The sequence below is a fragment of the Microcaecilia unicolor genome, chromosome 1 (genome assembly GCF_901765095.1).
Source record: "Microcaecilia unicolor chromosome 1, aMicUni1.1, whole genome shotgun sequence".
Taxonomy (NCBI): domain Eukaryota; kingdom Metazoa; phylum Chordata; class Amphibia; order Gymnophiona; family Siphonopidae; genus Microcaecilia; species Microcaecilia unicolor.
This window is the reverse complement of record NC_044031.1, coordinates 477,355,584-477,427,672: the sequence shown is the minus strand read 5'-3', so window position 1 is coordinate 477,427,672 and position 72,089 is coordinate 477,355,584.

Genomic DNA, 72,089 nt, shown 5'->3' with positions numbered 1-72,089 from the left:
CGTGAGCCCCCAAAGCATTCAGCGCATTCTGATTGCTATGCAGGTGTCCCACAACCACAGGTTCAACCCCTGATTCCAGAAACTCCACTGTACACACCTCCACCTACTGTACACACCTCCACTAACTGCACCTCATGAGAACCAGCACAAGCACCTGCACTAATGAACAGTTGTGTGACACACCCCAGCTGACCAAAATATCACTCTCCTTCCACAAACAAACAATCCAGACACACACAGCTGCAATACAAAGCAATCTTTCATCACCAGCAAACAGTCATCATACAAACACAGCTGCAGCACAGAGCACAGAGACAAACTGAGAGTAGACAAAAATAGGAATAATGACAGACACTGGACAAATAAGTAGGGAGGTATAATGGAAGGTGTGGGGGATTTGGAACAGTGAGGGTTTGGCGAGGGAAGAGGGTGAAATACAGAATGGATAGGTGTGGCTGGGGGGCTAGCAGGTGTGGGCAAGGAGTTGAGTTGGTTCAGACACAGAGGAGGAAAGACAGGTGAGGGTCAAAAGTTTAAACCGGGCAAACACACAAAGGTTACAAAGCACTCAGCAACTCTCCACTATTTCTCACGACCACTTTCACCTCTCCACTCTCCAACTCAACAAAATAACAAATGGATCTAAAGACAGGTTTAGCCTTTCCCTAGACGCTTTTAAAACAGGTCTAATTCCAGGCGTTTTTCTTTCTACCACCAGGAATTTGTTTCTTTTTGTTATCAGCAATACATGTTCATCATGTAACACCGCCCCATGTCACACCCATGAAAGCCCCCTCTGGGAACAGTTTCTTTTCAGTGTCTAGCAGACTTGGGCATGTTTTTTTGTTTTGTTTTGGCTTGATTATATGCCTTAGGTGTTTTTCTGTGAGAAATACCTGTATCTGCCTTTAACGCCATGTTTTGGATATTTTTCTTTTTCAAAAATGTGTCCATAATGACTATGATTTCCCTAGATGTATTTCACACTCTTAACACATCCTCTAGAGATTTTCAGATGCTAGAAAGCATGATGACAAGGTGGTAAAGAAGACAGAGCAGAGAGGAAGTAAAGGACTCATGAAGGAAAAATAATGAAAAATATAGCAATCCTCGTATTTTCTATATGAAAACCAGAAATGCCCATTTGTCCTTTGAATTGTTCAGAATCACTGTTTAACAGAAACTGTATCACCAGACCTAGTGAAAGCTGGTCCATGGTGATAACTGCTGGTGAGGGCAATGAATTACAGGTACTGCAGACAACGCTTTCTTCCTTGACAAGACAGCAGCTACATATACCATTTGTAGCTTGTTAAGAAAAAGTTAAAACCGAAGGGAAATCTTGAACTTCCCCTCAGCTGCAATGCGCCCTATCCAGACCCCACATAGTATAATGTGAATGATGATACTATCAGACAAGGTGGTTCTTTTCTGCAAATAAAAACAATCAATGGTGCAATATTCTAATCAACAGATGTGCATCTTTCCCAGGCTCGGCAAGGTTCCATAATTAATGAATTATTTCAGTCCTTGTGGCAGAGGAGGTCAGCATGTTTTACAAGCCAACAGAGCCCAATTAAAGCACACAGTACCCATTAGAAGTCGAGCGAAAGGGATGAAAGGCACAATTGAGAGTACATCCAGTTATTATGTGTGCACGGTAGCACACATTAATGTCTCGACCTACACTTTCATTATAAACCCTCATTTTCAGATGCTGCTCATAATTTCTGACTCACATATCAAAACAAGTTGTAAGTAGGCACCATTGGTGAGGGTTTGAATCTGAACCTTTGAGTTACATTTGGATGGCATGCTTTTGGTAGTTTTTTTGTTTTTCTTTAGTAATAAAATTTAAAAAAAACCCACACAAACACACTTTTTCTTCCAATAATTGGCATGTGTCTATCGTACAACCACAGTGGTATGCCAGCAGCTAGACCCTCAGCTCCAATTAGCCACACAGTGAGGACAGGTAATGCCAGTGCACCTGAAGTTTACCACAGTGCTTGTCACTTTCACCCTGGCACCTTACAGTCCACTCTAATGTCTAGCATTGGCCAATCAGCGATCTGACTTTATATCTATCAAGTTTGTAAGGGTGCTTCTGCAACATAGCGTTAATCATATTCCTCAGAATGTGCTGCAGAAACTGTAAAATTATGAGCCAGTCCTATGAAATGGCATTTCTCACCAATTCTGGAGACAATTGACCATACACTTATACCAATCAAACTACCTCAACAGAGTGAAGCTAGCTATCACCGCAGCAAGCAGGTGGCTACCAACGCCAAAGGGCCCATCACCAATGTCTTAGTGAACAACCCAGCTGCCTGTTATAGTGCTTAAATTTTACCTGAATCAAGAGCATATAACAAATTTGAAAGTGGCCAAATTACAACTTCAAAGCTGGCATTATTTTTCACGCCTAGGAGCATCAGGCTAATAACACATTGCTTGATTCTCCTAAGCACCATCTTAAAGAGGCCAGTTTTGTACAAAAAGACACACTGTCTAGGGATCCCTCCTTCCTTCCAGCAAAGTCCTCTCCCCCTATGAAGATACTCCCCAACCCCCCATCAAGTATAGAATAAATAACCATAAATTAAATATAGAAATATGTACACAAAAATTAAATTGAACCCTCAAGAAGCCAGACTCTGCAAACAGCACAACAAAAAACAGAAGTAATGTGTGAAATTCTTGGGTGTGTGCTGATCTATCTTATCAGACTATAGTGTTCTTTTCTTAACTATTCTTAATTTATTGTATCCCACCTTGATTTGCGCTAGTGAAAAAGGTGGATTTAGTAAACTTTAATAAATGATATTATGGATGATTTTAACAACAGGTTACAGGTCACTAACAGCAGATTAGCATTTTCATGTTTGCATTCTTTCAGTACTCTAGGGTGCATGCCATCTAGTCCAGTTGATTTACTACTCTTGTAAATTTGGCTCAGGGCATCTTCCAGGATCACCAAGATTTCTTTCAATTCCTCTGCATCATCACCCTTAAAATCCATTTCTGGTACAAGTAGATCTCTTATATTTTCTTCCATAAAGATTGAAGCAAAAAAATAATTCAGTCTCTCTGCTATAATCCTGTCATTCCTGAGTGCCCCTTTTGCTTCTTTATGATCGAACAGACCCACAGATTCCTTAGGTTGGGTCAAAAATGCTTTCATTATAACAAAAGGTATCACAATAATATTTTCTATTTTTTTTTTTTACTTTATTTTTGTTTATAGACTATCATGGCCACCACATTATTTCATCATAAATTAAAAATAAAATTATTTTTTCTACCTTTGATTTCATTTATTTTTTCTAATCATATAGGTCCATTTGTAATTTTCTCTCCTCCTGTCTTCTTCACCTCCCCCACTACATCCATTTTTGACGTATATCTTTTAATTTCAGCTTTCTTCTTTTTTTCTGCCTCCGTCCATTCAGATTTCATTCATTCTTGCTATCCAGTCTTCAATTTGTTTTTGATTTTTTACTACATATATTTACAGTTTTCCATCTCTTTCCTTTATTTAGGCCCTTCCATTCCCCTTCCTTTTGTTCCCACATCTTTCATTACCTCTTCCCTCTCTAACCCTCCACCCACCATCCAGCATTTTCCCCTCTTTCCTTTGCCATGTAGCATCTCCTTCCAATTTCTCTGTCTCTCTCTGTCCATTGTCATCTCTCTCTCTCCTGTCATCAGCATGTACTTTTTCTTTCTTTCTCCTACCATGAATCATCTCTTCCCTCTCTTTTTCTCTTTTTTACTCTACTTTGCCATGCAGTGTGACCCCATCCTTTCTTTTCCCTCTCTGTGTCTTCTACCCCCCACATGCAGCATGATCCCCTCTTTTTTATGTTTTTACCCCATCCAGCATTATCCCTTCCTCTTCTCTTTTACTCCCTATACTGAGCATCACCCCATCTCTCTTCCTCCCAATCCAGCATGGCCCTCTCTCTTTCTTTCTCTGTCTCTTTCCTTCTCCAGCATCACCCTGTTTCTCTCTTTCCATCTAGCATTGCCCCATTTTTCTCTCCCCCTATCTAGCATTACCATGGCTTTCTTTCCCCCCATCTAGCATTGCCCCAGTTCTCTCTCTCTCATTCCATGTAAATTGACCCATCTTTCTCTTCTCACATCCAGCATTGCCCCATCTTTTTTCCCATCCCATTCATCATTGTCTCTCCCCCATCCAGTATTGCCCCATCATTCCCCATCCAGCATTTCCCCTCCTGCTTACTTTCTTGCTGCCTTCCCAGGTTGGTGATAGCAGTGGTAAAATCAACAGAAAGGTACTCAAGACAATTTCCCTATGTGCACAGCTAGTTTGGCCAACCACAACCCAGGAAGGCAGCAGCCCAGTAGAATTGTAAGCTCCTTTGGGCAGGGACTGTCCTTCTATGTTAAATTGTACAGCGCTGCGTAACCCTAGTAGCGCTTTAGAAATGTCAAGTAGTAGTAGTAGTAAGTAGCAGCAAGAGGGTGATCAGGAAAGAGGGTAAGACTGAGGAGACATGGATGAGTATGGTTGCATGGGCTGCATGAGTATGTTCTGTGCACAAGTGTGAGTATAAAGATAAGTGCTGCTTTTGTGATACTTTGAGTGAACTGTGAACTGTGTTGGCATGTTAGTACTGTGGACCTTGCTATGAACTGGGACTTTAAGGACCCTTTTACAGAGCGGCAGTATGCCCAATGCAGGCTTATCACTCACTCTTTCGGGACTGCCGCCAGCTCAACAAGGCTGCTGGCAGTAGTCCCGCCCCGAACGTGCGCCATTTCTGGGGTAAAAAGAAAACCCGGACAGTGGGAAAAGAAAAACTTCCTTCAGCCCCACCTGTGGAGGGTCCGGACTATTCAGATTTGTATCATGAGGTCCGTACTCTCCTGCAGAGAATGACACTTCCATCTACTACTACTCTGCCCCCATCTAAAGCAGAAACCAATCCGTTTAGAGAGGATTGACTAGTACGGGGATGCAATGTAAAAATTGATCTGCGTCCCTATATTGATGTTGTAATACAATGGAGTCCGGGAAATTTTCAACAAGTACGAGCTTTGATAGATACCGGAGCAGAAGCAACGATTATAGCTGGTAACCCTTCTAAGTTTAAAGGACCAAAGTGTAATATTGTAGGATTCGGGGGGAAGAGTACTCCTGCAGTGGAAACACAATTGGCTATGCAAATTGGGGATTTACAGCTCCAAAAGTATGCTGTGATGATTACGCCAGTGCCAGAATATATAATTGGTATGGATATTCTGAGAGGTTTAAAACTTACTATTGAAGGGGGAAGTTGGCAATTTGGAACGTCTCCCGCAGTTTCCCGGCGTTTGAAGTATATTTCCACTTATGTTTCAATGATTTTTATTGACAGCAAATCAAATACAGTTACATCCATCTGGAAATTTACATGTTAGTTCTTTGCTATCTAACTTTATATAACTATTAACTCCCTCCCTTCTTTCCCAACCCCCCCCCCATCCCCACCCCTTCCCCTCCTTCCCTTATTATCTTCTAAATATAACAGTAAGGAAGAGCATTGGGAGTTAGGTGGCAAGTAAATGTCTCTTTGCTGATGGTTGTAGCGTATTCCAGAATTTGCCCCAGGTCTGTTGCAGTCGCCTTCCATCTTCTGAGTTTAGGTCTCGGACTGCGCATCGTTCCAATTTGGATAGATCTATCATCAGTATTCTCCATTGAGTAATGTTCGGTCCCTTCCGGTCCATCCAACCATTTAAGATCACTTTCTTTCCTATCAATATCGCGCGTTGTAGAAATCCGCGATATCCCGGCAATGCCGGCTTGGCATATCTGTATACTTCAAATAGGATCAATGGCTGTAACACTGTCTTTCTATGCCAACATATCCATACTGCTTCGAGCACTTGCTTCCAGAATCGTTGCACTCTCGAACAGGCCCAGAACATATGTCCAAAAGTAGCCATTGGGGCTATGCATTTTGGACAATTTCCCGTTGCTCCATATCCTGCTCTCCGGGCTCTGCGTGGTGATACATATAAACGGAGTACAAATTTATATTGCAGTTCCCAATATCGTGCGAATGGCGAGGTGCAGAGTGCGGACATCAAAAAGTTTTGTATCACACTGTCCGTCACCTCCGCTGCCAGGTCTGCAGACCAGTCCTGTGCCTTCTTCTTATAATCTATGTCCTCTGTGGTATCTAACAAATGTTTATGATGGTACTTTAGCGGGACTTCATTTTGAGATCCCAATGTCAGGGCTGTGCTCAGTGTGTCTTGAACATCTTCACATAGGTTGATCCAGCCCACTGATGTGGCATAGTGTTTCACTTGCAAATAAGCAAACACATCTGAAGCTGGCAGTGCGTATTCTCTTTGTAAATCTTTAAAAGGTTGCATTTGTCCTTCTTCGTTAATTATTTGATACAAGAATTGAATACCTTTCTGCCGCCAACGAGCAAACACTCCTGAAGTTGTTCCCACCGGGAAGTCTGGATTATGATATATTGGCAAGAACGGCGTTGAACTCGCTGAAAAGCCATGCCTTCTACATAGCCATCTCCAAGCTGCTCTAGCAGATGTCAAAAACAAATTTGTAGAGATCTTAATGTCTGGGTTTTGCTTACCCGAGTGCAGCAGCCAGCCGAGGTGCACCGTCGGGAAAGCAGATGATTCTATGGAGGTTGCTGAGAATTCCTGGCCCCCCACCAGCCAATCTCTTATGTGCCTCATGGAGCTAGCTATCGTGAGGTATCTTATACTTAATAGGCCCATTCCTCCATGCGTTTTAGGCTTGTGTAGAACACTAATTGGGAGCCTCGGTCTCAGGCCTCGCCACAAAAATGTTTGTATCACTCTAGACAGGACCCTTTCTTCTCTCTGTCTTAAGTATAACGGGAGCATTTGAAAGGTGTATAACCAACGAGGGGCCACCATCATATTAAACAAGGCGATCTTAGCAGTCAGGGAAAGCGGAGCCTTCCCCCATTTTTGAAGTGTACGCCTGGTCTCAATGAGTAGCGGTAATACATTTTCATTGTAAAGCCGTAAAGGGTCAATGGGTATCACAACCCCCAGATATTTCAACTATTCAGTCCCCCATTTCAAAGGAAACTGCCCCTGCCACCTTGTTTGAACCTCTTCACTCATCGGCACTGCCAAGGACTTTGTATGATTAAGTCTGAAACCTGATAACTCTCCATATTCCCCTACCACTTTAAGTAAGGCCTCCAGTGACACTTGGGGGTCATCTAAAAGGAGCATAAGGTCATCTGCATATGCCAATAATTTAATCATATGTTCAGGGAGTTGTGCTCCTTTGATTGCTTTTGTGTTTCTAATTATGCATAACAGTGGTTCCAGTGTGAGCACAAATAGTAAAGGGGAGAGCGGGCAACCCTGACGCGTCCCCCGCTCAATCCTAAACTCTCCTGTCCGAATACCATTAACCAAAATGGCAGCTGTTGGCGATGTATAAAGTGCCTGGACTGCCTCAAAGAACCAGCCTTGGACTCCCACCCAACGCAGCGTCTCAAGCATAAACGGCCACTTGACTACATCAAATGCACGTTCCGCATCTAAGCTGACCATTAGCCTGTTTGTATCTGTCTCTTTCGCATGCATCAGTACTGCTAGCAGCTTCCGCACATTAAGTACAGATTTCCGTCCTCTAACGAAACCCACTTGGTCTGTGTGTACAACATGAGGCAGGCTCAAAGCCAGTCTGTCTGCCAGAATTCGGGACAAAATTTTTATATCTACATTAATTAGTGATATTGGCCTGTATGAGCCGGGCTGCAAGGGGTCTCGCCCTGGTTTAGGGATCAAGCTAATCAGGGCTGAGTTTGCATGTCGGGGGAAGGTACCCTGTTGAACCGCTTCGTTATATACATCTATCAATGGTGCCACCACCTGGTTTAGAAGCATCTTATAAAATTCACTGGTATAGCCATCTGGCCCAGGTGCAGTGTGAAGCCGGAGTGTTTTAATGCCCTGCATAATTTCTTTTGCAGTTATTGGAGCATTTAGGGCCTCGATCTCGTTTGTTGAGAATTTAGGCATTCCCGAGGTCTTTAGATAGTCTGATGTTCTGGTCCCTAATGGTTCTTTCTCCCCTACCTCTTTGTAGAGTGTTGCAAAATGTTCTTTAAATAATTCAGCTACCTCATCTATATTAGTGGAAACCCCGCCTTCCCGTGTGCGCAAAGCTGTGATAAAGTGTTGTTTCCTAGTGTTTTTCACTACTTTGGCCAGATATGCACCGGCTTTATCTCCAAATTTCTGGAGCCTAAATTTCCGATATACAAGGGATCGCGTCATTCTCTCATGTAGGAGGCTGTTGAGCGCTGTCCGTGCCACCATAAGAGCATCATAGCATGCTGGAGTGGGGGTTCTAGTGTATGCTCTCTTCATCTCCCTCAGTTTGCGTTCTGAAGCGATAACTTGTTGATTAATACATTGATTACGCTTACATACATAAGCTATTATGTCTCCCCTTAGCACCACTTTTGCCGCTGACCAGAAAAGGCCCAGGTCTTCCAAATGGCACTCGTTATTTCTTTGGTATTCCTCCCATCTCTCACAGATATATTTCTTAAAGTCTGGGGAGGAGTAAAGATATGCGGGGAATCTCCAGCCTGAGGACTTCTGAAAAAAAGACTGTGCCTCTAAGTCTGTCCATATCATTGCGTGATCGGAGATTTCCTCCGGGCCTATTTGGGCATCTAACACTTGAGGGAACAATGTTGGGGACATAAATATATAATCCAGTCTGGATTGCGTTCGATGTACTCTGGATGTATGCGTGTAGTCTCTTTCTTCCTGATGTAATAATCTCCAGGCGTCTATTATCCCTGCTAATGTACAGAAAGATTCTAATATGGTCTCTCCACTTTTACCACCCTGGGTCATCCCACTGGACCTGTCTATCTGTGCATCGTATGCCTGATTCATATCTCCTGCTATTATCAGGGGCAGGTGTGTGTATTGCTGACATCTATGTAGCAGCTGCATGTAGAAACTGTTGGAATAATGTATTGTATTTTACATGCATTGACTGTCACCAATTTTTTCTCTGTGATTACTCTGTGACCTCTGATGTGAATTGTCTAGAGAGGTCACACCCATGCAACTTCCTGTGGGGGTTAGGCACAGCACATGGAGCTCATGGTCTCTCCTAGCTGAGGATCTATGGTGTGAGCATCCATTACCATCTAAGCACATGGAAAGAGCTGATAATCCAAATGTATAGTATTATGTATATATAAGCCTGTCTGAATATAATCTAACTACAAACTGTGAGTAAACAGATGTTTTGTTACTTCAACTTTAAAGTGACTCAGCAGTGAATTATTCTGGGGTGTATGAGAGAGATGAAGAAAAGAAATTAACATTTCTAAAGCTGAAGCTGTGTGTATAAAAATCTGCTAATTATTTACTACAAATAATCCAACAAAAGGGTTATGGGCCCAGCCCGGAAATTGAAAAGGAAGAGAAATATTACCAGGCAGTAAAAAAGACAAATTTTTCTCTTAAGTTTTAAAAGAAAGATTCAGTCTGTCTCTCTCCCCCCCACACACCAAACAGAAGGCTAAGAAAATGGCTGAGGGAGGAAATTCACCATTTTTCCACTCTCTCAAGGTGCCTAAATTAACTGAATTTAATTATCAGCAGTGGGAACTAAGATTCAGATGTCTCCTTCAAGCAAAGAAATTAAGTATATGTTTAGACCAAAACAGAACAGCTGAAAATATGGCTGAATGGGACAATGCAAACTATTATGTGAAGTGCATGTTTTTGGAAGCTCTCTCAGAGAAACAAGCCATATTAGTGGAAGCAAAAGATACAGCAAATGAAATGTTATATAAACTGAGAACTATGTATGCAACTACATATGCAAAACAGCAACCAATTTGGTTAGCAGAGTTGAATGAAACCAAATTAAGGGATAAAAGTAAATGTAATGATCACATTATGCATCTTATGTCTTCATTTCAAAAGTTAGAACTTTCTGGAATTCCCATGTGTGATGTATTGAAAAGAGCATTTCTTTTTACCTCACTATCAAAGAAGTTTGATGTTTTTAGGTCTGTAAATGAAGCCATTGAAGGGCAATCTTTTGAACAGGCAGCATCAAAACTGAGGCAGGAATGCATAATTAATGATTCTGAGGAGATGTGTTCTCAAGGACAGTCAGAGAGAAATGAAACAAATTTCTTGGCAAAGAATAGAGGAAGGCGGAGCTATGGGAAAACTCCACCCAAGGGCAAGCTGATTTGCTATTCATGTGGAAAGGAGGGACATGTATCTAAATGGTGTAAGGAAACACAAAACACCCCCTCTAGCTCACCTAAGCCAATGGAACAAAAGAATTTTCCAAACAATGATAAACATAAGGGCTTTCTAATGGTAGAAAAATCTTTGACTATGGTAAATAATAATTCAAATGAAAGTACTTGGATTTTGGATTCGGGGAGCACATGCCATTTAACCAATTGTAAGGATTTCTTTCAGGAAATGAGTCCAGAAGAAGGTATTCTTCAAACTGCAAACGCAGGGACTACTCAGATCCAAGCAAAAGGCATTGGATTCTTAAAATGCAAAGTGTCTAATGAAGTTAAAGAAATTCCTGTAAGTGATGTCTTGTATATTCCCCAAGCAGTTTGCAATATGCTTAGTGTATCTACATTAGATAAGAAGGGATTTGTGATTCATTTTGAAAACAATAAGTGCACAATCTCTAAAAATGATGAAGTGTATGCTGAAGCTTTTATGCATAATGATGTTTATAAACTGAGCATTTCAGGTGAAGCCTCACATATGGCGCAAGTAAGGAAGAATGATGGTAAATGTAGTCTGGAAATCTGGCACCGCCGCCTGGGACATCGTGATTTTAAGGTGATCCAGGATCTTCACAGTGGGCAACTAGCCACAGGCATTCAGATAAGTGCAGATACTGGTAAAATGGAGAAATGCATAGACTGTGTTACTCAAAAAGGTGTGAGACCCTCATTTCCTGCATACACAGGAAATAGGAGTAATAAAGTACTGGACTTAATACACAGTGACTTATGTGGACCGTTTAATATCACATCATTGGGAAATAACAGATTTGTGCTAATATTCTTGGATGATTTCTCTAGATATTGTGTGGCCTATTTGCTGAAAGAAAAAAGTCAAGTCACAGACATGCTGAAGAAATACGTAGCCATGGTGAGCAATAAATTTGAAAGAAAACCAAAGGTTCTTCAGACCGACAATGGTGGTGAGTTCACTTCACAAAGCATGCGCACATTTCTAGAACAAGAAGGCATTCAGCATATCACAACAGTAGCTTATACACCAGAGCAAAATTCTGTTGCAGAGAGAAAATTTAGGTCACTTGTGGAAATGACCAGATGTATGCTGTCAGATAGCAATCTCCCTAAAAGACTATGGGGGGAAGCCATTCTCACAGCAGTGTACCTACAAAACAGAATGCCAACTAAAGGCGCTGAGCGCACACCACATGAGACATGGCATGGTAGGAAGCCAAACCTGTCACACATAAGAACATTTGGAAGTACAGCATATGCTCATGTACCAAAGCAAAGAAGGCATAAGCTGGATTCCACAACAGAAAGGGGCATTTTAGTTGGCTATGCTCCAGGACACAAAGGATATAGAATTTTGAATCTGAAAACTGGCATTGTTGGCATAAGACATGTTACATATTTTGATGAAAACAAAAGGGTTGATAAAGGCTGGATTATCCCAGATGAGCCTTATCATCCAGAATATGAAACTAGAACCATAATAGACATGCCAGTGTATATAAATGCCATACCAAGGCAGATGTCTGAAAGCAACTCATCTGTATCTAACGAGGAACAGGCAGAGGAAGCAGACACAGAAAGGATCATTGCAGAAGACAGTACAGTTGGAGAAGGGGAATCAATTGGAGAAGGACTCTCAGATTTAGAGGATGCGGAAAGGTCAGACCAACCTGTTGTCAGACGCTCATCCAGGGAAAACAAAGGTGTTCCACCCCCAAGACTGTCTTACCTAACAAAGTCAGCAGAAGCTCAAGAACCCTTAACATGGGATGAGATTGAGAAAATGCCAGCAGAAGAAGCTGCTGAATGGCGTAAAGCTGCACAAGAAGAAATTGATGCATTGCAGAAAAATAAAACTTGGATTCTTACAAAATTACCTCCTGGCAAGAAAGCTATAGGATGCAAATGGGTATTCAAGTTAAAAAGGAATGCACAAGGAAAAGTGGAAAGGTATAAAGCCAGATTAGTCGCAAAGGGATAACTTCAAAAATATGGAGAAGATTTTGATGAAGTGTTTGCACCTGTAGTGAAACACACGACAATTAGAACACTTCTGAGCATTGCAGTCTCAAAAGGCATGCAAGTCAACCACATTGATGTGAAAACAGCATTTCTTCATGGAGATATAACTGAAGACTTGTACATGGAACAGCCAACAGGTTTCATAAATACAAAACAAAGACAGCTAGTGTGTAAATTAAACAAAGGTCTTTATGGATTAAAGCAAAGTGCAAAATGTTGGAATGACAAATTGCATGAAATATTGACAAATTTAGGATTTAAGCAAGGTGAAGCAGATAAATGCTTGTACACTAGGTGCAGAAATGGACAATATGCATACATTTTAGCTTTTGTTGATGATCTGCTCATTGCAAGCGAAAGTGAGCAAGAGTACAAGGACATTGTAAAATATTTAAACCTGAATGTTGAGATAAAAGAACTTGGTAATGTGTCATACTATCTTGGTATAGAAATTGAGAAACAAAATGATGGTTCTTATCTTCTAAGCCAGAAGCAGAAAATAAATGAGCTTATTGAAAGTTTAGGTATGCAAGATGCCCAAGTTGTAAGCACTCCCATGATCACTGATTTTCTGAAGGATGAAACAGTAAGAGAACCTTTACCAGATAACATCCAATATAGATCAGCCATAGGTAAGCTTTTATATCTGACTACCACATACAGTGGTGGAAATAAGTATTTGATCCCTTGCTGATTTTGTAAGTGTGCCCACTGACAAAGACATGAGCAGCCCATAATTGAAGGGTAGGTTATTGGTAACAGTGAGAGATAGCACATCACAAATTAAATCCGGAAAATCACATTGTGGAAAGTATATGAATTTATTTGCATTCTGCAGAGGGAAATAAGTATTTGATCCCCCACCAACCAGTAAGAGATCTGGCCCCTACAGACCAGGTAGATGCTCCAAATCAACTCGTTACCTGCATGACAGACAGCTGTCGGCAATGGTCACCTGTATGAAAGACACCTGTCCACAGACTCAGTGAATCAGTCAGACTCTAACCTCTACAAAATGGCCAAGAGCAAGGAGCTGTCTAAGGATGTCAGGGACAAGATCATACACCTGCACAAGGCTGGAATGGGCTACAAAACCATCAGTAAGACGCTGGGCGAGAAGGAGACAACTGTTGGTGCCATAGTAAGAAAATGGAAGAAGTACAAAATGACTGTCAATCGACAAAGATCTGGGGCTCCACGCAAAATCTCACCTCGTGGGGTATCCTTGATCATGAGGAAGGTTAGAAATCAGCCTACAACTACAAGGGGGGAACTTGTCAATGATCTCAAGGCAGCTGGGACCACTGTCACCACGAAAACCATTGGTAACACATTACGACATAACGGATTGCAATCCTGCAGTGCCCGCAAGGTCCCCCTGCTCCGGAAGGCACATGTGACGGCCCGTCTGAAGTTTGCCAGTGAACACCTGGATGATGCCGAGAGTGATTGGGAGAAGGTGCTGTGGTCAGATGAGACAAAAATTGAGCTCTTTGGCATGAACTCAACTCGCCGTGTTTGGAGGAAGAGAAATGCTGCCTATGACCCAAAGAACACCGTCCCCACTGTCAAGCATGGAGGTGGAAATGTTATGTTTTGGGGGTGTTTCTCTGCTAAGGGCACAGGACTACTTCACCGCATCAATGGGAGAATGGATGGGGCCATGTACCGTACAATTCTGAGTGACAACCTCCTTCCCTCCGCCAGGGCCTTAAAAATGGGTCGTGGCTGGGTCTTCCAGCACGACAATGACCCAAAACATACAGCCAAGGCAACAAAGGAGTGGCTCAGGAAGAAGCACATTAGGGTCATGGAGTGGCCTAGCCAGTCACCAGACCTTAATCCCATTGAAAACTTATGGAGGGAGCTGAAGCTGCGAGTTGCCAAGCGACAGCCCAGAACTCTTAATGATTTAGAGATGATCTGCAAAGAGGAGTGGACCAAAATTCCTCCTGACATGTGTGCAAACCTCATCATCAACTACAGAAGACGTCTGACCGCTGTGCTTGCCAACAAGGGTTTTGCCACCAAGTATTAGGTCTTGTTTGCCAGAGGGATTAAATACTTATTTCCCTCTGCAGAATGCAAATAAATTCATATACTTTCCACAATGTGATTTTCCGGATTTAATTTGTGATGTGCTATCTCTCACTGTTACCAATAACCTACCCTTCAATTATGGGCTGCTCATGTCTTTGTCAGTGGGCACACTTACAAAATCAGCAAGGGATCAAATACTTATTTCCACCACTGCACAGGGCTGATATAGCAAATGCAGTAGGAATTTTGAGCAGAAGGGTCAGCTCACCTACCAAATCAGATTGGGCAGGGGATCATTCTGATTATAAATCCACAAGTGGATATGTGTTTATGTATGGAAATGTACAAATTTCATGGGCCAGTCATAAACAAAGTATTGTGAGTCTGTCTTCTACAGAAGCTGAATATGTGGCCGTATCAGAAGCATGCAGAGAACTGATGTGGATTGAAAAACGTTTGCTGGATTTTGGAATAGCTGAACAGAGACCAATCCAGATAATGGAAGATAATCAGAGCTGCATCAGACTGTCACAGAATGACAAGGTTCAGTCACGCACCAAGCACATCGCAACGAAATACCACAACGTGCGAGAGCTGGCGAAAGAAGGGGTCATCAGTCTAGACTATTGTCACACCAGTGAGATGACAGCTGACATCATGACCAAACCGTTACCCAGAGAACGTTTTGAGAATCTGCGTATAAAGCTTGGACTTTGTGTGAATTAATAATTGCATGACAGTTATGCATGAGAAGGGGTTTGTTGGAATAATGTATTGTATTTTACATGCATTGTCTGTCACCAATTTTTTCTCTGTGATTACTCTGTGACCTCTGATGTGAATTGTCTAGAGAGGTCACACCCATGCAACTTCCTGTGGGGGTTAGGCACAGCACATGGAGCTCATGGTCTCTCCTAGCTGAGGATCTATGGTGTGAGCATCCATTACCATCTAAGCACATGGAAAGAGCTGATAATCCAAATGTATAGTATTATGTATATACTGTATAAGCCTGTCTGAATATAATCTAACTACAAACTGTGAGTAAACAGATGTTTTGTTACTTCAACTTTAAAGTGACTCAGCAGTGAATTATTCTGGGGTGTATGAGAGAGATGAAGAAAAGAAATTAACATTTCTAAAGCTGAAGCTGTGTGTATAAAAATCTGCTAATTATTTACTACAAATAATCCAACAGAAACTTCTGCTTTTCACCAGGGGTGCATAAACTGCTACCAATAGTAACTCCTTTCCTTGCATTTTTATTTGAACCCTTGGTACTTCCCCTCCCCATCTTTGAACCTCAGCTTGGCTGTGCACGCAAGGGATTTATGTATCAAAATTGCAACTCCCCCTTTTCATCCCATTGCTGGGGAACAGAACATCTCTCCTACCCAATGCCTCTTTAATTTTTCGTGTTCCTCTCGTGACAGCCTCGTTTCCTGTAAGCAGGCTATTTGTGCTCCATGATGTTTAAGGGCCGCTAATATTTTTGTGCGTTTTACTGGGGATGTGATACCACACACATTCCATGAAACCAGGCGTACCTTTTTGAGTCCTGATCTAGCCAGGTCCTTTTCCAGAGGTTACATTCAGCGTACTTAGTACACACCACCCCAGGGCGCCCAGCTTCACCCTTAGGGTCCTCTGTTTTGCCTTACTTCTTTTACTTTCTTTAACCTTGCCCCTCTCTACACCCCAATAGTCTAGTCTTCCATATTTCTTCTTCCTGTCTCTTCCTTTCTGTCTACTCACATGTCTCACCCTCCCCCCTCCCTCCCAGAATTCTTCCCCACTACCCACCCCCCCCTTAAACACTTCCCCAACTGTGACATTAGGGGACACTTCTTTGCTCGAGGCCCCCACAACTTGTTTGCTTCAACATAATTCTATATAACCCCCAGCAGTGTATTTTCTACAGTTTTAGCCTGCACACTCAGCCAGTCAAACCTTAATGCAACGGCTTTCAGTCTCCTGATGAGCTGCTCTTTGCTTCTCTTTGGTCCCTTTCAATGCTGCAGACAAACTCCTTTGCTTCATGAATGGACTCGAAACTTTTCCAATTGTTGTCCTGTTTGATCTTTAGTATGGCTGGGTATAGTAGCATAAATTTAACGTTGAGCGCGGCCAGCTGCTTACACACTGGAGTGAATTGCCTCCGTCTGTCTTGTAGCTGGGCAGAATAGTCTTGAAATATACGTATAAGGTGCCCATCAAACTTTACCTCGTCTCGCTTTAACCGATACCCACGTAGGATTTCTGCTTTGTGCAGGTAGTTATGGACTTTTAAGATCACCACGCGAGGTAATTGCCTGCCATCTTTGATTCGTCCCACGCGGTGCGCTCGTTCCAGGCAGAGCGGCCCTGACGAGTCCGACAAGGCAAACTCCGAAGCCAGCCAACGCTCTAGTGTTGTTGCCAGTACGCGATCTCCAATTGACTCTGGCAGTCCCACGATCCGCAAATTCGACCGTCGGGATCTATTCTCTAAATCATCTAGTTTTGCGGACAGGGATTCTACCGTGCCAGTAAGTTTTTTGAGGGCTGCCTGCATCGGGTTGGTCGTGTCTTCTAGATCTGATACCCTCTTTTCTAGTTCTCCGGTCCTCTTCACGGTCTCCGTGAGTCGCGCTTCAAAGGCCTCGTATTGACTGGCCAATTTTTCAAACTTGGGCTCCATCGCTGTTATAATCACCTCCGTCATCTGCGCCAGTTGTTCTGCCGAGAAAGTCGGCCCAGCACAAGATGGTGACTTCTCTGCCCCAACTTCCGATGCTCTCGGCTTTCCTTTCTCTTTTTTAGCCCCTTTATTCGCCATACCTTTAGCTGGCGTTTCTAAATATTTGTCCATATATATTCAACTGGCCTCCGCTGCTCCAGTGATGTTATAATTCCAGCGCTGTAGGGTTATTTTGAGAGTTTAGTGTGTCGGGGCCTCGGAGAGAGCAAAAGCACGTCTCACCCTCTCATCGCACCACGAGATCCCCCTATATTTCCACTTATAACATTCACGCAGTATTAGTGGGAAAAATTGTTGATGAGCCTCTCACCATACCAGCCGCCACTCAATTAGTTGCACAAAAGCAATATCGGATTCCTGGTGGTATTGCAGAAATTACGCGAACAATACAGGAATTACAAGAGGTAGGGGTTATTGTCCCAGTTACTACCAAATGGAATAATCCAGTATGGCCAGTGAAGAAATCTGATGGATCCTGGCGGATGACAGTAGATTAGGTTACACCCCCGTTGCATGCTGCAGTCCCCGACATTGTGACTTTAATTGAGAACATACAAAATAGAAAAGGAAAATGGTATGCAGTGATAGATTTAGCAAATGCCTTCTTTACAATAGCCTTAAAAGAGGAATTTTGGGAGCAATTTGCATTTACGTGGCAGGGAAGGCAGTACACTTTTACACGGTTGCCACAGGGATGGTTGCATAGTCCTACAATTTGTCATAGGGTGGTAGCACAACATCTAGATGCACTATCGTTGCCACCAGGTCTAGAGTTAACCCACTATATTGATGACATACTAATCCAAGGGGATACAGAGGAGTTAGTGGCCTCTGGGCTAGAACAACTAGTACAACACATGAAGAATAAGGGTTGGGAAATTAATCCAGCAAAAATCCAGGGACCCGCCCAGACAGTGAAGTTTCTGGGAATTAATTGGAATAAGGGACACCAGGAAATTACTGAGAAAACACTAAACAAAATAGCAGAATTTCCGGTACCGGTTACCAAACAGCAAACACAGAAATTTATTGGGTTATTTGGATTTTGGCGTAAACATATCCCACACTTGGGGCAGGTGTTACAGCCATTATACAGAGTAACACGAAAGAAATGAGTATGCCAATTGGAGCATGTGGCAGAAACAAGATGGGAAACGTTGTCCGTTAGGATTTTGGACACGTAGATTACCCGATGCAGCTCAACGATATATACCCTTTGAGAAACAATTGTTGGCTTGTTATTGGGCTCTTGTGGAAAGTGAACAACTAACTTTGGGGCATGAAGTAATTTTGAGACCAGAAATTCCAATTTTAACTTGGATTAATAGTGAACCACATACCCATAAAATTGGCCATGCACAGGAGGCATCTATTATAAAGTGGAAGTGGTACATCCAAAATAGGCAGACTAAAAGTGGTCCCAATGGGGTCTTGCAATTACATGAACAAATTGCTCAGATTCCCGTAGGTGAGGGGGAGGAAGTATTAGTGTCTGGGGGTGGTAGTGGTAGTGCCACCCATCGTGTTGCTAAATGGGGAGTATCTTACGACCAATTAACTATTGACCAACGTCAGTATGCCTGGTTTACTGATGGTACAGCCAAGTATACTGATGGTAAGCGGGCATGGAAAAGTGTGGCCTACAATCCTCATACACAACAGATATTGCAGAGCACGGGCCCAGATGGGAGTAGTCAATATGCTGAATTATATGCAGTCTATCTGGTACTTAAACAAAATGCGCCAGAGGCATACATATATACTGATTCATGGGCTGTGGCAAATGGATTAACAACCTGGTTACCTACATGGAAACAGAATGATTGGTATATTCATACTAAACTGGTTTGGGGATCACAGTTATGGCAAGAAATTAGTGAATTTTTGCAATCTACTTCTGCCTATGTCTATCATGTTGATGCACATGTTTCCCCTATAACCTCTGATCATATTTTTAATCAGACAGCAGATTCCTTAGCTACTATTCACACGAATGTCATCTCTGGAACAGATGATTCTACTATTCATCGGGGTGAAGAAGAGACCGGTATTGCAAGCTGGGCACATCAAAAATGTGGACATCTCGGAGAGCAAGCCACCTATCACTGGGCGTGGCAGCGTGGGTTAGCATTGTCTCTTTCTACCATTAAAAATGTTATTGCTCACTGTCCTGTTTGTCAACATTTGACTAAACGCCCTATACCACACCCAGTCAAAGGTACACTTGCTCGAGGTAAGTTCCCTGGCCAAATTTGGCAACTAGATTATATTGGCCCTTTACCAATTTCGCAGGGATGTCAATACGTCTGTGTTGCCGTGGATACTTATTCCGGATTTTTGCTAGTCCACCCTTGTCGTAGAGCTACAGCTCAGCAGACTATTGTTCTTTTGGAATCCATATGTAGACATTATGGCGTTCCACTGCAAATTCAAAGTGATAATGGCTCTCATTTCAAAAATTATCCTGTTACTGCCTTTTGCGCCCAATTTAACATTGAATGGGTTTTCCATATTCCCTATTATCCACAAGCTGCTGGTCTTGTGGAACGTATGAACGGTCTGTTGAAAACACAGATCCGGAAATTAACTCCTACTCACACTCTTGTGCAATGGAGCAAATATTTGTACCCAGCAGTTACTATCCTCAATAATCGTCCAATAGGGGAGAGTGAAACACCATTGATGCGTATGTTGACTCCCCATCTTCAAGTCTTGCCCAGTACATATGTCACCCTGGGAGTTAAGCTCTTACATCCGAAAGCTGTTATACCGCTCCGTCATACGATTGACGCTGCTGGTTTTGATCTTGTAGCCCTCTTTGACACTCTTTGTGCGTCCCGAGTGGTGACAAAATTTCCAGCCGGGTTTGCTTTATCTCTCCCAGCTGGCCATTATGCTCAGATTGTGGCCCGTTCCAGTTGGGCTCTTCGTGGCTTACTTCCTGTGGGAGGTGTCATTGACAGAGATTATCAGGGGGAGGTCATAGTCCTTCTGATGAATCACACTGAGGAGGATGTAATGGTGCAGGCTGGGGATAGGATAGCACAATTGTTGATAATTCCTGTCAATTCCTCCTCTTTTACTCAAATGTCTTATTTTGTGGGAGTCACTGAGCGAGGTACACAGGGGTTTGGGTCTACTGGGAGGGGTGTGGGTGGTCGAGTATGGCATCAGGACCCTGCACACCCAGGTCCTCCTCAACCTGCTGAAATTATAGCCCGAGGGGAGAACAATACTGTTACAGTAGTTCAGCCAGGACAACAGAGTTGGACGAATGTTCCTGCTGATCATTGTTATTTAAGGGAATAGGATTTATATGTGTTTCTCCATTTCTTTTTGTTTCAGGGCATACTGTTTCTCTGTTTGGGTTGGGAACTCGATGCCCGTACTCCTGGCGAGCGGGTGCTGGGAGTGACCTCGCGTGTCCACTATTGGTGGAGCAACAAAAATAACTCGACCTTACAGCAAGATAATTATACATGTCATACTGCATGTCCGGTATTGAACGTGACTGCTTCCCAAGCTGTGTTTCATAAAACTGAACAGCGCTTTGTAGTTGTTTCATCCAGTTTTTTGAATGTGACTATCCATAATGCTACGTCCTGGGTTATGTGCATCCAGCCTATGGGATTCCGGGACCAGATATGGAGACTATGGAATCGGACACGCAAAATGCAGTTCCTCCAAACTTGTAACAGCTCTATAGTAAATATTACTTTGAATCGAACTGCTGAATGGATTTTCACTAATGCTACACCAATTGCAAACCGTTTTACACCCTGGATGGACTTCTTGCATGTGTTGCTTGCTGTTAGTAATATGACTAATCCTGCTCCACTGTCACGCATTCCCACTACATGCAAAAACATGTCTATGCAGTATAGAAAGATTGTATTAACTTACAATGTTACATTTCCACACTTGCCTCGCTGTACTAGGGTACGGCGAGCATGGTATGATACTATTTTGGGGGGTGCGGGAACTGGACTGGGAATTCTGAATACTGTAGATAAAGATACTCTGTTTAGTAAGCTACACTATCTAGGTAAGGACTTGCATACTGAACTGAATATTTTAGCCAATTGGTTACCTGCCATTCCAGGAACAGGACAATTAATGGTGCCTGCGATAGCAGACATTAATCATTTATTAGCCCAAACTTTTAAGTTTGAAAATTATACTGACACTACTTTGACAAAAGCATTAAATTATACTTGGTGTTCATTACAGACGTTGTACGCTTTGCATCAGCGGGACAGAGTCCAGATGGCTCTACAATTGGGGATGCATACCCAGTTGCAGACCCTTTTTGCTGGATATATTCCGGTTGATGAGTGGTTGTTCCCACATTCAGAGAGTACAGTCTGTACTGATCGATTCTGTACAGGGGTTTTATCTTCATATAAGATTTTCCATAAACGACCTACGGTGGTCCATAATAGTATGTATACTTCTGTCTCCTCATAAGCAGAGAATATCAAGGGGTGGAATGTAATACATGGGATTGAAGGTCAGCTGGGGATGGAATGAGTGGAATGTTTTGGCTGTAATTATGTGTTGATATTCTCTGTTATGGGAAACAGGCTAGTTGTTTAAGGGATGCCAGCACCTCTGGGAAAGGCACCTTCAACCTGTGCAGGTCTGGGAGAGTTATTCTCTGTTGGGAAACAGGCTGGTTGTTTAAGGGATGCCAGCTTGTGCAAGTCTGGGAAAGGCACCTTGGTTCACACTATAAAAGAAGGGAGAGCACGGGACTTGCTTTAGAAGCTTGCCTGAACGTAGGGACGCCTTGTTCAGTGATGTCCCTGCAATCTCTGAGGAAGAGCTAGTGCTTCCCTGGTGGTCTTCCCAGATGCTGACTGAATTGCGGGTGCTGTAAGTATCTTGGTGTATGTGTTCACATATGTATCACCAATAAAAGCGATATACCGCATATTGTGTCTGGTGGCTTTTGTGTTGTCATAAGCACAGCGCCCCCTAGTGTTACAGCTTCAAGGCTTCACTTTCTCTGAGTCAGCTTCAGAACGTTGGAGGTGGTTTTTATTATATAGGATGGGGGGGGGCAGAGATGACAGTTACCCAGGAGCGCATGGTTCGGTGTAGAGTATCCTTGAAGGATATTAATGAAACAGGATCTTTAGGGAATCCCAATAGAGAGGTTTCAATAATAGTGAAAGAAAGCCAGAAGTGTTTAATAGGAGTACAGAGTACAAGATGCAAATTATCCCCTTCAGCTTCTAAGCAGCTTGTAGATGCAAGGAAAAAAACACAGTTTGAAGTGTCTATATAATGCTAGAACCCTAAAAAATAAGATGGGACAGTTTTGTTTTGTTTTTTTGTCGGTCAGCATGCGGAGTTGAAGAGATGTGCAGAATTATACAAGAAAACTGCTTTTAATTTTCATAGATCTAGAAGCCTGGTTGCATAGACAATTTTAAGTTGCAGTTATACTGCTCAACAAAATCCCTTTGAGTATTTCGAGCTGAAAAGTGGTACAGAATTTCCCTCAACTGCATATACCTGATCCAAGGATACTTTTGCTTTTTGAATAAAACAGAATTATGAGTAGCTTGACATTCTGATGAGGGGAGGGGAACAAAAGATGGCTTAAGCTTGAAGTAAAGTTGGAAATGTGCCAACAAATAGTGAATTGCCCAAAAGCTGTGTTCAATTGGTTTGCACCGAGCGGTTTATGAAAAGCAGTTTCTGTATTTTCTTTAGTAGAGGAGTGTGGTAGCCGTGTTAGTCCACTCTTAAGGTTATCAATAGAAATCAAACAAAATAAAACATGGAAAAGAAAATAAGATGATGCCTTTTTTATTGGACATAACTTAATACATTTCTTGATTAGCTTTGGAAGGTTGCCCTTCTTCGTCAGATCGGAAATAAGCAAATGTATTTTCTTTGTATTCAAAGAACTATGAACACGTAAAAAGAGTAGACTAGTATTACCGTTAAGACGTTGTAAATAGCTGTTGGAAGTAGCAGTGCTACTCTCCCTTCTGTTCCTAAAGCTTTCCTGTGGGAATGTCCAGTAAAATAATAAACTCCCCCCTCCTTCCTTGACCAAGTTGTACCTTAGCTTTAAGGTTATAGGAAAAATTAGAAGATTGACACACAGGATAGAAAAATTGTCCACATGTACAGATCTCCATTATTCTAAAATGACTCTCTTTACTACTTTGGTGGGCATGGGCCTGTGAAGTTCCAGCTTCGTCCCAGTGGTGCTTTAAAACCATGTCAATTTACGCAGGGCTTTCCTGCAAAAAGAAAGCATTTCTTGTAGAAAAGCTGCTGAATGTAAAGCTATGCAAAGTATATTTTGTTTAAGCAAGCACAAAGATGCTTTAACCTATGCCCTAAATACAGGTGAATAGACATGCTTGGAGCTACTATGGCGCTTATGTTGGACGTCTGAAAATGGATATTTAGAGATCCACATTGCATAAACGGCCAGATAACAACTCTATGAAGCCCGAATGGAAAGAGAGACGGCCTAGGAGTGTTTTGGGCAGGACTAGGGAAGACGGAAAAAAATGGATTTCTATCTGTGATAACAGGAAGGCCTGGTACATCCGGAGAACAAACACATTGCATGGGGTCATCTGTGTTCCTCCACCCCGGTGGTAGATTTCTTACATCTTCTTCCATAAAGACTGAAGCAAAGAATTCATTCAATCTCTGGCCTTGTCCTCCCTGAGCACCCCTTTTGCTTTTTTATGATCTAATGGTCCCACAGATTCCCTTGCAGGCTTTCTGCTTCTGATATACCTGGAAAGGATGTTACTATTAGTTTTTCTCTCTGTGTCATATTCTCTTTTAGCCTTCTTTATCAATGCTTTGGATCTAGCTTGACAGTGCTTATGTTGCTTCTTATTTTCTTCATTCGGATCCTTTTTTCACTCTTTGAAGGATGTTCTTTTGGCTCTAATAGCCTCTTTTACTTGCTGCCTGTCATTTGCTCTTCTTTCCACCTTTGTTAATACATGGAATGCATCTGGTCTAGGCGTCCACGATGGTATTTTTAAACAACGTGCATGCCTACTTTAAAGTCCTAAACTATGCAGATGATACTTTTAGCTTCTTTTTAACCATTTTCCTCATTATGTCGTAGTTATGATCGCTGTTTCCCAGCGGATCCAACACCCTTACCTCTCGTACCATCCCCTGCAATCCACTAAGGACTAGATCTAAAATAACTCCCCCCCCCCCCCCCCCCCCAAGAAGCAGTCATTTGTTACATCTAAAAATGTTATCTCCCTATCACTCCCTGATGGAACATTGAAATCACCCATTATTATATGGTTGCCCAATTTGCCAGCTTTCCTAATTTCTATAAACATTTCTTCATCTGTCTGTTCTGTCATGGTGGACAGTACTAAAGCTCTAACACTATACTCCTTCCCTTCCCACATGGAATTTCTATCCAGAAGGATTTCCTGCTGCTATCAATTCCACGTAGAATGTTTTATTTTGTTTGACTCAATTCCCTCTTTAATGTGTAGTGCCAATTTGATCTACTCTATCATTGTAAAATAATTTACACCCTCATAACAGAGTCCCATTGACTTTCCTCCTTGCACCAGGTCTCTGCGATGTTAGTGCTATACTCAAATTGTCCCATCTTATTTTTAGGGTTCTAGCATTATATAGACACTTCAAACTGTGGTTTTTTTCCTTGCATCTACAAGCTGCTTGGAAGCTGAAGGGGATAATTTACATCTTGTACTCTGTACTCCTATTAAACACTCCTGACTTTCTTTCACTATTATTGAAACCTCTCTATTGGGATTCCCTAAAGATCCTGTTTCATTAATATCCTTCTAGGATACTGTACACCGAACCATGAGCTCCTGGGTAACTGTCATCTCTGCTCCCCCCCCCCCCCCCATCCTATATAATAAAAAGCACCTCCAATGTTCTGAAGCTGACTCTGAGAAAGTGAAGCCTTGAAGAATTCGTGCTCCAGCTGTATCCATCTCCTGAAATGACATCACGCACTTCCGTGTTCGTACACACCAATCACTGGAAGGGAACGCTGCACAGTTGCCATGCAACAGAACCCAAAGTCACATGCATGAGGGTGTCGTCATCCCTCCCTTCCTCCTTCCCACCCTTCTATTTCAAGGTCCCTTACCTCCAAATTTTAAAAGTCAACTTCACTTACGAAGTCGGGATTATGGCGGCCAACAGCAGCAGCGGTAACAGGCGTGCAGGCTCGACCCTTCTCTCTCTCTCTCAGCTCTGGTCCTGCCCTTGAGGGCGTGACCAGAGCTGAGAGAGAGAGAAGGGCCGAGCCTGCACACCTGTTACCGCTGCTGCCGGCCGCCGTACACCCAACTTCGTTAAGTGAAGATGACTTTTAAAATTTGGAGGTAGGGGGCCTGGAACTGGAAGGGAGGGAGCAAGGGAGGGATGACGACACCCTCATATGTGTGACGTCGCGTTCCAAAGGGGGGGGATCCTCAAACTCGGACAGAGGGAGGGGGACCCTGAAGCTTGGACAGAGGGAGGGAGGGGGAACCCTAAAACTCGAAGGGAGGGAACCCTGAAACTCGGAGGGAGGGGGGAACCTGAAACTCGGAGGGAGGGAGGGGACGACCCTGGAACTCGGAGGAAGGGAGGGAGGGGACAACCCTGGAATTCGAAGAGGGAGGGAACGACCCTGGAACTCGAAGGGAGGGGGATGACCCTGGAAATCAGAGGGAGGAGGAAGACCCTGGAACTCGGAGGGATGAAGGGGGGGGAACGACCCAGGAACTCAGAGGGAGGGAGGGGACAGACGACACTGGAACTCAGAGGGAGGGACAGAGGGAGGGGGGACGACCCTGAAACTGGGAGGAAGGGAGGGAGGGGGGCCCATGGCACACACTCTCATTCTCACACACACACTGTCTCTCTCAGAGACACACTCGCACCCAGTCTCACTCTCTCTGTGTCACACACACACACTCTCACATTCACTCTCTCTCTTTCACACAGTCACTCTCACATACACTCTCTCAAACATATACATTCCGAGCATAGGAGCCAATGGAAATAACCTCTCCCTGGACACATACAAGGAAGTTTCTCAATATTGGGGGTGCTCAAGCACCCACAGCACCCACAGAGTCGGCTCCAATGATTCCGAGGAAAACCTTGCTAGTGCCCGTTTCATTTGTGCCAGAAACGGGCCTTTTTAACTAGTCGTTGTATAAAAGTTGCTCTATCTTCTTTTCAATTGTTAGCATCAGCAGCCTGGAGTCCATCCTTTCAGATCAGGCTCCGCTGCCCAGTTCCTAACAAATCCAAATCCCTCAGAGCTTTGCCTGTCTCTTGGATTCTGCGCATGGAACAGGGAGCGTTTCAGAGGATCTGGATTTCACTTTTCTGCCTAAGAACCTAAATTTGTCTTCCAGGACCTCTCTCCCACATTTTTCTATGCCATTGGTACCCATTTGTACCAAGACAGCCGGCTCCTCCCCAGCACTATCTAAAATCCTATCTAGGTGATACATGAGATACGCCAGGTTCGCACCAGGCAGGCAAGTGACCATATGATCCTCATGTCCACCAGCCACTCAGTTATCTTCATGCCTAATGATCGAATCACCAGCTACAACAGCTGTCCTAACCCCTTCCCTCCTGGACAAAGCTCTTCACCAGGATGATGCTCTCCTCAATAGCATACCTAGGTTGGCTGCCACCCAGGGTGGATCACAGCTACACCCCTCCCAACGCATCACCCCTCCTCGTCCCAAAGCACATCACCCACCTGCTCCCCGAAGCGCATCATTCTCACCACCTGGGGGTGCATGGAGCAGTACGCGCTGCTGTCGGCTCCTTCGGTCCTCTGTCCCAGATCAGGAAGTATCATCAGAGAGGGCAGGGAACCGGCAGAGCTGATTGCTGCGTGACTGCTCCATGCACCCCCTTGCTGCCTACACCTGGGGCGGACGACCCCACCATCCAACCCTTGGCACACTATTGGCTCTTCTTTTAGGAGACCTCCATCCAAGGCAGCACAGGAACATCTAGACTAGAGGTAGGACTTCTCTACAATGTCCCTGTAGGGTTCCACTATGTACAATAATGTATCTCTCTGTCTCACTCAGTTAATATGCAAATTAGCCCACCTAATCTGTTATGGCACTGTGGTAGGTCCTGCAGTAGTGGTTAATATGCCCTAATTCTCACTAACTAATTAATGCACATTAGTTAAAAAAGAAACACCTGGGTAGCTGAAATATGTGTTACTACAGGCATTCATGTGGGCACTGAAAAGGAAATATTTTCCAGAATTGATGAGAATGAGATACTAAGGGTAAACTGAGCTGGGTTTTCTGTAGACAATGTAGTTAAGAGACAGGTTCAAAAACTTGTCCATCTTAGTTTAGCAGATTATTGCTGCATTTTACAAGACTGAGAAGCTATTTCTGTCTATTGATGAAAGCTGAGCAAGGTTCAAAACATTCGGTTCTGTTTGCAAGGTTCTGTGAGAGAGATAAACCTACTAACCGCTAACAAGTTCCTACAGAAAGAAGATCCATGTATTTACCTGTTAGAACTTATGATTTTTAGTGTAATGAGAAACTGTTGGAAAGGTTTTTTGACTGCAAGTGATTAGTAGCGTTAGCTCACTTAACAGTGCAGACTTTGAAAATCTAGAGAATCGGTTTCCAGACACATCCCTCTTTGTGAGGTGTTCACAAAAATTCTTGTGCAGAAGAGAAAGTGCATAACGGCCCTCATAATAAACAGAAGTATTTTGGTGCAGTCAGTGCATTTTAGACTAGTGTAGCCAAGTGTGCTTGTGAGAAGCTACCTTGAATTTTATCAATAGGGTCTATTGCACGTTTGGACAGGTTGAGCAATTTCTTACCCAGTATCAGGATATGTTCAGTCTCTCATTTCCGCTGCAAGAAGAGTTTCTTGATTACTACTTGATGAAAAGTTCACATACACCCAGGGGCGTAGCCAGACACCCAATTTTGGGTGGGCAAAAGAACATTGAGCCTGCAAATAGGTGGGAAAACGTGGGATATAAATGTAACAAATAAATAAAAACTCTACCCTGTCCCACAAGCAGTGGCGTAGCAGGGGGGGCTGCCACCCGGGGCGGGGCGGTTCGCCGTTGCACCCCTCCCCCGGGTGCAGCACAATGACACCCCCTCCCCCTGACCAGCTCCCGCACCCTACCTTTAAAAAGAATATCGGGAGGCGAGGCGCCCTGCCCTGTACGTAAAAGAAATGTGGACCGTCGGGCCTTCTCTCACTGTCTGTCCCGCCCTTGCGGAAATAGGAAGTTGCGTCAGCGGAGGGCGGGACAGATAGAGTGAGGAAAGACCCGACGGTCCACATTTCTTTTACGTGCAGGGCAGGGCGCCTCGCCTCCCGATATTCTTTTTAAAGGTAGGGTGCGGGAGCTGGTCGGGGGGGGGGGTGTTGATTCGCCGAGGGGGGGAGCTGGCAGGGAGCACCCCCCCCTGAGCTGACGCCCGGGGCGGACTGCCCCTCCCACCCCCACCCCCCTTGTTACGTCACTGCCCACAAGTGATTTGGTCTCTCCCTCTCTTGCCTGCATGCCATATGGTCTCTCAACCATCCCCCCTCCTCCGCATACCTTTTAAGTAGCAGATTTTCACTGGCAGCGAGCAGCAACTAATACACACTGCTCATGTTGGCCCCACAGCCTTCCCTCTGATGCAACTTCCTATTTCTGCGTAGGCTGGAATACATCAGAGGGAAGGCTGTAGGGCCGGTGCGAACAGTACATATCTGTCGCTGCTTGCTGCAGGCGAAGATCTGCTATTTACAAGGTATTCAAGAGGGACAGTTGTTGTGAGTTCTCAGCTGGTGGGGCTTGGGGATCCCTGCCAGCCACATTCATGCTTGTGCTGCTACTGGGTGGGCCTGAGCCCAAAGTGGGTGGGTCTGGGCCTACCCTTGGCTACGCCACTGCATACACCACAGTATGTATGGGATAAGACAGTCCTACAAACTGACACAGAGAACTACAGTGCAACATAGGTTGAACACCATGGTGGTGATTCTGTAACTGGGCTTGATGTCAACATTCCTTGATAAAATACTAGCATAACATGCCATTGGTGCACCTACAATTTCAATGCACTACAGGGGCGTAATCAGCAGCTCATTTTGGGGAGGGGACCAGGGGTGGACTGTGAATGTTCTCGCCACTCTCCCTACCCCCCATTAAAAATCTTGCCTTTGCTGGCAGGGATACCCCAGCCCTACTAGCTGAAGACATTTGATACCTGAGCCCTCTCTCTCCTTGGTGAAGTGAAGTTGCCTCCAGTTCTGGAGGGGGACTGAGCCCAAAGTGGGGACCAAGGCTCCCCATAGCCACGCCATACCTATTGACCTGGTGGGTTATTGCAGCATCAGTGAGAGTCCGCCGAGATGGAGGAACAGTGAGATCCCATGAGGAAACAGCAGCAAAAACAAAGGAGTGGGAAATAGACCAAGCTAATCAGAGACAAATCAGCAGATTTCAGTCGACTGTAGACAATTTATTGCAGCACACATTGCATGTAACTGGCACCTTGCCCGTGTCTATCTTTTTATTTCAACAAGCATTTTATGGGTTTTTAATTTAATCTTTGTTTTTTGCAGGAAAATGGCTGTATTATTTGTTTAAGTTGCCTAAGTTGCAGTGCAATTGATTTACTAATAGTGATGTAGACTTTTGTACCCCATCCAGAATTTTTAGATACTGAGGGTTTGCACTTTTAAAATAAACAAATATAGACCTTTGGACGGTCAAGATGGCGTCAGGAGCGGAAGTGAGGCACCTTAGCTCCTGAGACTCGTAAACGCTCTGGCGCGAGGATTGATCTTCCCGATTTCATTATGGGAAAGAGAAAGGGGAAAACAACGGTTCCTTCCTCCGCGGTTCCGCCGCCAACCCCCGCCACTCGCCAGATGAATTTGGAGAGCTTTCGAGTGGGGCCTCTTGGAGAACGAATGCCCACTTCGATTGGCTCGGCTTCTCAGGGCATCGAGCACAGCACAGAAGAAGTGATGCTAAGTCCTCCTTCCCTCACTGCACCTCCGCGACCCGGAGGCGATTCTCTGCTCGTGGGGTCACGACAACCTGAGGTTCTGGAGTTACCCAGACCGGTGGTACTCGTAGAGGGAGGACCTATGAGCACTTCAACCCCGGGAAAGGAAACATCATTACAGGATTCAGTGCAGGTCGCTGCTCCTGTTCCTCGGGAGATTGCAACCGCGTCTATCGGAGCTTTAAAGAGACCAGCAGTGGTAACTATGAATACACTTTGGGATGCCATTCAGGCAATGAACATTACTTTACTCTTGATGAATAATTCAGTAAAAAGTGATAAAACGGACCTGAAACAGGTCAATCAAACATTGTTAGCCCAAACTCAGGAGCAGCAAGTTAAAATTACGAAAATAGAAGGAGAGGTTGAAAAACTACAGAATATTACCTCAGTTTTGATTAAAGAAAGAGAAATCCAAGATAGAAAAATGGAATATCTTGATAATAATGGGCGCAGGAACAATTTGCGATTTTTGAACTTTCCGAAATCACCATTGATAAATCCTATAGATATGCTTAAGAAATATTGTACTGAGGTATTGGGGATTCCAGTGGAGGGGTTTCCCCCCATAACGAGAACCCAATACATAACTGGTAGACCTACTCAATTAAACGAACAACCTCAAACAGCTCCTGGCACTACATTAAACTTAACAGAATTCTTGGAGAACTCTCTCGAACTGATATCTGAAAGAACTACATTGTTGGTAACTTTAGCCCTCGAGTTTGACCGAAACAATATTCAGACTTAGCAAGGATTACACAAAAGAGGAGAAAAGAATTTCTTTTGTATAAATCTAGGGTGTTAAAATTAGGAGGCACATTGGTGCTGAGATTTCCTTGTAAATGTTGTATTTCAATTGATCTGGTGAACTATGTTTTCTTTACTCCCAAGAAGCTATTAGAGTTTATTGAATCAAGGGAAAAGGCTGTTCCTACCGTGGAGGTACTCCCTTAGTTTAAATATGCTGAATATCGGCTGTGTACATTCGTTGCTCCCATCCGTTTGTAAATTGTTAATTTACTATAATTTTCCACTTGAACTATTTCTTAGTATCTTGACCAAATAATTGTGGACAAATTATATAACAAATTTGTCCTTATTTTATTTGAATGATATAAAGTATTATGTCATATATTTTATTATATTTCTGATATTTCAATGCATTTATGTTTGTTGATACAAATGTTAAAACTTATAAATAAAGAATAAAAAAAAAACAAATGTAGACCTTTGCAGTTCTACATGACCTTATGGAATCGCAATAACAGTACTTATGCACGGAAGTGGCAGTTATCGCAGCACTTACACACGCAGGGCATGCGTCATTGCAGAAGCCTAATTACAGCATTATTCTGTGCTAGTAAACGGGCCACTCTTGGCATCTCTGCTGCTAATCTTGGATCTACCATCGAGAACTTCTAGTTCTGCTCATCTATCTCATGTATACATCAGGGCAAATAGATGATGTAACTTACATGCATATCCTTCCTTCACTTAATCGCAAACAAGCATCACTGTGTCCTTTTCTCACAGAAAGGCATAATCAGGTGTATGATACTGAAATCTGCACAAGGTTTGGTACCTGGACAGTTCCCAAGATCTCATAGATGAGAGTACAAGGTGAGCTGTCAGCTGAAATCCTGGCCAGAGAGGGAGGGATATTCACACTATATATGTGACTCTGAGTACAGAGTTCTCTACCTACACTCCTTTGTGCATTGTAGCCATGAAGATCGCAGTTGCCTTCCTGGTGGTGGCTCTGAGCTGCTGCTATCATGGTAAGCAACCTTTAAATTATTACAGAAAGCTCCATATTTACTAAACTCTGAACATTCACAGCTCCTTCACTCCTCTGAAGATCAAGTCAGAACCTTCTCAGCTTCACATTTTATTCCGTGTATTAAAGTCAGCACAGAGATAGATAACCTTTCCAAATCTAAATTACATCCACAATTTACCACAACACGTGTAAAAGTGTGTTACACGTTATCAAAGCTGATTCTGGAAGCCTATTATATAAATGGAGGTGTCTATCCAGCTCATTTTTGAAAGTGATCGCCGGCCATCTTCCGACACAAATCGGGAGATGGCCGGCGATCTCCTGAACCCGGCCAAATCGTTATAATGGAAAGCTGATTTTGGCCGGTGCCAACTGCTTTCCGTTGCGGAGCCAGCAAAACATCAAGGGTGCGTGTCGGTAAGGTGGTGAAGACAGGACGGGGGTGGGACGGGGGCGTGCTCACGAGATGGCCGGCTTCGCCCGATATTGGAAAAAAAAGCCAGGCTTGACGAGCATTTCGCCGGCTTTACTTCGTCCCTTTTTTCTCACGACCAAGCTTCAAAAAGGAGCCCCAACTGACCAGATGATCACCAGAGGGAATCGGGGATCACCCCCCCTTACTCCCCCAGTGGTCACCAACCCTCTCCCACCCAAAAAAAAATTAAAACACATTTTTTCCCGGCCTCTATGCCAGCCTCAAATGTCATACCCAGCTCCCTGATAGCAGTATGCAAGTCCCTGGAGCACTTTTTAGTGGGTGCAGTGCACTTCAGACAGGTGGACCCAGGCCCATCCCCCCTCTACCTGTTAGACTTCTGGTAATAAATGGGAGCCCTCCAAAACCCACTGTACCCACATATAGGTGCCCCCCTTCACCCCTTAGGGCTATGGTAATGGTGTACAGTTGTGGGGAGTGGGCTTTGGGGGGGATTTGATCAGCTAAACAATCAAGGGAAGGGAGCTATGCACCTGGGAGCTATTTTTATTTTTAAATTTTTAGAAGTGCCCCCTAGGGTGCCCGGTTGGTGTCCTAGCATGTGAGGAGGGCCAGTGCACTACAAATGCTGGCTCCTCCCATGACCAAATGCCTTGGATTTGGCTGGGTTTGAGATTGCCGGCATTATTTTCCATTATGGCCGAAAACCGATGCCGGCCATCTCAAACTCGGCAATCTCTGTCATTTGGCCGGGCCCAACCGTATTAGTGAAAAAAAAAGATGGCCGACCATCTTTTTTGAAAATACGGTTGGCTCCGCCCACTTACGGCACCGGTCCCGGAGATGGCCAGCGCCGTATGATTATGCCCCTCCACGTTACCTTTACAAAATAGACTTAAAATATGCACCTTTTGGGCTTTTCCCATAGATCCCTGTTACAAGACCAGACCCCAAGAGGGTAACAGTATAACAGGGCACTAGGTGCATCTTTTATATCTGTCTTATAAAGATAACATATATAGCTACATGCATACAAAAAATTACCCTAAAAGAAAGGAGAGACACATTTATACCTGCTCCAAAGAACATGCAACTGGGTGCAGGTATTTGCAAGTAAGAAAATGTACATTTTATCAAACGTAGTGTAAAAAAAAAAAGTAGCGACCATCTAAACACAGAAGTGATCCAAAAACCACTTAAGCCCCTTATAATTAAACACAATATCAACTTTCATCTGCAAACAAAAAATGTTATCATAAACTTTAAATCAAATACACTGAATGTTAAAGGGGTCTTATTTCAGAACTAGAGGACAAATGAAACCTGAATTCTCGTTTTTTACCAAATCCAAACCAGCAGCCAAATTTTCCTGATTGGTTTCGGCTGAAAATGAAAACGGCACCTCCACCACCTGCAGAGACTGGGTCCAAACAGGCTGGCCACCCGCCCCTCCTAGCCCTCCCCCACTGGAAGAAAGCGAGTGCTGCTGAGCCAAACCCTCCCCCACCACTCAAAGGCCCTGACCTGGTGGTCTAGTGGTCTCTTTGGGGCAAGAACTATAACAGTCACTGCTGCCCATGCTGGTTCCTCCATAAAAATGGTGTTGGGATCTGGTCTCTGCAGGGTGGAGTAGGTAGTGGCGGAGGCAACCCACTTGCATTTTCAACCTAAACTCCAGCTTGGATTTCAGGCCGGTTTTGGTGCCAAAAGCAAAACTGAAATTCAGTCAACCTCTATTCAAGACACTTTTGATAACAAAAGTGTCAAAAGTGTTGTTTCATATTTTACCCCCTTAAATCAGTTATTCTTGAAAAAAAATCAACAAAAAGAAAATATAATACAAATAAAGTCTTTCCAATGTAAATCATGCACTTATCTGAGCTCAGTCAGCTGATCCCGATTCTAGCATTTCAGTATAAAAATGCTTTTGTCAAGGGACAAGCCCAGCTTCCCGCAGAATTATTCACTTAACAGCACTGAATAACAGCGCTCCTCAGATAACTCCTGGCTCCATCTCTAACCGGACAGTGCCACGTAGTCTCTGGTAATATTCCAGCAACACTCTCCAGTTCAGTGCCTCTGAACATCAACGCTAGACCCAGTTTGCGTGATTTTACAGGGTTGGAGCCCTCCTCATGCTGAATATCGACCCCTATGTCTTTTGAACTGGCTTTCAGTATATGTTCTGAATATGTTTGGTTTGTGTGTCCAAATCATTTATTTCTTTTCTGTAAGCCACTTGGAAAGTAGACAGGCGGCATACAAATGTTTTTAAAGTATTTAAATATTAATCCATTAATTGACGGTTTATTTTATCTCTTTATCATCTAGTTATCAATGCAGAACCTGTCCATGGAGGGGATGGAGCTGGACCTACTCAAGATTCTCTTTCATTGGATCTAGCTGAAGTACTTGTAAGTGAATAGGGGAGCAGAGGAGGAGTTTAATGGTTGGAGTAGTGGTCTGGGAACCAGAAAGTCCAGGTTCAAATCCCATGGCAGCTCCTAATCCAGACACCTGGGATGTACCCAAGCTGTTCCTAACCTGGGAGGGAGGAAATCAGGGCTGCTCAGGGAATACCTGCCCCAAAGCCAGAGAAGGTGATTCTAAATCCTTCCTTTGGAAATAAGCTTTGCTGAAGTGCAGAAGCTGTAAAAATAGTTTTGCTCCTCCCGATATTCAGCAGCTGAATTAGACCCAGATCTTCAATGTCGGGCTATGTCCACTCACCAAAGAATGTAAGGGCTTTTTCTCCAGCAATACATATATCTTTCATAAACCCAATTATTCTAAACTACTTGTGCATCTTTGGACAATGAATTCCAAAGCTTAGTTGTTTATTAAGTAGAAAATATTCTTAATACATTTAAAAGAATATTTTCTAGTCAATAAACAACTAAGTTTTGGAATTAATTGTCCAAAGATACATATTTAATGACTTCATGTTGTGTTCCTTAGTCTTTGTATTTTTTGAAAAGACTAAACTGAAATTGAATTCTACACATTTCACTCCAGTCATGGATTCATAGATCTCTATTATATCTCCTCTCACCTTTCTTGTAACCAAACTGACCAGCTCTATCCTTTTTAGTCTTTCCTCATATGAGAGTCGTCTCATTCTCTATCATTTTCATCATCCTTCTCTATCCTTTTTCTGAGATGTGACCAGACTTGTACGAAACACTCAATATGGACACACCTTGAAGTGACAGAGGCAATATCCTCCTAATTTTATATATGGTGCTAAAAATTGCATGTGGACATTTGGGTAAACGCAATTTAACTGGTTAACAAGCGAATCAGTGCCAGTAATTGGCGCTAATCGACTGTACTTTGTAATTACATGTGCGATTTGTTATTCACCATTCTATAAAGATGTGCACATAAGTTTCTTAGTGCGGAATTGAAAAGGTGGGCATCGTAATGGGAGGAATATGGGCAGACCACATGGAATTACAGAACAAATGGGTAGAGCATGTAGAACATGGATCATGGGTATCAGGAAATATGACCCCCTAGCAATTATAGCATGAGAATACTGCTAGGGGGTCAAAGCAGGAAAAATACCACCGAGGTGGAGGAACAGAAGAACCACTAGATGCTTCAGAAAGGATAAAGGAGGAGAAGTGGCATTGACAATAAACCTTCCAAACAAATGCAAACAGGTTCACCAGAAGTATTATTGTAAAATTATCACAAAGACTCGTCAAGAAACCGTGTTTCGGTGTTACTGCCTACTTCTGGAGTCTGCAAGGAATTCACACACGTTTACATCACATTTTTACAGTTACATAGAAAAATTCTACATACTATACCTGTAAAAATATATTCATGTAAACGTGTGTGTACTTTTCTTGCAGACTCCTGAGGTAGGCGACAATGCCAAATCACAGTTCCGTGTCAAATCTTAGGGATAATTTTACAATAAATACTTCTAGTGAGCCTCTTTGCAGGAGTTTGGAAGGTTTATTGAGAATGCCACTTCTTCTCCTTTATCCTTACTATCGCTAGGAGTGCCATTTTGAAGGCGGTGCTGGCCGGGCAGCAGCGAATGAGGACCCCTCCTGCCCATGAACCACTAGACCACCAAGTAAAGGCCCTTAGGCCCTGACTAATGGAGGGAGGAGGGCCTTGGGAGGTTGGAGGGGTCTTCATCGGTGGTGGGGTTGCTGGGGGAGGGTCAGAGGGTAATGATGAGGGGGTTATCAGCTTGATAACTCCCTTCCCCCTTTAGTTTGTACTTCAGCTAATGGAGGGTTAAGTGACTTGCCCAAGATCACAAGAAGCATCACTAGGATTTAGATCCTAGATTCCTTGGTTCTCAGTCCACTAATCTGAGCTACCTAATCAAATACAAGTAAATGACACTGATGAAGAAAGAGAAGAGAATTAGGATCAAATAATACACGGGATTTGCCATGAAAATTCTTTCTATATAACAATGGAAGAAGATCTTATCTAACACCAATTTGACTAGAGAGAATGGGTTTGAGTTCTCATGTATTCAGGAGGGTGTGTGATGGACAGATTTTTCTATCATGTGTGGAAGGTTTGTCCATTAATAACAATGCATTAGAAGGAAGTAATATCTGGCTTTCTTTTCCCCTGTGACACAATAATAATTCTTGTCTACTCTTGGATGGTAACTGCTTGCACCCAGGGCAGGCGTTAGAGGGGAGGGGGGAGCAAATAGGGCAGCTGCCCTGGGTCCCACAGCTCCAGGGGGCCCCGTGGTCCAGGCTTCTCTTCCCCTACTCCTCCTCTCTTCCCCTCATCTTCCAGATCTTCTTTAAAAATGTATTTCCCTTCTCAGACGGGCCCAGGCGCAGCATCCATCCTCACAAGCTGCTTCCAGCTACCCTGAAGCTTTCCCTCTCTGCCGCGATCCACCCCTCTCTGATGCAATTTCCTTTGCGGATCGTGGCAGAGAGGAAAAACTTCGGTGCCACTGGAGGCAGCTTGTGAGGATGACTGCTGCACCTGGGACTCCTCTGAGAAGGAAAATAATTTTTTAAGACCGCAAGGTGAGGGAAAGGGACGGAGACGGATTGTGGTGGGAAGGGGGGTAAGAAATGCCCAGACCACATAATAGCAATGCAGGTGGGGAGATTAGGGGAGGGGGGGGGGGGAGAAGGGATCAGGGCCCCCTCCTTAATTTCTGCCTGAACCTCACTATGTCTAAAACTGGCCCTGCTTGCAGCTGCTAGACAAAACAGGACTTAGCACTGTAAATTTCAGGGTAAACCTCATGTTGTGAAATGGCTACAATTATCTGGGGAGGGGGTCTCCATGGATCTTGTTACATTTTGTGTTTAAATTTAAACACCAGGATGTTATGAAGGAGTGGAATCCATTCCCTAAGTATGTGAGGGAGAGATGATCAGGAATTTTGGAACTGGACAATATCTTCTAACATTTGTAAAGAGTGATTGTAATGGGATGATATACTGGAAGAGGTTGAAGGTTTCATTCCTACTTCAGGTGCTGCAAATATAAAAATAAGAATTTGAGGGTTAGTGAGACTTTTTTTTATACATTCTTGGATTTTATGGTGGGAGGGGTTTACTCTTCCTTTTCTGTATTTGTGATATACAAATTAAAAAAAAAAAGAAAAAGAGAGAACATGATCAAAAGAATGAAAGAAAACAGGAAAACGATATGTTCTCAGGCACTCACCCTTGGTTGGCTGCTCAGGTTTTTGGATGCACAGGTTAGGTACTTTCTTCTTCTGCTTTGGTACTCTATTACTGGATCTTTCTCTATCTGGCAAGGGCTCTTATTGGCTCGCTAGAGTCACAGTTTTTTCTCAGTCTCCACCTGCTGGAAGGGTGATGGGGCAGAGATTGATTAGTTTGCTGTCTCCCAATCAAAAAGGTTTTCTGTTGCCCATTAAATTGTCACATTGGTTTGCACTTTGCCACGGGGGTTGCAGGATATTTAATTTTTTCTTTCCTTTATTTTTTTTTTGTTTTATTCAGAAAAACCTTCTTAAATTGATTGAAGCTGAAATGAAGCCTGTTCTGGTAAGACTAATTTAGAAGTTTCATAAAACAAGCATAAGATTAATTTTATATATCTATATATATAAAACTCACCCTCAACGTTCTATTGGCTGCTGACGTCACTGAAGCCAAGGTTCGTATGTTCAAAGCTGTGAAGCCTCAAAAATCACAGTCTCTGGGCTCTGCCCTCGCGTCAAACGTTATGACGTTGAGGGCGGACGTGTAGCAATTCACCCACATCGACGACGGGTGGGGGGGGGGGGCCACAGGAAAGCCTTGCTAGCGCCCATTTCATTGGCTCCAGAAACAGGCCTTTTTTTACTAGTTGTAAATAATAATAATGTTTGTGTATGACATCTTTTAACATTCCACCCTTTGTGGTTACAACACAGCACTTTACAATACTAAAAATAGGCAGTGGCCTAGAGGGAAAAACAAGACAAAAGAAAATGAATGCAGACTAACCCTTGAATCAGCCCCCCCACATGCCACATGTAACTGATCAAGTTAAAATGCCTATGAAAAATATAGGCTTTATGCCCCGAATTGAATCTTGGGTAGGAAATTTCCAAGTGAGGGTATTTCAGAATGGACTTCTAGAGTGAAGGGTTAGAATACAAAATGACGACTTGTGTATAGAGTCTAACGTGGGAATTTCTATAACAAGACGCCTCTATGTAGGTGCCCATCTGCTGTAGTCCAGATCAATGTCGTGATCTTTACATAGGTGCCCCAGGGGCATCGTTTGGGCAGAGGGAGGGAGAGTTGCAGTGTATCCCTGCATTTTCTAAGATTGTCTCCTGGTCTCTATAAAATGACTTTTCTAATCTGTGACCTTCCCATGAGAATCTCTTCTCTATTATGACTGTTTTCATTCCTTCCTTTAGAAGGTTCTTAACATCTATTGCCAGATCTATCATTGTGTTACTGTCTCAGAAATATTTTCTTTCTTACCCAAGTTTCTGTTTTCCCCTCTAGGGCGACTTTCTTAAACTTTCCAATCTCAACAAGCAGCTAGTTAAAGGTAAAATCTGCTTCATATTTTAGATATATTAATAGTTTATAATCAGAATGAATGATCTCATGCATATGGATTTCAGGCTGAAATCAAGCCTGGCTGTGTTCAATCAGTTGAATCTAATTATCATTAAAATTTGCTCAACAAGTTGATTGACTAAATAAGTTTACCAAGCAGTGGTAAAAGGGGCCCTGTGGTGGTGTCCGGCCCCCTTTTATTGCCACCCGGTAGAAGGGGTTTTTTTTCCAGAAGGAAATGGCCATGTGGTAAGTTAAACACTTGCAGTGCTGCCATTTCCTGGGGGAGCCCTTTCCGCCTCCCGCAGGAGATGGGGGCGGGAACTCCCAAAGGAGCCCGGTGGTAGAGCCCAATTGGCATGTGGCAAGCCATGGTAGGCTTGCCGTGCCTTTGTAAAAGGGCCCCTAACAGCAGATACTTTTTCATATGGGTACTACTCTGGATAGAAAACAGTAAAGCATACAGAAGAAAAAAGAACAACTGGGCCTTCAAGACCGAGACAACAGGAGTCCTTTATTAAGATCAGACCCGACACGGGCCGTGTTACAGCGCAAACAGCACCTCTCTCAGGGGTCCAAATTTAATATCACAATACGCAGGTAGGGGAGCTCTTTAAAAACTGTGAGGTCCTTTGATTACGTTGTTGTTTTAGATACTAACATGTGCCTAATGCAGCAAAACATGGAGTACTATGGGATGCACTCAAGCGTCCAGCCGTAACTCTGAAATCTGTGCAAGCTAAAAAAAAGTTTCTTTTTGGTGGTGGGGGGGGGGGGGGGGGGGGGGGGGGGGTGGGGGGGTGGGAATGGGAATTCCTGCAATAACTATAACATGCTAACTGGTTGGTGCACAGATGAAGCAGGAGCCCTTATTGCGTATAAAATGGGTCGTGTATAATTGTAAAAAATGGCCATGGCCATTAATGCAAAAAAATAGAAAAAAGCCATTTTGTGGCTGTGATAAAAATGACCTTAGTGTTATTGTCCCGTCTTCCGCCGGGACCAACACTCACCTGCTCGCCGCTGGTATCAGTGGGCCATGGGGCTCGGGCCCGCCATCGATGGCCGACCTTCACCGCAGGTCCTCCGGTGGCCGGCTATCGCCGGCCAGTGGGGAGAGGCGGCCATTGCCTTCAGTCCGGCTACAGAGGATCGCCGGTTGTTCTCACCTTGTTGCCGCCGATGGCTGGCTTTCCACTTCCGGGATGGAACCCGGTTGCGGGAACAAGCAGGGGAAGCGGTGACTAGCGTCACCTCGGATTGGTTACCTGAAGACTCAACCGCAGGAAGCACCAGCTGGGTCCCCGCGCTAATGAGGAGGACTACTTAAGGAGCATCACTCCTCCTAGCCAGTGCTTCGGCTTCTCGTTCCTGAGAGCTCTGCATCGTTGGATGGAACTCTGTACCTTGCTATCGGATATTGCCTGCCTTGACCATTGCCTGCCACTGACTCTTCTTGACCGCTGCCTGCCTTGACCATCGCCTGCTACTGACTCTTCTTGACCGCTGCCTGCCTTGACCATTGCCTGCTACTGACGCATCTAGACCGCTGCCTGCCTCTACCTCTGCCACTGCGGTCCTCCACGCCGGCACGCCAGTTCCCCGGGACTCGGACCAGTTGTCTTCTGGGGATCCAGAGCCGCGATGTCTGCGGGGCCTGTCCGCCCCCTGTTCCAGAAGCCCTGTAGGCTGCCTGCACCTGGAGGCTCAACTTCCAGGGAACGGCGGCCTTCCCAGGCGAAGAGTGGGGGTGGGTCGGCTGTCCTCTGGAGAAGGAGGGGTTCACTCCGCCGTCTCCAGCTGGATCCAAGGGCTCACATCAGCAAGCTGCTCATCCTTTGGCGGAGCAAGACAGAAAGCCGAAGCCATGAGCTCGCCGACTCCACCTGACTTGAGGGACCTGGCGAGGATCCTGCAGCAGCAGCAGGAGCAACTGAATGCCCTCTCAGGGGCCTTCCAGAATGTGTGTTCAAAGATCAACTCTAGGCAAGCCCAGGCGCAGGCTCCACCAGCGGGTCCCCGTGCAAATGCCACATTTTCGGGTCCCCGCTTTCCTGAGCCTAGCCGGTTCAACGGGACCCCTGAGAACTGCCGGGGATTCCTGAACCAATGCAATCTCTATTTCTAGATGCAACCGGAGGCCTTCGCCTCGGACCGAACGAAGGTCTCCTATGTGATCTCCCTACTCACTGGGTCGGCCTTGGCCTGGGCCTCACCCCTCTGTGAACAGCGGGACCCTATGCTCACGGACTTTGAGGAATTCCAGCGCCAATTCCGGCTCGTCTTTGATGTTCCTGGAAGACCGTCCTCCGCATCCTCGGAACTCCTGCGGGACCGTGGGCAAGTACGCCGTGCGGTTCCGTACCCTAGCCTCAGAGCTGCGGTGGAACTCTGAGGCCCTGTCTGCGATCTTCTGGCAGGGATTGCAGGGCCGCATCAAAGACGAACTGGCAGGCCGGGACCTTCCCCCAACCTTGGATGCCTTGATCACGCTCTGTACCCAGATTGATACACGCTTCTGGCAGAGGGCCCGGGAGCGGGCCGAACAGCACAGGACGGCGGGGCCTGGGCCGCAACCACGGAGGGTTCCTTCACCTCGAGACACTCCCGCTGGGCAGGGCAGTATCCCGGAGGAGCCCATGATCGTGGGTTGGCAGCGATTGGCTGCCTCAGAGCGTAACCGTCGACGCCGGAATAACCTGTGTTTCTACTGTGGGGAAGCGGGACACTTGATTCAGGCGTGTCCTACTCGACCGGCGGGAAACTCCAAACCCAAGGCCCCGTGAGGGGGCTGGTCTTGGGTCACTCGGGGCCCCCTTCCGACGATTTGTTCACCATACCAGTGACCCTACAGTGGCAAGACCATTCGATCCAGACCCAGGCCCTGTTGGACTCAGGGGCTGGGGGAAACTTTATTAGTTTGGAACTGTTTGAACAATGGCGACTACTGGCGCAGGATTGCCACCCGGCTGTGCAGGTGACGTCCATTCAAGGAACAGTATTACCCAATCCTATCTCTCGACTCACTCCGCCGGTCGAGCTAAGAGTGGCCCAGCAGCACCGGGAGAAGATCCAATTCCTGATAATGCCTAAGTCCATTCATCCCCTGGTGTTGGGCCTGCCATGGCTACGCCGCCATTCACCCTTAATTGATTGGACGTCGGGGCACATATGGGGCTGGGGGGAGTCTTGCTCGGAGCATTGTCTGACCCCGGTAGGGAACCCCTGCCCGATGCTGGCAACCACCCCGGGAAGACTGCAGGCCTGCAAGGCGGCCCTACCTAAGGAATACCAGGCCTACGCCGATGTCTTTAACCCGGTAGAGGCGGACAGGTTTCCCCCGCATCGGCATTTTGATTGTGCTATTAATCTACTGCCGGACCGGATGCCACCTCCCGGGAGGCTGTATACCCTCTCCCGGGGTGAATCAGCGGCCATGCGGGCCTATGTACAGAAAATTGTATTAAGATTGTCAAATAATATAGGTATCATCTTACTTTTTTTTTTTATTACGTTTAAGCTCAGAATCCATTCAGGGGAAATCAGGAGGGGGTCAATACTTTTCACATCACTGGACATTAACAGCCTGCAATCAGAATGACTAATCTTGTGCTGAAAGAGTAACAAACATCAAATACAAACCAACTGACCCTTCCAGTCTTTTCCTCTTGTTTTCTACTACTTTGGGTTGATCACATTTATAAGCCAACATTTGCTTCCCCCTCCTCCTCTCAATTCTTCCCCACCACTGACCTCTGGAATAATTTTACTGAAATCTTACTTCAGCATTGACAGGATGTGACAGTTGTGTTCCATGAGCCTCCCAGTTCCACCTGTAACATTTTGCAGTTTGGGTCAGTCCTGTGGTTCAGTGCCAACCCCATGCTGCTGTCGGCCACCGTAAACCCGACTTCGTAAGTGAAGTTGACTTTTAAAATTTGGAGGTAGGGGCTTTGAACTGGAAGGGAGAGAGGGAGGGACTATGGCACCCTCATGCGTGTGACGTCGCGTTCTGTTGTGTGGCAACTGTGCAGCATTCCTTTCCAGTGATTGGTGTGTACGAACATGGAAGTTCGTGACATCATTTCAGGAGATGGATACAGCTGGAGCACGAATGCTTCTGTAATACATGGGATTGAAGGTCAGCTGGGGATGGAATGAGTGGAATGTTTTGGCTGTAATTATGTGTTGATATTCTCTGTTATGGGAAACAGGCTAGTTGTTTAAGGGATGCCAGCACCTCTGGGAAAGGCACCTTCAACCTGTGCAGGTCTGGGAGAGTTATTCTCTGTTAGGAAACAGGCTGGTTGTTTAAGGGATGCCAGCTTGTGCAAGTCTGGGAAAGGCACCTTGGTTCACACTATAAAAGAAGGGAGAGCACGGGACTTGCTTTAGAAGCTTGCCTGAACGTAGGGACGCCTTGTTCAGTGATGTCCCTGCAATCTCTGAGGAAGAGCTAGTGCTTCCCTGGTGGTCTTCCCAGATGCTGACTGAATTGCGGGTGCTGTAAGTATCTTGGTGTATGTGTTCACATATGTATCACCAATAAAAGCGATATACCGCATATTGTGTCTGGTGGCTTTTGTGTTGTCATAAGCACAGCGCCCCCTAGTGTTACAATTTGGCGTAGTCGGCAGGATATCGCATTGTTGTTACGGTGATTACATTTGTGAATATATACTTGTTTTATTGTTTTGTGAATATGTTGAAGAAAGGGAAGAAGAGCAAATCTCATCAGGAGGCTGTGCAGGCACAGCTTCCGCAGCTGTTCGCAATTCCTGGGTGGGATAAATACCCATATCAGGCATTGGCAACAGAATGGGCGACAGATACGGGGTTGAGTGAGAATTGGGAGGTATGTTTAGGAGAGGGAATGTGTGAGGATGTGTTGAAATGTTTACAAAATGCCCCTGTGGTTAAAGGGAAAGAGTTAAGAACGGTGGGTCGGAGAGGGTGGATTTTGTTGTCGGCATATCGCCTGATGCACCAGCAGAATCTGTTATTACAACAGAAGCTGTTGGAATCACAGGCTGAGATTCTGACATTGAAAAGCAACTTGGTAACGTCACAGTGTCAGGGCAAATTGATGATGGATAAGTGTACGGGGTACCAGCAAATTGCTGAGCGGGCGGCGGTGCGAGTAGCGCAGTATAAGTATCGGAAAAGGAGAGGGCGTGTGAGTAAGGTAAAGGTTGCAAAGGTGATGGCTACTGTCACACAGAATCCTAACGGATGGGATCCTGAGACGTGGGATGGGGATATCTGGTCTTCCACACCCGAGAGTGAGTCAGGGGGTGAGGAAAGTGCTGCTCTGGAAATGAAGCCGATAATTCGGCGACGAGCACAGTTGGGTGGGGCAGCACCAGTGCACATGGATTTAGCAGAAGACTATACGCAACAAGAAATTCTCAATATCATGCAGCAATTCCAGCAGCGTCCAAATGAATCCCTTATTGCTTGGTGTGTAAGGCTGCATGATACTGGGGCAATGGGGATACGGATGGACACTGAGGACTGTTTGAAATTTATACCTTTATCTCGAGATGCTATAATTCAAAGTGCATTTCGGGAACATAGTTTAGCAATGCCTGATGGGAATGGGTCAGAGGCTACTACTCTGATTGAGTTAGTGGGAACAGGGTGTCGTAGAAAGTACCCTTTAGAATGAGATTGGCCTGGGGATGACAAGCCTTAGTATATTTGAAAGACTGTATCCAGCGATTAAAGGAAGAGGCAATGAAAGTGTGTATTGTCACAGGACAGATGGATACACTTACCCAAGTGCCTATGTCAGTGGCAATTAGAAACAAAGTAATTAAAGGGTCTCCTCCAATGTATAAACAAGTTATTTTGACTCTGTTGATGAATGAAACAGATAACCCGTTGGAGGGCATTATGGATAAAATCGAGCAATTAGGAGATTTGGGGGATTGGAGTCTGAAGCTGACAGATAGGAAAAATAATGAGGGGCAGAGAATTGGGGAAGGGCTGAAGGGGCAAGGTTCAGTGGTAGAGCGAGTATCTCGTAAGGATATCTTTGCCGCTCTACTACAAACGGGGGTGGCTCGGGAGAAAATAGATGGAATTCCCACTGGAGAGTTATGGCAGCAATATAAAAAATTAGGATTGGATAAGAGAGGGATGAAACCGGTTCGGAAAACCCGGACAGTGGGAAAAGAAAAACTTCCTTCAGCCCCACCTGTGGAGGGTCCGGACTATTCAGATTTGTATCATGAGGTCCGTACTCTCCTGCAGAGAATGACACTTCCATCTACTACTACTCTGCCCCCATCTAAAGCAGAAACCAATCCGTTTAGAGAGGATTGACTAGTACAGGGATGCAATGTAAAAATTGATCTGCGTCCCTATATTGATGTTGTAATACAATGGAGTCCGGGAAATTTTCAACAAGTACGAGCTTTGATAGATACCGGAGCAGAAGCAACGATTATAGCTGGTAACCCTTCTAAGTTTAAAGGACCAAAGTGTAATATTGTAGGATTCGGGGGGAAGAGTATTCCTGCAGTGGAAACACAATTGGCTATGCAAATTGGGGATTTACAGCTCCAAAAGTATGCTGTGATGATTACGCCAGTGCCAGAATATATAATTGTTTTGGATATTCTGAGAGGTTTAAAACTTACTATTGAAGGGGGAAGTTGGCAATTTGGAACGTCTCCCGCAGTTCCCCGGCGTTTGAAGTATATTTCCACTTATAACATTCACGCAGTATTAGTGGGAAAAATTGTTGATGAGCCTCTCACCATACCAGCCGCCACTCAATTAGTTGCACAAAAGCAATATCGGATTCCTGGTGGTATTGCAGAAATTACGCGAACAATACAGGAATTACAAGAGGTAGGGGTTATTGTCCCAGTTACTACCAAATGGAATAATCCAGTATGGCCAGTGAAGAAATCTGATGGATCCTGGCGGATGACAGTAGATTACCGTCAATTGAATAAGGTTACACCCCCGTTGCATGCTGCAGTCCCCGACATTGTGACTTTAATTGAGAACATACAAAATAGAAAAGGAAAATGGTATGCAGTGATAGATTTAGCAAATGCCTTCTTTACAATAGCCTTAAAAGAGGAATTTTGGGAGCAATTTGCATTTACGTGGCAGGGAAGGCAGTACACTTTTACACGGTTGCCACAGGGATGGTTGCATAGTCCTACAATTTGTCATAGGGTGGTAGCACAACATCTAGATGCACTATCGTTGCCACCAGGTCTAGAGTTAACCCACTATATTGATGACATACTAATCCAAGGGGATACAGAGGAGTTAGTGGCCTCTGGGCTAGAACAACTAGTACAACACATGAAGAATAAGGGTTGGGAAATTAATCCAGCAAAAATCCAGGGACCCGCCCAGACAGTGAAGTTTCTGGGAATTAATTGGAATAAGGGACACCAGGAAATTACTGAGAAAGCACTAAACAAAATAGCAGAATTTCCGGTACCGGTTACCAAACAGCAAACACAGAAATTTATTGGGTTATTTGGATTTTGGCGTAAACATATCCCACACTTGGGGCAGGTGTTACAGCCATTATACAGGGTAACACGAAAGAAATGCGTATTTCAGTGGGGTGCTACAGAGCAACAGGCTTTTGACCAAGCCAAGTTAGTAGTACAACAAAGTGTCAGTCTGTGGCCAATACGTGCCAATGATCCAATTGAATTACAAGTATCAGTGCATGCAGAGTATGCCAATTGGAGCATGTGGCAGAAACAAGATGGGAAACGTTGTCCGTTAGGATTTTGGACACATAGATTACCCGATGCAGCTCAACGATATATACCCTTTGAGAAACAATTGTTGGCTTGTTATTGGGCTCTTGTGGAAAATGAACAACTAACTTTGGGGCATGAAGTAATTTTGAGTCCAGAAATTCCAATTTTAACTTGGATTAATAGTGAACCACATACCCATAAAATTGGCCATGCACAGGAGGCATCTATTATAAAGTGGAAGTGGTACATCCAAAATAGGCAGACTAAAAGTGGTCCCAATGGGGTCTCGCAATTACATGAACAAATTGCTCAGATTCCCGTAGGTGAGGGGGAGGAAGTATTAGTGTCTGGGGGTGGTAGTGGTAGTGCCACCCATCGTGTTGCTAAATGGGGAGTACCTTACGACCAATTAACTATTGACCAACGTCAGTATGCCTGGTTTACTGATGGTACAGCCAAGTATACTGATGGTAAGCGGGCATGGAAAAGTGTGGCCTACAATCCTCATACACAACAGATATTGCAGAGCACGGGCCCAGATGGGAGTAGTCAATATGCTGAATTATATGCAGTCTATCTGGTACTTAAACAAAATGCGCCAGAGGCATACATATATACTGATTCATGGGCTGTGGCAAATGGATTAACAACCTGGTTACCTACATGGAAACAGAATGATTGGTATATTCATACTAAACTGGTTTGGGGATCACAGTTATGGCAAGAAATTAGTGAATTTTTGCAATCTACTTCTGCCTATGTCTATCATGTTGATGCACATGTTTCCCCTATAACCTCTGATCATATTTTTAATCAGACAGCAGATTCCTTAGCTACTATTCACACGAATGTCATCTCTGGAACAGATGATTCTACTATTCATCGGGGTGAAGAAGAGACCGGTATTGCAAGCTGGGCACATCAAAAATGTGGACATCTCGGAGAGCAAGCCACCTATCACTGGGCGTGGCAGCGTGGGTTAGCATTGTCTCTTTCTACCATTAAAAATGTTATTGCTCACTGTCCTGTTTGTCAACATTTGACTAAACGCCCTATACCACACCTAGTCAAAGGTACACTTGCTCGAGGTAAGTTCCCTGGCCAAATTTGGCAACTAGATTATATTGGCCCTTTACCAATTTCGCAGGGATGTCAATACGTCTGTGTTGCCGTGGATACTTATTCCGGATTTTTGCTAGTCCACCCTTGTCGTAGAGCTACAGCTCAGCAGACTATTGTTCTTTTGGAATCCATATGTAGACATTATGGCGTTCCACTGCAAATTCAAAGTGATAATGGCTCTCATTTCAAAAATCATCCTGTTACTGCCTTTTGCGCCCAATTTAACATTGAATGGGTTTTCCATATTCCCTATTATCCACAAGCTGCTGGTCTTGTGGAACGTATGAACGGTCTGTTGAAAACACAGATCCAGAAATTAACTCCTACTCACACTCTTGCGCAATGGCGCAAATATTTGTACCCAGCAGTTACTATCCTCAATAATCGTCCAATAGGGGAGAGTGAAACACCATTGATGCGTATGTTGACTCCCCATCTTCAAGTCTTGCCCAGTACATATGTCACCCTGGGAGTTAAGCTCTTACATCCGAAAGCTGTTATACCGCTCCGTCATACGATTGACGCTGCTGGTTTTGATCTTGTAGCCCTCTTTGACACTCTTTGTGCGTCCCGAGTGGTGACAAAATTTCCAGCCGGGTTTGCTTTATCTCTCCCAGCTGGCCATTATGCTCAGATTGTGGCCCGTTCCAGTTGGGCTCTTCGTGGCTTACTTCCTGTGGGAGGTGTCATTGACAGAGATTATCAGGGGGAGGTCATAGTCCTTCTGATGAATCACACTGAGGAGGATGTAATGGTGCAGGCTGGGGATAGGATAGCACAATTGTTGATAATTCCTGTCAATTCCTCCTCTTTTACTCAAATGTCTTATTTTGTGGGAGTCACTGAGTGAGGTACACAGGGGTTTGGGTCTACTGGGAGGGGTGTGGGTGGTCGAGTATGGCATCAGGACCCTGCACACCCAGGTCCTCCTCAACCTGCTGAAATTATAGCCCGAGGGGAGGACAATACTGTTACAGTAGTTCAGCCAGGACAACAGAGTTGGACGAATGTTCCTGCTGATCATTGTTATTTAAGGGAAAAGGATTTATATGTGTTTCTCCATTTCTTTTTGTTTCAGGGCATACTGTTTCTCTGTTTGGGTTGGGAACTCGATGCCCGTACTCCTGGCGAGCGGGTGCTGGGAGTGACCTCGCGTGTCCACTATTGGTGGAGCAACAAAAATAACTCGACCTTACAGCAAGATAATTATACATGTCATACTGCATGTCCGGTATTGAACGTGACTGCTTCCCAAGCTGTGTTTCATAAAACTGAACAGCGCTTTGTAGTTGTTTCATCCAGTTTTGTGAATGTGACTATCCATAATGCTACGTCCTGGGTTATGTGCATCCAGCCTATGGGATTCCGGGACCAGATATGGAGACTATGGAATCGGACACGCAAAATGCAGTTCCTCCAAACTTGTAACAGCTCTATAGTAAATATTACTTTGAATCGAACTGCTGAATGGATTTTCACTAATGCTACACCAATTGCAAACCGTTTTACACCCTGGATGGACTTCTTGCATGTGTTGCTTGCTGTTAGTAATATGACTAATCCTGCTCCACTGTCACGCATTCCCACTACATGCAAAAACATGTCTATGCAGTATAGAAAGATTGTATTAACTTACAATGTTACATTTCCACACTTGCCTCGCTGTACTAGGGTACGGCGAGCATGGTATGATACTATTTTGGGGGGTGCGGGAACTGGACTGGGAATTCTGAATACTGTAGATACAGATACTCTGTTTAGTAAGCTACACTATCTAGGTAAGGACTTGCATACTGAACTGAATATTTTAGCCAATTGGTTACCTGCCATTCCAGGAACAGGACAATTAATGGTGCCTGCGATAGCAGACATTAATCATTTATTAGCCCAAACTTTTAAGTTTGAAAATTATACTGACACTACTTTGACAAAAGCATTAAATTATACTTGGTGTTCATTACAGACGTTGTATGCTTTGCATCAGCGGGACAGAGTCCAGATGGCTCTACAATTGGGGATGCATACCCAGTTGCAGACCCTTTTTGCTGGATATATTCCGGTTGATGAGTGGTTGTTCCCACATTCAGAGAGTACAGTCTGTACTGATCGATTCTGTACAGGGGTTTTATCTTCATATAAGATTTTCCATAAACGACCTACGGTGGTCCATAATAGTATGTATACTTCTGTCTCCTCATAAGCAGAGAATATCAAGGGGTGGAATGTAATACATGGGATTGAAGGTCAGCTGGGGATGGAATGAGTGGAATGTTTTGGCTGTAATTATGTGTTGATATTCTCTGTTATGGGAAACAGGCTAGTTGTTTAAGGGATGCCAGCACCTCTGGGAAAGGCACCTTCAACCTGTGCAGGTCTGGGAGAGTTATTCTCTGTTGGGAAACAGGCTGGTTGTTTAAGGGATGCCAGCTTGTGCAAGTCTGGGAAAGGCACCTTGGTTCACACTATAAAAGAAGGGAGAGCACGGGACTTGCTTTAGAAGCTTGCCTGAACGTAGGGACGCCTTGTTCAGTGATGTCCCTGCAATCTCTGAGGAAGAGCTAGTGCTTCCCTGGTGGTCTTCCCAGATGCTGACTGAATTGCGGGTGCTGTAAGTATCTTGGTGTATGTGTTCACATATGTATCACCAATAAAAGCGATATACCGCATATTGTGTCTGGTGGCTTTTGTGTTGTCATAAGCACAGCGCCCCCTAGTGTTACAGCTTCAAGGCTTCACTTTCTCTGAGTCAGCTTCAGAACGTTGGAGGTGGTTTTTATTATATAGGATGGGGGGGGGGGGGGGGCAGAGATAACAGTTACCCAGGAGCGCATGGTTCGGTGTAGAGTATCCTTGAAGGATATTAATGAAACAGGATCTTTAGGGAATCCCAATAGAGAGGTTTCAATAATAGTGAAAGAAAGCCAGAAGTGTTTAATAGGAGTACAGAGTACAAGATGCAAATTATCCCCTTCAGCTTCTAAGCAGCTTGTAGATGCAAGGAAAAAAACACAGTTTGAAGTGTCTATATAATGCTAGAACCCTAAAAAATAAGATGGGACAGTTTTGTTTTGTTTTTTTGTCGGTCAGCATGCGGAGTTGAAGAGATGTGCAGAATTATACAAGAAAACTGCTTTTAATTTTCATAGATCTAGAAGCCTGGTTGCATAGACAATTTTAAGTTGCAGTTATACTGCTCAACAAAATCCCTTTGAGTATTTCGAGCTGAAAAGTGGTACAGAATTTCCCTCAACTGCCTATACCTGATCCAAGGATACTTTTGCTTTTTGAATAAAACAGAATTATGAGTAGCTTGACATTCTGATGAGGGGAGGGGAACAAAAGATGGCTTAAGCTTGAAGTAAAGTTGGAAATGTGCCAACAAATAGTGAATTGCCCAAAAGCTGTGTTCAATTGGTTTGCACCGAGCGGTTTATGAAAAGCAGTTTCTGTATTTTCTTTAGTAGAGGAGTGTGGTAGCCGTGTTAGTCCACTCTTAAGGTTATCAATAGAAATCAAACAAAATAAAACATGGAAAAGAAAATAAGATGATGCCTTTTTTATTGGACATAACTAATACATTTCTTGATTAGCTTTCGAAGGTTGCCCTTCTTCCTCAGATCGGAAATAAGCAAATGTATTTTCTTTGTATTCAAAGAACTATGAACACGTAAAAAGAGTAGACTAGTATTACCGTTAAGACGTTGTAAATAGCTGTTGGAAGTAGCAGTGCTACTCTCCCTTCTGTTCCTAAAGCTTTCCTGTGGGAATGTCCAGTAAAATAATAAACTCCCCCCTCCTTCCTTGACCAAGTTGTACCTTAGCTTTAAGGTTATAGGAAAAATTAGAAGATTGACACACAGGATAGAAAAATTGTCCACATGTACAGATCTCCATTATTCTAAAATGACTCTCTTTACTACTTTGGTGGGCATGGGCCTGTGAAGTTCCAGCTTCGTCCCAGTGGTGCTTTAAAACCATGTCAATTTACGCAGGGCTTTCCTGCAAAAAGAAAGCATTTCTTGTAGAAAAGCTGCTAAATGTAAAGCTATGCAAAGTATATTTTGTTTAAGCAAGCAGAAAGATGCTTTAACCTATGCCCTAAATACAGGTGAATAGACATGCTTGGAGCTACTATGGCGCTTATGTTGGACGTCTGAAAATGGATATTTAGAGATCCACATTGCATAAACGGCCAGATAACAACTCTATGAAGCCCGAATGGAAAGAGAGACGGCCTAGGAGTGTTTTGGGCAGGACTAGGGAAGACGTAAAAAAATGGATTTCTATCTGTGATAACAGGAAGGCCTGGTACATCCGGAGAACAAACACATTGCATGGGGTCATCTGTGTTCCTCCACCCCGGTGGTAGATTTCTTACATCTTCTTCCATAAAGACTGAAGCAAAGAATTCATTCAATCTCTGGCCTTGTCCTCCCTGAGCACCCCTTTTGCTTTTTTATGATCTAATGGTCCCACAGATTCCCTTGCAGGCTTTCTGCTTCTGATATACCTGGAAAGGATGTTACTATTAGTTTTTCTCTCTGTGTCATATTCTCTTTTAGCCTTCTTTATCAATGCTTTGGATCTAGCTTGACAGTGCTTATGTTGCTTCTTATTTTCTTCATTCGGATCCTTTTTTCACTCTTTGAAGGATGTTCTTTTGGCTCTAATAGCCTCTTTTACTTGCTGCCTGTCATTTGCTCTTCTTTCCACCTTTGTTAATACATGGAATGCATCTGGTCTAGGCGTCCACGATGGTATTTTTAAACAACGTGCATGCCTAATTTAAAGTCCTAAACTATGCAGATGATACTTTTAGCTTCTTTTTAACCATTTCCCTCATTATGTCGTAGTTATGATCGCTGTTTCCCAGCGGATCCAACACCCTTACCTCTCGTACCATCCCCTGCAATCCACTAAGGACTAGATCTAAAATAACTCCCCCCCCCCCCCCCCCCAAGAAGCAGTCATTTGTTACATCTAAAAATGTTATCTCCCTATCACTCCCTGATGGAACATTGAAATCACCCATTATTATATGGTTGCCCAATTTGCCAGCTTTCCTAATTTCTATAAACATTTCTTCATCTGTCTGTTCTGTCATGGTGGACAGTACTAAAGCTCTAACACTATACTCCTTCCCTTCCCACATGGAATTTCTATCCAGAAGGATTTCCTGCTGCTATCAATTCCACGTAGAATGTTTTATTTTGTTTGACTCAATTCCCTCTTTAATGTGTAGTGCCAATTTGATCTACTCTATCATTGTAAAATAATTTACACCCTCATAACAGAGTCCCATTGACTTTCCTCCTTGCACCAAGTCTCTGCGATGTTAGTGCTATACTCAAATTGTCCCATCTTATTTTTAGGGTTCTAGCATTATATAGACACTTCAAACTGTGGTTTTTTTTCTTGCATCTACAAGCTGCTTGGAAGCTGAAGGGGATAATTTACATCTTGTTCTCTGTACTCCTATTAAACACTCCTGGCTTTCTTTCACTATTATTGAAACCTCTCTATTGGGATTCCCTAAAGATCCTGTTTCATTAATATCCTTCAAGGATACTCTACACCGAACCATGAGCTCCTGGGTAACTGTCATCTCTGCTTCCCCCCCCCCCCCCCATCCTATATAATAAAAAGCACCTCCAATGTTCTGAAGCTGACTCTGAGAAAGTGAAGCCTTGAAGCATTCGTGCTCCAGCTGTATCCATCTCCTGAAATGACGTCACGCACTTCCATGTTCGTACACACCAATCACTGGAAGGGAACGCTGCACAGTTGCCATGCAACAGAACGCAAAGTCACATGCATGAGGGTGTCGTCAGCCCTCCCTTCCTCCTTCCCACCCTTCTATTTCAAGGTCCCTTACCTCCAAATTTTAAAAGTCAACTTCACTTACGAAGTCGGGATTATGGCGGCCAACAGCAGCAGCGGTAACAGGCGTGCAGGCTCGACCCTTCTCTCTCTCTCAGCTCTGGTCCTGCCCTCCGCTGACGCAACTTCCTATTTCCGCAAGGGCAGGGACAGACAGTGAGAGAAGGCCCGACGGTCCACATTTCTTTTACGTGCAGGGCAGGGCGCCTCGCCTCCCGAAATTCTTTTTAAAGGTAGGGTGCGGGAGCTGGTCAGGGGGAGGGGGTGTCATTGTGCTGCACCCGGGGGAGGGGTGCAACGGCGAACCGCCCCGCCCCGGGTGGCAGCCCCCCCTGCTACGCCACTGCTTGTGGGACAGGGTAGAGTTTTTATTTATTTGTTACATTTATATCCCACGTTTTCCCACCTATTTGCAGGCTCAATGTTCTTTTGCCCACCCAAAATTGGGTGTCTGGCTACGCCCCTGGGTGTATGTGAACTTTTCATCAAGTAGTAATCAAGAAACTCTTCTTGCAGCGGAAATGAGAGACTGAACATATCCTGATACTGGGTAAGAAATTGCTCAACCTGTCCAAACGTGCAATAGACCCTATTGATAAAATTCAAGGTAGCTTCTCACAAGCACACTTGGCTACACTAGTCTAAAATGCACTGACTGCACCAAAATACTTCTGTATGAGGGCCGTTATGCACTTTCTCTTCTGCACAAGAATTTTTGTGAACACCTCACAAAGAGGGATGTGTCTGGAAACCGATTCTCTAGATTTTCAAAGTCTGCACTGTTAAGTGAGCTAACGCTTCTAATCACTTGCAGTCAAAAAACCTTTCCAACAGTTTCTCATTACACTAAAAATCATAAGTTCTAACAGGTAAATACATGGATCTTCTTTCTGTAGGAACTTGTTAGCGGTTAGTAGGTTTATCTCTCTCACAGAACCCTGCAAACAGAACCGAATGTTTTGAACCTTGCTCAGCTTTCATCAATAGACAGAAATAGCTTCTCAGTCTTGTAAAATGCAGCAATAATCTGCTAAACTAAGATGGACAAGTTTTTGAACCTGTCTCTTAACTACATTGTCTACAGAAAACCCAGCTCAGTTTACCCTTAGTATCTCATTCTCATCAATTCTGGAAAATATTTCCTTTTCAGTGCCCACATGAATGCCTGTAGTAACACATATTTCAGCTACCCAGGTGTTTCTTTTTTAACTAATGTGCATTAATTAGTTAGTGAGAATTAGGGCATATTAACCACTACTGCAGGACCTACCACAGTGCCATAACAGATTAGGTGGGCTAATTTGCATATTAACTGAGTGAGACAGAGAGATACATTATTGTACATAGTGGAACCCTACAGGGACATTGTAGAGAAGTCCTACCTCTAGTCTAGATGTTTCTGTGCTGCCTTGGATGGAGGTCTCCTAAAAGAAGAGCCAATAGTGTGCCAAGGGTTGGATGGTGGGGTCGTCCGCCCCAGGTGTAGGCAGCAAGGGGGTGCATGGAGCAGTCATGCAGCAATCAGCTCTGCCGGTTCCCTGCCCTCTCTGATGATACTTCCTGATCTGGGACAGAGGACCGAAGGAGCCGACAGCAGCGCGTACTGCTCCATGCACCCCCAGGTGGTGAGAATGATGCGCTTCGGGGAGCAGGTGGGTGATGTGCTTTGGGACGAGGAGGGGTGATGCGTTGGGAGGGGTGTAGCTGTGATCCACCCTGGGTGGCAGCCAACCTAGGTATGCTATTGAGGAGAGCATCATCCTGGTGAAGAGCTTTGTCCAGGAGGGAAGGGGTTAGGACAGCTGTTGTAGCTGGTGATTCGATCATTAGGCATGAAGATAACTGAGTGGCAGGTGGACATGAGGATCATATGGTCACTTGCCTGCCTGGTGCGAACCTGGCGTATCTCATGTATCACCTAGATAGGATTTTAGATAGTGCTGGGGAGGAGCCGGCTGTCTTGGTACAAATGGGTACCAATGGCATAGAAAAATGTGGGAGAGAGGGAGGGGGGGAAGACCCTGGAACTCAGAGGGACGAAGGGAGGGACAACCCTGGAACTCGGAGGGAGGGAGGGATGTAGGGGACGACCCTGGAACTCGGAGGGAGGGAGGGGACAGACGACCCTGGAACTCAGAGGGAGGGAACAACCCTGGAACTCGGAGGGAGGGACAGAGGGAGGGGGACGACGACCCTGCAACTTGGAGGAAGGGAGGGAGGGAGGGGGGGGCCCATGGCACACACTCTCATTCTCACACACACACTCTCTCTCTCACAGACACACTCGCACCCAGTCTCACTCTCTCTCTGTCACACACACACACACTCGCACATTCACTCTCTCTCTTTCACACAGTCACTCTCACACACACTCTCTCTGAAACATACACATTCCGAGGAAAACCTTGCTAGCGCCCGTTTCATTTGTGTCAGAAACGGGCCTTTTTTACTAGTTGTTGTATAAACGTTGCTCTATCTTCTTTTCAATTGTTAGCATCAGCAGCCTGGAGTCCATCCTTTCAGATCAGGCTCCGCTGCCCAGTTCCTAACAAATCCAAATCCCTCAAAGCTTTGCCTGTCTCTTGGATTCTGCACATGGAACGGGGAGCGTTTCAGAGGATCTGGATTTCAGCTTTCTGCCTAAGAACCTAAATTTGTCTTCCAGGACCTCTCTCCCACATTTTCCTATGTCATTGGTACCCATTTGTACCAAGACAGCCGGCTCCTCCCCAGCACAATCTAAAATCCTATCTAGGTGATGCATGAGATACGCCAGATTCTCACCAGGCAGGCAAGTGACCATATGATCCTCATGCCCACCAGCCACTCAGTTATCTTCATGCCTAATGATGGAATCACCAGCTACAACAGCTGTCCTAACCCCTTCCCTCCTGGACAAAGCTCTTGGAGATACATCTTCAGTGCAAGAGGATATTGCATCCCCTGGTGGGCAGGTCCTGACTACAGGATTCCTTCCTACTTCACAAGGATGATGCTGACCTCAATAGCATACCTAGGGGTGGATCACTGCTACACCCCTCTCAACGCATCACCCCTCCTCGTCCCAAAGCACATCACCCACCTGCTCCCAGAAGCACATCATTCTCACCACCTGGGGGTGCACGGAGCAGTAGGCGCTACTGTCGGCTCCTTCGGTCCCCTGTCCCAGATCAGGAAGTATCATCAGAGAGGGCAGGGATCCGGCAGAGCTGATTGCTGCGTGACTGCTCCGTGCACCCCCTTGCTGCCTACTCCTGGGGCGGACCACCCCACCATCCAACCCTTGGCACACTATTGGCTCTTCTTTTAGGAGACCTCCATCCAAGGCAGCACAGAAACATCTAGACTAGAGGTAGGACTTCTCTACAATGTCACTGTAGGGTTCCACTATGTACAACAATGTATCTCTCTGTCTCCCTCAGTTAATATGCAAATTAGCCCACCTAATCTGTTATGCCACTGTGGTAGGTCCTGCAGTAGTGGTTAACATGCCCTGATTCTCACTAACTAATTAATGCACATTAGTTTAAAAAAACCCTCCTGGGTAGCTGAAATATGTGTTACTACAGGCATTCATGTGGGCACTGAAAAGGAAATATTTTCCAGAATTGATGAGAATGAGATACTAAGGGTAAACTGAGCTGGGTTTTCTGTAAACAATGTAGTTAAGAGACAGGTTCAAAAACTTGTCCATCTTAGTTTAGAAATAGCTGTCAGCACATTATTGCTGCATTTTGCAGGTCTGAGAAGCTATTTCTGTCTATTGATGAAAGCTGAGCAAGGTTCAAAACATTCCATTCTGTTTGCAGGGTTCTGTGAGAGAGGTAAACCTACTGTTCCACCAGGCTGGCCTCCCAGAATTAGCACCGCTAACAAGTTCCTACAGAAAGAAGATCCATGTTAGAACTTATGATTTTTAGTGTAATGAGAAACTGTTGGAAAGGTTTTGTGACTGCAAGTGATTAGAAGCGTTAGCTCACTTAACAGTGCAGACTTTGATAATCTAGAGAATCGGTTTCCAGACACATCCCTCTTTGTGAGGTGTTCACAAAAATGCTTGTGCAGAAGAGAAAGTGCATATCGGCCCTCATAATAAACGGAAGTAGTTTGGTGCAGTCAGTGCATTTTAGACTAGTGTAGCCAAGTGTGCTTGTGAGAAGCTACCTTCAATATTATCAGTAGGGTCTATTTCACTTTTGGTCAGGTTGAGCAATTTCTAACCCAATATCAGGATATGTTCAGTCTCTCAGTTCAGCTGCAAGAAGAGTTTCTTGATTATTACTTGATGCAAAGTTCACATACACCACAGTATGTACTATGTAAGGGATAAGCCAGTCCTATATCTGTTCCCCAGATATACGTTTAGTGGCCAAAAATGTTAGATGTAATGGATTAAAAAATACATATTTAACTGATTGGTATCTGATAACACATTTACATGGAAATCTTAGAAAGAAAGCAGCCCCAATCTGAAGGTCTTCTGGTTTCATTATGGTTTGCGACGACGTTGAGTTTCCCTTGAGACATCTGGTAACAGTCCTATCTTAAAGCCCCCCCCAAAAAAGTTTTTTCTCTATTCTTAAAAAAGAGTTTCAACAATCAATCTTTATCTAGCATTTATGCCACTGTAGCCAACACATACTCCACAGTATGTATGGGATAAGACAGTCCTACAAACTGACACAGAGAACTACAGTGCAACATAGGATGGACACCATGGTGGTGATTCTGTAACTGGGCTTGTTGTCAACATCTCTCTATATAAAACGCACCTCCAACGTTCTAATGAAGCCTCTGTTAGCCAAAAGTGAAGGGGGTGAGATCGCATTGTGTCTGCCCCGCCCACGCGTCAAACATGATGACGTCGAGGGCGGAGCAATGACACTCAACCAATCGCAACGCTCGGCAGCGAAGCGTCAGGGAAGGAGGCGGCGCTCTTGACATCTAGCCTTCCCTTCGCTGTGTTCCGCCTTCTTCTGACGTCAAGGATGACGTCAAAAGAAGGTGGAACACAGCGAAGGGAAACCTAGACGTCGGGAGCACCGCCTCCTTCCCCAACGCTTCGCTGCCGGAACCGCCACGGAGGTTAATTTAAAAACAAGGAAAAAAAAAAAAAACCATGTTGGGGGGAGCGAAGAGGGTGGCCACAAAAGAACAACAATGGGAGCGGGAGGGCAGGGGAGAAACGACAGCATGGATGCGAAGGGGGGGGGAGAAGAGGGCGGCCCAGGCTGTGACATGGGAGAGAGAGGAGCATGGATGCAAGGGGGGTCATGGAAGGGAGACAGGGGACTTGCTGGAAAAGGATGAATGGAGGCGGCAGGGGACAGAGGAGCATGGATGGGCATGGATTGGGAGGGCAGGGCTCAGGGAGAGAGGGCAATTGCTGGAAAGGGATGAATGGAGGGGGCAGGGGACAGAGGAGCATGGATGGGCATGGATTGGGAGGGCAGGACTCAGGGAGAGAGGGAAATTGCTGGATAGGGATGAATAGAGGGGACAGATGGGCATGGATGGATATGGATTGCAGGGCAGGCCTCAGGGAGAGAGGGCAATTGCTGGATAGGGAAAAATGGAGGGGCCAGGTGACAGATGAGCATGGATGGGCATGGATTGGAAGGGCAGGACTCAGGGAGACGGGAATTGCTGAATAGGGATGAATGGAGGGGACAGATGGGCATGGATGGATATGGATTGCAGGGCAGGCCTCAGGCACAGAGGGGAAATGCTGGATAGGGAAAAATGGAGGGGCCAGGTGACAGATGAGCATGGATGGGCATGAATTGGAAGGGCAGGACTCAGGGAGAGGGGAATTGCTGGATAGGGATGAATGGAGGGCACAGATGGGCATGGATGCATATGGATTGCAGGGCAGGCCTCAGGCAGAGAGGGGAATTGCTGGATAGGGATGAATGGAGGGCCAGGTGACAGAGGAGCATGGATTGGAAGGGCAGGACTCAGGGAGAGGGGAATTGCTGGATAGGGATGAATGGAGGGGACAGATGGCCATGGATGGATATGGATTGCAGGGCAGGCCTCAGGCAGAGAGGGGAAATGCTGGATAGGGAAAAATGGAGGGGCCAGGTGACAAAGGAGCATGGATGGGCATGGATTGGAAGGGCAGGACTCAGGGAGAGGGGAATTGCTGGATAGGGATGAATGGAGGGGACAGATGGCCATGGATGAATATGGATTGCAGGGCAGGCCTCAGGGAGACAGCAGAATTGCTGGATAGGGATGAATGGAGGGGCCAGGTGACAGAGGAGCATGGATTGGACTCACACTTTCACTCTGACTCTCAAACACTCACTCTCACATACACTCTCCCAAACATACACACTCCGAAGAAAACCTTGCTAGCGCCCGTTTCATTTGTGTCAGAAACGGACCTTTTTTACTAGTTCCTTGATAAAATATTGGTGCACCTACAATTTCAATGCACTACAGGGGCGTAACCAGCAGCTCATTTTGGGGAGGGGACCAGTGGTGGTCACTCTCCCCACCCCCCCATTAAAAATCTTGCCTTTGTTGGCAAGAATGCCCCAGCCCTACCAGCTGAAGACATTTGATACCTGAACCCTCTCTCTCCTTGGTGGAGTTGCCTCCAGTTCTGGAGGGGGACTGAGCCCAAAGTGGGGACCAAGGCTCCCCATAGCCCCGCCATACCTATTGACCTGGTGGGTTATTGCAGCATCAGTGAGAGTCCGCCGAGATGGAGGAACAGTGAGATCCCATGAGGAAACAGCAGCAAAAACCTAATGAGAAAACTGTTGGAAAGGTTTCGTGGCTGCAAGTGATTAGAAACGTTACCTCACTGAGAATCGGTTTTCAGACACATCCCTCTTTGTGGACTGGTTCACAAAAATGCTTGTGCAGAAGTTAGAAGAGAGAGTGGATATCGGTTCTCATAATAAACAGAAGTTCGTTTGTGTAGTCACTGCATTTTAGACCAGTGAAGCCAAGTGTGCATGTGAGAAGCTACCTTGAACTTTATTAATAGGATCTATTGCACCTTTACAGGTTGAACACTTTCTTACCCAATATCAGGATATGTTCAGTCTCACCCCACCTGAGAGAGAGAGCAGCTGCAAGAAGAGTTTATTGATTACCAGTTGATGCAAAATTCAGATATACCACAGTTTGTTTGGGATAAGGCAACCCTACAAACTGACACAGACATCTACAGTGCAACATAGGATGGACATCCATGGTGGCGATTGTATAACTGGGCTCCACGTGTGACCCAGTGTCACATGCTAAACACCAATTCTATCATGAGAGCTTGATGTCAACATTTCATCATAGGTGCACCAATGGCAGATTATATTAGTATTCTAACATTATTATGCACTACAGGGGCGTAACCAGCAGCTCATTTTGGGGAGGTCCAGGGGTGGACTGAGGGACCATGTGGAGGAGTGGCCTAGTGGTTAGGGTGGTGGACTTTGGTCTTGAGGAACTGAGTTCGATTCCCAACACAGGCAGCTCCTTGTGACTCTGGGCAAGTCACTTAACCCCTCCATTGCCTGCCGCATTGAGCCTGCCATGAGTGGGAAAGTGCAGGGTACAAATGTAACAACAACCATGAATGTTCTCTCCACTCTCCCTCACCCCCCACCCCATTAAAAATCTTGCCTCTGCTAGCAGGGATACCCCAGCCCTTCACATTTGATACCTGAACCTTCTCTCTCTTTGGAGGGGGTCTGAGCCCAAAGTGGGGGCCAAGGCTCTCCATAGCCATGCCACCCCTATTGACCTGGTGGGTTATTGCAGCACACATTGCATGTAACTGGCACCTTGCCCGTGTGTACCTTTTTATTTTAACTACCATTTTATAGGATTTTAATTTAATCTTCATTTTTTGCAGGCAAATGGCAGTATTATTTGCTTAAGTTGCAGTGCAATTGATTTAGTAATATTGATGTAGTCTTTTTTACCCCACCTAAAATATTTAGATAGTGGGGATTTACTATTTAAAAAAATTAACATACACCCCCTTTGCACTTCTACACGACCTTATAGAATCGCAATAACAAGTCTTATGCACGGAAGTTGCAGTTTTTCCAGCACTTACACACATAGGGCATTTGTGACCGTTGAGGCCTAATTACAGTATTATTCTGTGCTAGTAAATCTCACTGTTTGGGATGGGCCACTCTTGGCATCTCTGCTGCTAATCTTGGATCAACCATGGAGAACTTCTAGTTCTGCTCATCTATCTCATGTATACCTCAGGGCAAATGGACGATGTGACTTACATACATATCCTTCCTTCACGTAATTGCAAACAAGCATCACTGTGTACTTTTCTCACAGAAAGGCATAATCAGGTGTAGGATACTGGAATCTGCACTAGGTTTGGTACCTGGACAGTTCCCAAGATGATAAGTAACCTTTACATTATTACAGAAATCTCCATATTTACTAAACTCGGAACATTCACAGCTCCTTCACTCCTCCGCAGATCAAGTCAGAACCTTCTCAGCTTCACATTTTATTCCGTGCATTATCAAAGCTGATTCTGGTAGCCTACTAGCGCTTTCGAGGGAAGCTATCTCAGAGACCTTCTCATTATTTTATCTACTCAGCGAAACATCAACTATATAAGTGCACTTGTCTTGGTCTTTTTTGCATTGCATGGGGTCATCTGTGTTCCTCCACCCCGGTGGTAGATCTCTTACATCTTCTTCCATAAAGACTGAAGCAAAGAATTCATTCAATCTCTGGCCTTGTCCTCCCTGAGCACCCCTTTTGCTTTTTTATGATCTAATGGTCCCACAGATTCCCTTGCAGGCTTTCTGCTTCTGATATACCTGGAAAGGATGTTACTATTAGTTTTTCTCTCTGTGTCATATTCTCTTTTAGCCTTCTTTATCAATGCTTTGGATCTAGCTTGACAGTGCTTATGTTGCTTCTTATTTTCTTCATTCGGATCCTTTTTTCACTCTTTGAAGGATGTTCTTTTGGCTCTAATAGCCTCTTTTACTTGCTGCCTGTCATTTGCTCTTCTTTCCACCTTTGTTAATACATGAAATGCATCTGGTCTAGGCGTCCACGATGGTATTTTTAAACAACGTGCATGCCTACTTTAAAGTCCTAAACTATGCAGATGATACTTTTAGCTTCTTTTTAACCATTTTCCTCATTATGTCGTAGTTATGATCGCTGTTTCCCAGCGGATCCAATACCGTTACCTCTCGTACCATGCCTTGCAATCCACTAAGTACTAGATCTAAAATAACTCCCCCCCACTCTTGTTGGTTCTTGAACAGTTGCAAGGCAATAGGAGCCCTGGTCACGTGACCCTAGCCTCAGTATTTTCTCAGTCTCCCAGCAGGTAGGAAGTGAGCCCATTAGTCTCTCTTGGTTGGTCTTTAACTTTTTCTGTTTGCTCTTTATTCTGTGCCGGGTGGGGGGGGGGGGGGATTCTTTAGAGGCTTGTTAGGTATTTAGCAATGTTACATTTCAGCCTCTGGGGTGTTAAACTCGGGTGTCCCGAGTCCCTCCCCCTTTTTCCTCCCCATCTCCCTTTGAAAATAATAAATAAATAAAAGAAAGAAAGAAAGAAAAAGGGAAGGGCTACCCTTGTTGCTAGAAGGGGGTATTGCCTTTGGGAGAGGCAGCCAGTATTAAATAAATAAATAAATACAAAGAGAGATAAGAGAAGCAGTGCTTTCCCCAGTGACCTAACCAGCAGGCAGCTCTGTTTAGTTCTCTGTGAGTGCTTTCTTGTAGCTGATCAGCTATTCTGTATCTCATTCACCGGCAGAATTAAGCCTCTCATCTCTGTCAATATATAGTAGATTTTTATTCTTTTTGTTACCGGTAGTTGTACGAGCGGGGCTTTAGTTAAAAAAAAAAAGGTGCGAACCGCTGACGCGCATGCACTTGTTTTGTTCCGATAACGCTGAAAAGCTCCAGAGCTCTGTTGTCTATTGGCGTCGCGGACTTAACGCCGCCGGCTCTTCTACATTTGGCTCTTGTTTTTTTTATTTTTTCGATGTGGCTTCAGGGCCTGTGCTTCTTCCGGTTCACAAGTCTGTTTCGCCAGCTGTTAGGTCTTCGCTGTCCCGCTGTACTCCGCTTGTTGCGGAGGTGTCAGGCACGCTCTCGGGGGCAGCGAAAGTGGCGCGAACAGCGGCCATTTTCAATTATCCTACGTTTTTTCAGTCGGGTGATCGCTCTGCTGTAGACAAGGCTGCAAGTCCAGACGAACCTGATTCAGGAGCTCTGGTACACTCCGGAGTCACTCAGGTAGGGGGATTTTCCCCTGTGTTTGTTCTCCGGATGTACCAGGCTTTCCTGTTATCACAGATAGAAATCCATTTTTTTTCCGTCTTCCCTAGTCCTGCCCAAAACACTCCTAGGCCGTCTCTCTTTCCATTCGGGCTTCATAGAGTTGTTATCTGGCCGTTTATGCAATGTGGATCTCTAAATATCCATTTTCAGATGTCCAACATAAGCGCCATAGTAGCTCCAAGCATGTCTATTCACCTATATTTAGGGCATAGGTTAAAGCATCTTTGTGCTTGCTTAAAGAATTGTAAAACAAAATATTACTTTTTCTATCAAGCCATATACTTTGCATAGCTTTACATTCAGCAGTTTTTCTACAAGAAATGCTTTCTTTTTGCAGGAAAGCCCTGCGTAAATTGACATGGTTTTAAAGCACCACTGGGACGAAGCTGGAACTTCACAGGCCCATGCCCACCAAAGTAGTAAAGAGAGTCATTTTAGAATAATGGAGATCTGTACATGTGGACAATTTTTCTATCCTGTGTGTCAATCTTCTAATTTTTCCTATAACCTTAAAGCTAAGGTACAACTTGGTCAAGGAAGGAGGGGGGAGTTTATTATTTTACTGGACATTCCCACAGGAAAGCTTTAGGAACAGAAGGGAGAGTAGCACTGCTACTTCCAACAGCTATTTACAACGTCTTAACGGTAATACTAGTCTACTCTTTTTACGTGTTCATAGTTCTTTGAATACAAAGAAAATACATTTGCTTATTTCCGATCTGACGAAGAAGGGCAACCTTCGAAAGCTAATCAAGAAATGTATTAAGTTATGTCCAATAAAAAAGGCATCATCTTATTTTCTTTTCCATGTTTTATTTTGTTTGATTTCTATTGATAACCTTAAGAGTGGACTAACACGGCTACCACACTCCTCTACTAAAGAAAATACAGAAACTGCTTTTCATAAACCGCTCGGTGCAAACCAATTGAACACAGCTTTTGGGCAATTCACTATTTGTTGGCACATTTCCAACTTTACTTCAAGCTTAAGCCATCTTTTGTTCCCCTCCCCTCATCAGAATGTCAAGCTACTCATAATTCTGTTTTATTCAAAAAGCAAAAGTATCCTTGGATCAGGTATAGGCAGTTGAGGGAAATTCTGTACCACTTTTCAGCTCGAAATACTCAAAGGGATTTTGTTGAGCAGTATAACTGCAACTTAAAATTGTCTATGCAACCAGGCTTCTAGATCTATGAAAATTAAAAGCAGTTTTCTTGTATAATTCTGCACATCTCTTCAACTCCGCATGCTGACCGACAAAAAAACAAAACAAAACTGTCCCATCTTATTTTTTAGGGTTCTAGCATTATATAGACACTTCAAACTGTGTTTTTTTCCTTGCATCTACAAGCTGCTTAGAAGCTGAAGGGGATAATTTGCATCTTGTACTGTGTACTCCTATTAAACACTCCTGGCTTTCTTTCACTATTATTGAAACCTCTCTATTGGGATTCCCTAAAGATCCTGTTTCATTAATATCCTTCAAGGATACTCTACACCGAACCATGCGCTCCTGGGTAACTGTCATCTCTGCCCCCCCATCCTATATAATAAAAACCACCTCCAACGTTCTGAAGCTGACTCAGAGAAAGTGAAGCCTTGAAGCTGTAACACTAGGGGGCGCTGTGCTTATGACAACACAAAAGCCACCAGACACAATATGCGGTATATCGCTTTTATTGGTGATATATATGTGAACACATACACCAAGATACTTACAGCACCCGCAATTCAGTCAGCATCTGGGAAGACCACCAGGGAAGCACTAGCTCTTCCTCAGAGATTGCAGGGACATCACTGAACAAGGCGTCCCTACGTTCAGGCAAGCTTCTAAAGCAAGTCCCGTGCTCTCCCTTCTTTTATAGTGTGAACCAAGGTGCCTTTCCCAGACTTGCACAAGCTGGCATCCCTTAAACAACCAGCCTGTTTCCCAACAGAGAATAACTCTCCCAGACCTGCACAGGTTGAAGGTGCCTTTCCCAGAGGTGCTGGCTGTTGGAATAATGTATTGTATTTTACATGCATTGCCTGTCAGCTATTATTTCTCTGTGATTACTCTGTGACCTCTGATGTGAATTTCCTAGAGAGGTCACACCCATGCAACTTCCTGTGGGTGTGATTAGGCACAGCACATGGAGCTCATGATCTCTCCTAACTGAGGATCTATGGTGTGAGCATCCATTACCATCTAAGCACATGGAAAGAGCTGATAATCCAAATGTATAGTATTAAGTATATATAAGCCTGTCTGAATATCAATCTGACTAAAACTGTGAGTAAACAGATGTTTTGTTACTTCAACTTTAAAGTGACTCAGCAGTGAATTATTCTGGGGTGTATGTGAGAGAGATGAAGAAAAGAAATTAACATTTCTAAAGCTGAAGCTGTGTATAAAAATCTGCTAATTATTTACTACAAATAATCCAACAAAAGGGTTATGGGCCCAGCCCAGGAATTGAAGAAGGGAGAAATATTACCAGGCAGTGAAAAAGCCAAATTTTTCTCTTAAGTTTTAAAAGAAAGATTCAGTCTGTCTCTCTCTCTCCCCCCACACACCAAACAGAAGGCAAGGCTACAAAATGGCTGAGGGAGGAAATTCACCATTTTTCTACTCTCTCAAGGTGCCTAAATTAACTGAATTTAATTATCAGCTATGGGAACTAAGATTCAGATGTCTCCTTCAAGCAAAGAAATTAAGTATATGTTTAGACCAAAACAGAACAGCTGAAAATATGGCTGAATGGGACAATGCAAACTATTATGTGAAGTGCATGTTTTTGGAAGCTCTCTCAGAGAAACAAGCCATATTAGTGGAGGCAAAAGATACAGCAAACGAAATTTTATATAAACTGAGAACTATGTATGCAACTACATATGCAAAACAGCAACCAATTTGGTTGGCAGAGTTGAATGAGACCAAATTAAGGGATAAAAGTAAATGTAATGATCACACAATGCATCTTATGTCTTCATTTCAAAAGTTAGAACTTTCTGGAATTCCCATGTGTGATGCATTGAAAAGAGCATTTCTTTTTACCTCACTATCAAAGAAGTTTGATGTTTTTAGGTCTGTAAATGAAGCCATTGAAGGGCAATCTTTTGAACAGGCAGCATCAAAACTGAGGCAGGAATGCATAATTAATGATTCTGAGGAGATATGTTCTCAAAGACAGTCAGAGAGAAATGAAACAAATTTCTTGGCAAAGAACAGAGGAAGGCGGAGCTATGGGAAAACTCCACCCAAGGGCAAGCTGATTTGCTATTCATGTGGAAAGGAGGGACATGTATCTAAATGGTGTAAGGAAACACAAAACACCCCCTCTAGCTCACCTAAGCCAATGGAACAAAAGAATTTTCCAAGCAATGATAAACATAAGAGCTTTCTAATGGTAGAAAAATCTTTGACTATGATGGATAATAATAATTCAAATGAAAGTACTTGGATTTTGGATTCGGGGAGCACATGCCATTTAACCAATTGTAAGGATTTCTTTCAGGAAATGAGTCCAGAAGAAGGTATTCTTCAAACTGCAGACGCAGGGACTACTCAGATCCAAGCAAAAGGCATTGGATTCTTAAAATGCAAAGTGTCTAATGAAGTTAAAGAAATTCCTGTAAGTGATGTCTTGTATATTCCCCAAGCAGTTTGCAATATGCTTAGTGTATCTACATTAGATAAGAAGGGATTTGTGATTCATTTTGAAAACAATAAGTGCACAATCTCTAAAAATGATGAAGTGTATGCTGAAGCTTTTATGCATAATGATGTTTATAAACTGAGCATTTCAGGTGAAGCCTCACATCTGGCGCAAGTAAGGAAGAATGATGGTAAATGTAGTCTGGAAATCTGGCACCGCCGCCTGGGACATCGTGATTTTAAGGTGATCCAGGATCTTTACAGTAAGCAACTTGCCACAGGCATTCAAATCAGTGCAGATACTGGTAAAATGGAGAAATGCATAGACTGTGTTACTCAAAAAGGTGTGAGACCCTCATTTCCTGCATACACAGGAAATAGGAGTAATAAAGTACTGGACTTAATACACAGTGACTTATGTGGACCGTTTAATATCCCATCATTGGGAAATAACAGATTTGTGCTAATATTCTTGGATGATTTCTCTAGATATTGTGTGGCCTATTTGCTGAAAGAAAAAAGTCAAGTCACAGACATGCTGAAGAAATACGTAGCCATGGTGAGCAATAAATTTGAAAGAAAACCAAAGGTTCTTCAGACCGACAATGGTGGTGAGTTCACTTCACAAAGCATGCGCACATTTCTAGAACAAGAAGGCATTCAGCATATCACAACAGTAGCTTATACACCAGAGCAAAATTCTGTTGCAGAGAGAAAATTTAGGTCACTTGTGGAAATGACCAGGTGTATGCTGTCAGATAGCAATCTCCCTAAAAGACTATGGGGGGAAGCCATTCTCACAGCAGTGTACCTACAAAACAGAATGCCAACTAAAGGCGCTGAGCGCACACCACATGAGACATGGCATGGTAGGAAGCCAAACCTGTCACACATAAGAACATTTGGAAGTACAGCATATGCTCATGTACCCAAGCAAAGAAGGCATAAGCTGGATTCCACAACAGAAAGGGGCATTTTAGTTGGCTATGCTCCAGGACACAAAGGATATAGAATTTTGAATCTGAAAACTGGCATTGTTGGCATAAGACATGTTACATATTTTGATGAAAACAAAAGGGTTGATAAAGGCTGGATTATCCCAGATGAGCCTTATCATCCAGAATATGAAACTAGAACCATAATAGACATGCCAGTGTATATAAATGCCATACCAAGGCAGATGTCTGAAAGCAACTCATCTGTATCTAACGAGGAACAGGCAGAGGAAGCAGACACAGAAAGGATCATTGCAGGAGACAGTACAGTTGGAGAAGGGGAATCAATTGGAGAAGGACTCTCAGATTTAGAGGATGCGGAAAGGTCAGACCAACCTGTTGTCAGACGCTCATCCAGGGAAAACAAAGGTGTTCCACCCCCAAGACTGTCTTACCTAACAAAGTCAGCAGAAGCTCAAGAGCCCTTAACATGGGATGAGATTGAGAAAATGCCAGCAGAAGAAGCTGCTGAATGGCGTAAAGCTGCACAAGAAGAAATTGATGCATTGGATAAAAATAAAACTTGGATTCTTACAAAATTACCTCCTGGCAAGAAAGCTATAGGATGCAAATGGGTATTCAAGTTAAAAAGGAATGCACAAGGAAAAGTGGAAAGGTATAAAGCCAGATTAGTCGCAAAGGGATATCTTCAAAAATATGGAGAAGATTTTGATGAAGTGTTTGCACCTGTAGTAAAACACACGACAATTAGAACACTTCTGAGCATTGCAGTCTCAAAAGGCATGCAAGTCAACCACATTGATGTGAAAACAGCATTTCTTCATGGAGATATAACTGAAGACTTGTACATGGAACAGCCAACAGGTTTCATAAATACAAAACAAAGACAGCTAGTGTGTAAATTAAACAAAGGTCTTTATGGATTAAAGCAAAGTGCAAAATGTTGGAATGACAAATTGCATGAAATATTGACAAATTTAGGATTTAAGCAAGGTGAAGCAGATAAATGCTTGTACACTAGGTGCAGAAATGGACAATATGCATACATTTTAGCTTTTGTTGATGATCTGCTCATTGCAAGCGAAAGTGAGCAAGAGTACAAGGACATTGTAAAATATTTAAACCTGAATGTTGAGATAAAAGAACTTGGTAATGTGTCATACTATCTTGGTATAGAAATTGAGAAACAAAATGATGGTTCTTATCTTCTAAGCCAGAAGCAGAAAATAAATGAGCTTATTGAAAGTTTAGGTATGCAAGATGCCCAAGTTGTAAGCACTCCCATGATCACTGATTTTCTGAAGGATGAAACAGTAAGAGAACCTTTACCAGATAACATCCAATATAGATCAGCCATAGGTAAGCTTTTATATCTGACTACCACATACAGGGCTGATATAGCAAATGCAGTAGGAATTTTGAGCAGAAGGGTCAGCTCACCTACCAAATCAGATTGGACTGCAGTTAAAAGGATGGTAAGGTATTTAAAAGGTACCATTGATTGTAAATTAAAGATTTCAGCCAATAGTAATCCAAAACTAATATGTTACTGTGATTCAGATTGGGCAGGGGATCATTCTGATTATAAATCCACAAGTGGATATGTGTTTATGTATGGAAATGTACAAATTTCTTGGGCCAGTCATAAACAAAGTATTGTGAGTCTGTCTTCTACAGAAGCTGAATATGTGGCCGTATCAGAAGCATGCAGAGAACTGATGTGGATTGAAAAACTTTTGCTGGATTTTGGAATAGCTGAACAGAGACCAATCCAGATAATGGAAGATAATCAGAGCTGCATCAGACTGTCACAGAATGACAAGGTTCAGTCACGCACCAAGCACATCGCAACGAAATATCACAACGTGCGAGAGCTGGCGAAAGAAGGGGTCATCAGTCTAGACTATTGTCACACCAGTGAGATGACAGCTGACATCATGACCAAACCGTTACCCAGAGAACGTTTTGAGAATCTGCGAATAAAGCTTGGACTTTGTATGAATTAATAATTGCATGACAGTTATGCATGAGAAGGGGTTTGTTGGAATAATGTATTGTATTTTACATGCATTGCCTGTCAGCTATTATTTCTCTGTGATTACTCTGTGACCTCTGATGTGAATTTCCTAGAGAGGTCACACCCATGCAACTTCCTGTGGGTGTGATTAGGCACAGCACATGGAGCTCATGATCTCTCCTAACTGAGGATCTATGGTGTGAGCATCCATTACCATCTAAGCACATGGAAAGAGCTGATAATCCAAATGTATAGTATTATGTATATATAAGCCTGTCTGAATATCAATCTGACTAAAACTGTGAGTAAACAGATGTTTTGTTACTTCAACTTTAAAGTGACTCAGCAGTGAATTATTCTGGGGTGTATGTGAGAGAGATGAAGAAAAGAAATTAACATTTCTAAAGCTGAAGCTGTGTGTATAAAAATCTGCTAATTATTTACTACAAATAATCCAACACTGGCATCCCTTAAACAACTAGCCTGTTTCCCATAACAGAGAATATCAACACATAATTACAGCCAAAACATTCCACTCATTCCATCCCCAGCTGACCTTCAATCCCATGTATTACAGAAGCATTCATGCTCCAGCTGTATCCATCTCCTGAAATGACGTCACGCACTTCCATGTTCGTACACACCAATTACTGGAAAGGAATGCTGCACAGTTGCCACACAACGGAACACGACGTCACACGCATGAGGGTGCCGTAGTCCCTCCCTCTCTCCCTTCCAGTTCAAAGCCCCTACCTCCAAATTTTAAAAGTCAACTTCACTTACGAAGTCGGGTTTACGAAGTCGGGTTTACGCCCTTGAGGGCGTGACCAGAGCTGAGAGAGAGAGAGAGAAGGGCTGAGACTGCACGCCTGTTACCGCTGCTGCCGGCCGCCATACACCCGACTTCGTTAAGTGAAGATGACTTTTAAAATTTGGAGGTAGGGGGCCTGGAACTGGAAGGGAGGGAGGGAGGAAGGGAGGGATGACGACACCCTCATAA